Raw genomic sequence first — 72,089 nt, 5'->3', positions numbered from 1 at the left:
AGAGGAAGAGGTCTTCGAAGGGTACCAAGGCTAGGACCCTTGATGGCTCTTCTTCAAGTGGAGCCAAGAAAGGTTTCGTCACTCCTTCTTCTGACCCCATAAGAGGTTGAATGCTTCTATTGCCATGAAAAGTCGCATTGGAAGCTGAACTGCCCAAAGTACCAGCAAGATGTGAAGGATCGGAAAGTTAAACCCAACCATGCATGTATTTACATTATCTTATCTAATAACTCACCATATTCTAACTCTTGGGTCCTTGATACCGGTTGCGGTATTCATATCTGTTATGATTTGCACGGACTAAGAAGAAGTGAGAATGTGGAGCATGGAAGAATAAACTTAATCATGGGGAATAGGAAAGCTTTACCTGTCACCAAGATTGGAGTTTATACTCTATCGCTGAGTAGTGGGTTTAGATTAAATTTGAATAAATGTTGTTACTCGCTAGAAATGGCAAGAAATATTATTTCCTTTCATGCATTTTATAAACAAGGTTTTACCTTTTATTTTGATAATGAAGTTGGTTCGATTAATGTTTTCTTTAATAATGTTATTTATTTTAAAGCATTACCTTGTGATGGTGTGTATGAAACTGTATCTGTTGTAGATAACTTAGGTAATAATGTATTGTGTATTGATTATGTTAATGATAATAACTTGGATAAAGCATCATTATGGCATTGTCGTCTTGGACATATAAGCAAGAAATGCATAGGCCAACTCCAAAAGGATGGAGTCTTGGAATCATTTGATCTAAAGTCAGATGATAGTTGCGAATCATGCTTACTTCAAAAAATGACAAAGTAACCCTTCACAGGTTCTAGTGAGTGGGGTGAAGGTTTGTTGGATCTTGTACACACGGATGTGTGTAGACCCTTCAAACATGCCACAAAGGATGCTAATCGTTTTTATTTGACTTTCACTGATGATTACAATAGATATGGATATGTCTACTTAATCAAGCATAATTCAGAGAATTTTGAAAGGCTTAAAGAGTTTAAACAGGAAGTCGAGAATCAATTGGGCAGGAACATTAAGATGCTTCGATCCGATCAAGGTGGAGAGTATCTTAGTTCATAGTTCCTCGACTATCTTAGGGAATGTGGGATTGTCTCACAATTGACACCTCCCAGGACACCGCAGTTCCATGATGAGTTGAGCTTCGCTACCAATCTCATTTTGTGGGTATGCCTTAGAGACTGCCGCCCATATCCTTAATCTAGTCCCTACAAAGAAAGTTGACAAAACTCCTCATGAGATGTGGACTGGTAAAGTAACCAAAATAGACCACATAAAGATTTGGGGTTGCGAGGCTTTCGTGAGACGCGAGACTCGTGATAAGCTCGAACCTCGAAGTGAGAGGTGTATTTTCATCGGCTACCCATAGAAATCCTTTGGTTACCTCTTCTACAGACCTAGTGAAAATGTGGTCTTTGTAGCTAGGAGGGATGTCTTTCAAGAGAGAGAGTTCATAAGCCAAGGAGACAGTGGGAGGCAAGTTGACCTTGAGGAAATTCAAGAGTCAAGTGGTGAAGGAACTTCAAACCATAACACTCAACTTGAGGAGGAAACTCCTGTTGAGCGAATTGACATGTTTGTACCTCTGAGGCGTTCCACGAGAGTTAGGAATGCACCTGAGCATTACTATGGATTCCATATTACTGCAGAAGGTGATACACTTTTCAATGATAAGACACTGATAGGTCTGGATGAACCTAACAGTTACGCGGAAGCCATGGCAGGCCCCGAGTCTGCCAACTAGAAAGAGGCAATAGACAGCAAGATACAGTCCATATATGACAATTAAGTTTGGAACTTGGTTAACAATGTACCATGTCGTAAGACAGTTGGGTGCAAGTGGACCTTCAAGAAGAAGTCCGACATGGATGGTAATGTACACACTTATAAGGCACGACTGGTTGCAAAGGGCTTCTCTCAAACTCCTGGAGTTGATTATGATGAGACCTTTTCTCCAGTGGCCAAGATTATGTCTATTAGGGTTCTGTTAGCCATAGCTGCATTATATGACTATGAAATATGGCAAATGGATGTCAAAACCGCCTTCCTTAATGGAAAGCTGGCTGAGGATGTTTATATGAGTCAGCCAGAGGGTTTTGTCAATACATAGTACACTAATAGAGTGTGTAAGCTTGAGAAATCCATTTATGGATTAAAGCAAGCACCTCGCAGATGGAATCTTTGCTTTGATGAGAAAGTCAAAGAGTTTGGCTTTTCTAGGAGTGAATATGACTATTGTGTATATGTCAAGGCTAGTGGGAGTATAGTTAGTTTTTTTGGTATTGTATGTGGATGACATACTACTCATAGGAAATGACATCCCAACTCTGCAGGAAGTTAAGACCTGGCTTGGGAAGTGTTTCTCTATAAAGGACCTAGGAGAAGCTGCCTATATTCTAGGGATAAAGATCTTGAGAGACCAGAGTAAAAGACTAATTGGACTAAGTCAGAGTACCTACTCGGATAAGGTGCTGAAGAGGTTCAACATGCAGGACTCCAAGAAAGGAGAGTTACCCATCTAGAGTAACGCCAGATTGAGTAAGACACAAAGCCCGAGTACTGAGGCTGAGATAGCAGAAATGAGTTGAGTACCTTATGCTTCAGCTGTAGGATCGATCATGTATGCTATGACGTGTACTCGACCTGATGTAGCCTTTGCTTTAAGCATGGTTAGCAGGTATCAGGGGAACCCTGGCAATGCACACTGGACTGTGGTAAAGAATATCCTCAAGTACCTATGGAGGACTAAGGATTGGGTTCTTACCCTCGGTGGGAGTGATGACTTGAGAGTAGTAGGGTATAGTGATGCTAGCTTTCAGATTGATAGGGATAATTTCCGCTCTCAGTCAGGCTGCGTCTTTACCTTAAACGGAGGAGTAATTTCTAGGAAGAGTTCCAAGCAAGAAACAGTGGCTGATTCAACTTGCGAATCAGAGTATATAGCAGCAAGCGAGTCAGCAAAGGAGGCGATATTGTGACAACCTGACATTTCGAGGAAATATAATGTAACACCAGTCAAATTTAGGTCAAAACTTGACTTTCCTAAAATCTTATTTGGGTTAAACAAAGTGGTAGGAATCGTATCATGGTTTTCGTACATATAAAGAACACTAAAATCCAAGTTATAACGAAGAGGTTATGACCAATCAAAGATTCACGGAAAAAACCAGCAACACTGATAGACATAAAATGCGAAGTTTCACTACAATAATTTTTAGCCTTAGGTATCTAAACGAAAGTTGTAGACATCATTAAACCGTAAACGTACATAAAAAGAACGTCCAAATCTGACTTCGTATGAGGAAGTTATGATTTTCCCAAGATCCAGATATAGCAGTAGACAACTAAAAACTCGAAATAGAGATCGAGAGACTTTTGGCCAAAACAACCTAAATGAGAATCAAAGATCTCATCATTGGCATTACAACAGTAAAAAGTCTGACGAAAACGGACGTCGGATGAAGAAGTTATGGATTTTTAACGGACTGTTCCTGTCCCGGCCTGTTAAAAATAAAATCAAAACCAGCCGACGAAGTCTGAACAAAAGTTGTAGAGTACATTCTCACCTACACGTGCATATAAAGAACATCAAAAACGGAGCTCGTATGAGAAAGTTATGGATTTTACAAGATCGAGGCACACACACCAAGACGATTTATGCCCAGCGTACCCTCGTACGCCCAACGTACTCGGGTGCTAGGCCTCGGTACGTCCACGTCGCTCCGGGTCCCATCCAATGCTCCGTCCGAGGATGTGGTAAGCACTGACGTCGCGTACGCCCAACGTAACCAAAGTACGCCCAGCGTAACGAGTACGCCCAACGTACTCCAAAATTACGCCCAACGTAATCCCTCTTTCAGCACCCTATAAATATCATGCAAGGCTGCCCGGGTTTATTTGCATCCTTACTCATTTCTTTCACCTTGGCACCCCTCTAAACTACCCGAAAGTCCCGGTACACCCCTAGTACACGACGCAAGGCCCGACACCCCGAAGTTCCCGAGAAATAAATCAGCTTTTCTAGTCGAAGTTCTGCTCGACTTATTGTCTCAACTTCTTCAAGCCGCCACTTCAATCAGGTGTGTTCATACCCCTATAAACTACACTTTCAAATGCTTTATAAATACTTTTTATACACTTTTAGGGGGGGGGGGGGAATACATGTAAACACACGGTTATCCTCGTGTGAAAGACATAAATCTTTTGTTATACTTTTTGTTATATAATCAATCATATGTGATTTATAACTGTGTTTCAAGCAAATGATTTCATATACTTTATAACTACGTTTAGAGCAAATGTCTCTTTTACTTTACACTGTCTTATCAAACAAACTACTTTTTTTTACATCATTTTATACATTGACATGAAGTCATCAATATTTATTATTAAACTCTTTAAATGTTTTACAAAACTTCCTTTTAAACTTATGTATTATGGATACATATGTAGATATAAAAGTACTAATTAATCAGTTCAATACCTTTGGGTAGCAAAGGTATACTTTCATTCAAATTACATAAATTACTAGTAAGCTATTATAGGTATAGTTTAGGAGAAATACTATCATATACAAATATTCTAACAGAGAATATACTATAACAGAGAATACTATAACAAAATGCAAAACATGTCGCGATAACGTCTTGCCCTTTTGGGAATAAAACCTGTTTTATATAAATATCAAACACTTTATTTATATTTTGAGTATAAATGTTCGATAATGTTATTAAAAATGTTATACTATACATACCAAGCCGATACTACAACAGGGTTTACTATTCAAACGAAACACACTTTTGGAAAAACTATAATATGTATAGTTTACAAGGTAATCATGAGATTTTACATACTATAAGTACTACATGAAGGAAATACTTGAATATACAAGAACATATGGACTTTTCATACGCAAATCTATTTGATACTAAGTTTTGTGAGACGTTCAACTTCACGTACTTTCGAGTATGCAGTTAAAGTCCTGTATTATATACCATAATCTCTTGTAAGGGAGAGTGTGATACTTGTGTATAGATCTATACGAGACTGACAATCCCGCACCTAAACTGTTAGCTATAGTTAGACCGGCAGGTCTGGGGTGACAAATGTCATAACATTCCAACGCCTGAAGAACGTTGTGATAGGCAGCCTGAGTCATTAGCATGGTTATAAAACTCACATGGAGTATTAAAAACACACGTTGATTTACGGGGTCATCAAATGCTTTAGTAATTTTATACATACATAAATATACTATTTAGGCATGAAAAATATCATTGTGTTACAGTTTTGGAACTTTTAAACTGCCACCCACTTACGGACAACATCGGATTTCTAGAAGTAAACATTCAAATCAGTCGGGTCTTGGTAGAAAGCCACTTTTATACTAGTAGAAAATATGGGATTTTCTAGGAACTTTCAAATATATCCAAACCATTCTATTCAGTCTTATACAAATAAATTACATTGAACAATTTCAAACGTTTTCTTCAGACTTATACAAAAAATGACATTAAATACTTATGAACTCACCAACTTAAATGTTGACCTACATTTTAAAAATAACTTGTATTCTCAGGTCGTTAGTAGACAGATACCAATGCTAAGTTTTGAGAAGACGAAGCTTATGTCAAGACTCGTCTTTTATTTTGATTATCCTGTTTTTGTCATATTACTATGAAAGAACGCATATGTATTAAACTATACTATTAATGCAATGGATGATGTTGTTGCTTGTTTACTACTTTACATTGTTATGATACTGTCATGAAGTCATCCACCCCCGAACGTTTCCGTCGTTCCGGTTTGTGGGTGTGACAGATTGGTATCAGAGCATTGTTTATAGTGAATTGAGTGTATCAACCCATAAAACATATACGAACTATAAACACATTGGGATTAAAATACTCTGACCAAGGGTTTATACTTGAAGTACTAAAATACTTAATCAAAGTATATAATACCTACATACTTACTATAGAACAGTGTCATCTAGGAAATAACAAAAGTATTTAAATTGTTGGACACAACAGTCAAACTTGGGTAGAATCAATATAGCCTGATCAACTATATTCATTTGTGATATGATAAACATGTGCTTGGGAGTGATTGTGGTGTTGCAACAAACCTAAAACTCACCAAATTCTAGGTCCTAATAATTCATTAGAACAAGACATAATGTAAAATACTATATGGGTATTTTAGATACTAGTCATTCAAAGAACAAACTTGTTATGATTAGTAGTAAGCTTCTCTTATAGAAACTCTTATTTTTTTTATTGCCTTGTCTTAGAAGTGTAAATAAATTTCTTACCCTCATTTCTCGTCTAGATAAATGGCTGGATTCAACCTCCCAGACAACCCTTACTTTCCTGGCCAAGAGAATGAAGGAAGGCTAGATACAGAACCAGAAGCAGAACCGACAATTCCCCTTAATGCTGAACTTGCCGAAGATTTCCCGGAGGATCCTAAACTTGAACCTGAAGTCGAGAACTTACCTCTAGAAGCCCAAATCCCAATTCAGAAACCTCGTGAAAATTTTCATGGTCTGACGCCCCTATGGGTGGAAAGCTTAGAGACATGGAATCAAGAACAAGATCAACCTATACCATACAACGGAGACAGAAGCTTATACAATGTGAGCGAAGGGGGCTCAACAGATAGAGTTCTGCCAATCATGGTCCGTAGGATTGCTCGCAATTAAATACAAGGCAGGACAACCATCAACCGAATCGTGGATTTGTTTCCAATATTAGGATGAATACACTTCACATCCGTCTTCTGGAAGATGCTCGTGACCAAGCATTGTGGGACAACGAAACTTTACTACAAGGATTATTTGAGACTCGATCCGAAGCCATAGAGCTTCGAGTACGCCAGAGGGTGTGCGAAAGACACCCGCTAGATATGGAGCGTCAACTGGATGAAATAAGGATTCATCCGAGGGATACCCGTCACCAGTAGGAGATGCTTTACCTACCTTCCTGTCAGTTTAAGGAATAGTCTTCGTATCTATGCTCTAAGTAGCACTTTTTTCAATATAACTATCCCAGTACTGTGAGTTCTAATTCACTTAGACTTTATGCTGTCAAAGTCTTTCCTACTCCTAATATGATGTAAGACCTACTCCAAGGTCAAATTTTCCCAAACCTATTACATCATAAATATCAATGATATTGACAGTCGAATAGTTCCCAAAAAGTCTCTGTCCAAATACTTTCATCCTCCAAACATTAGAACTCTATCTAAATCCCACCATAGTCAAAATTATTAGACTATGGTAACTTAGCTCATGGATCACTTCCAATTCTTTTCGAAAGTTGAATCGTGTTATCCACTAACCAATGATAGCCTAGTTCGAAATAGCAATCGTCTTGTGACCATTCTATGAACTTACTTCTACTCTTTACTAGTACTGCATCATAGGGATATAGGTCAAACCATTGAGGTCAGTTTAACCAAAATGAAAAATTTACATTTGCAAGAATGAGTAAAATACATCTAGGATCGATCATAATCACTCACGAACTCCTTCTCTTTTCATATAGCAGAATCATGTCGTCATCCAGAAATAGTCAGCTGAACAACAAAACCCTGATCCTTCATATAGACTCCGCTACCTTCCAAGCTATGGTAACAGCTGCCGTGAAAGCTTTCCTGGCACACCTCAAATCTGGCAGCGCAAACAAGGCTGGAAAAGGGGTTGACGGTTCAGAGTGTTGTATCAATCCGGGAAATCAACAAATGATAAAAATCACAAGCGTACAAAGTTGTAAAGCTGGGAATAAGAAACGAAAGCGTCAAGCCCAAAAGGAGCACAAGTGATCCCAAAGACTTGCCATGCAACAACAACAAATGGCGACCTCTGCCACTTCAGCACCGGTCAAACAATATGAAGGAAAACTCCCAAAGTGTAACAAGTGTAGCTTCCATCATAATGGAGCTTGCCGTGGAATGAAATGCTTCAATGGCTACAGAATAAGACACCTTGCTCGTGGTTGCGGAGCACCGGCACGACCAACCTCCCAGGTCCGTGGCACCAGAGTCAACCAAGCTTGCTATGGTTGCGGTGAAATCGGACAATTTAAATGGGATTGCCCCAGAAGAGGGAACAACGAAAGCACTCGAGTCTGCATCACTGGGACCCTAAACACCACTTCAACCACCGATGTTGGTGTAAGCCATATATGTCATATATGCGGTGAGATAGGACACCTCAAGAAGAATTGCCTAATAAAAAAGAACTCGGGTGCAGACGGGAAAATTCTAAGGATCACCGCCGCTGGAGAGGACTACTCCAGATTCACGTTGAAATTCTAGTACGTTCCGTAGCGTTAATGTTAGAATTATAAACTTTTAAAAACTAGTGCGACTAGAGTCATATCTTTTGCGAGATCCCATCAGCATTAGGGACACTCATGCTGCTTGTACTTACTTTTTGGCGGTATACTTTGTTTGCAGCTATAGTATCATAGATGAAATACCACTCATACAGTACATCAAGTTCAATTCCAAAGACCCATACGGTTAATCGATCACTGAGGAATGTATACGCAAGGGTGGTACGTAATCAAGGTTCTACAGGCTTAGAATTGATGATTCCGCTTTAACTTCTTTTTCTTGTTTGGATGTGAGCTTAAGGAAGAATCATTTATTCGACCGCCTTTTCAATCGTAATTATATACGACTCGTATACGCGAAACGGTGATTGATGAACCAAGTATGAGTTCTAATATGAACATCAGGATGGAGACTGCTTAAGACTACGAGTGATCGTGCTGCCATGCGAATAAACATAGAAGCCAAACACATGCCCTTCCCGCCGATCGGGACAAGAGAGACAGATGGAACAAAAGTACCTATCCTTTTTCCTTAATTCATGAGTAGTCATACTTTCTTTTAGATCTTCACAACATCTAATCAACCACAAGATTTTGACGTCATAATCAGTATGAATTAGTTGAGTCTACATCAAGCGCCATGAGAAAGTAGTTCGTCTTAACCTCCCTATCGAAGAATCTCTAGTTATTTACGACGACAAATCAAGTAAGAACCTTCGCATCAGTTCATGTATTCAAACTCAGATGTACCTACGAAAGGAATATCATGCATTGCTTGCACACATCGTAGAGACGATCTGAGAAGTATAGGACATTCAGAACATCCCAGAAGTACGCGACTTTCTCGACACCTTTCCAGAAGGACTATTGAGATTACCACCACAGCGACAAGTTGAGTTCAGAATCGACTTAGTTCCAGGGGCTACCCCAGTAGCCAAATCACCTTATCGCCTAGCTCCAACTGAGATATAGGAACTCCCTAGTGAGCTTAACGAGCTCCTTAGAAGGGGATTCTTTAGGCTAAGCTTCTCACCTTGGGGAGCACCAGACTTGTCTGTAAACAAGAAAGAGCGTTTCAAACGCTAAAGTAAGCCTGGTGCACCGCACTGATATTATCCCTCCCAAAAGGGATAGAAGATGTCGTGGTATAATGCGATGCATCCAACCAAGGGCTTGGTTGTGTTCTTATACAAGAGGAAAGGTCACTACCTATACCTCAAGACAGCTTAAAACGCAGGAAGTTATCTATACGACACATGATCTTGACTCATAAGCAGTAGAAATTGCTCTGAAGATCTGGAGACACTACTTGTAGGGTACAAAGTGTAATATTTTCACAGACCACAAAAACACTCGACACACATTCGACCAGGAAGAGTTATCATACCAGTGAAGTCAAACGAAAGAAGCAAAGCCGTATCCCGATAGTGAAAGGTTCGCTGGAATGCCAAGCGAGGACATGACTTCACCTGGGAACGCGAGCATCAAATGAAACTTCTATCTGTAGCAAAGTTATCAATTCTGCTTAAACTCTAATTTCAGGACGAAATTCCCTCTAACGGGGGGATGATGTGACAACCCAACATTTCGAGGCAATATAATGTAACACCAGTCAAATTTAGGTCAAAATTTGACTTTCCTAAAATCTTATTTGGGTTAAATAAAGTGGTAGGAATTGTATGAAGGTTTTCATACATATAAAGAACACTAAATCCAAGTTATAACGAAGAGGTTATGACCAATCTAAAATTCGCGACAAAAACCAGCAACACTGATAGATGTAAAACGCGAAGTTTCACTACAATAATTTTTAGACTTAGGTATCTAAACGAAAGCTGTAGACATCATTAAACCATAAACGTACATAAAAAGAACGTCCAAATCTGACTTCGTATGAGGAAGTTATGATTTTTCCAAGATCCGGATATAGCAGTAGACAACTAAAAACTCGAAATTGAGATCGAGAGACTTTTGGCCAAAAGAACCTAAATGAGAATCGAAGATCTCAGCATTGGCATTACAACAGTAAAAAGTCTGACGAAAACGGACGTCAGATGAAGAAGTTATGGATTTTTAACGGACTGTTCCTATCCTGGCATGTTAAAAATAAAATTAAAACCAGCCGACGAAGTCTAAATTAAAGTTGTAGAGTACATTCTCACCTACACGTCCATATAAAGAACGTCAAAAACGGAGCACGTATGAGAAAGTTATGGATTTTACAAGATTGAGGCACACACACCAAGACGATTTATGCCCAGCGTACCCTCGTACACCCAACGTACTCGGGTGCTAGGCCTCAGTTCGTCCACGTCGCTCTGGGTCCCATCCAATGATCTGTCCGACGATGCGGTAAGCGCTGACGTCACGTACGCCCAGCGTAACGAGTACACCCAACGTACTCCAAAATTACGCCCTGCGTAACCCCTCTTTTAGCACCCTATAAATATCATGCAAAGCTGCCCGGGTTTATTTGCTTCCTTACTCATTTCTTTCACCTTGGAACCCCTCTAAACCACCTGAAGGTCCCGGTACACCCCTAGTACACGATGCAAGGCCCGACACCCCGAAGTTCCCGAGAAATAAATCAGCTTTTCTAGTCAAAGTTCTGCTCGACTTATTGTCTCAACTTATTCAAGCCACCACTTCAATCAGGTGAGTTCATACCCTTATAAACTACACTTTCAAATGCTTTATAAATACTTTTTATACACTTTTAAGGGGGGGGGGGGAATACAAGTAAACACATGGTTATCTTCGTGTGAAAGACATAAATCTTTTGTTGTACTTTTTGTTATATAATCAATCATATGTGATTTATAACTGTGTTTCAAGCAAATGATTTCATATACTTTATAACTGCGTTTAGAGCAAAGGTCTCTTTTACTTTACACTGTCTTATCAAACAAACTACTTTTTTTTTAATCATTTTATACATTGACATCAAGTCATCAATATTTATTATTAAACTCTTTAAATGTTTTACAAAACTTCCTTTTAAACTTATGTATTATGGATACATACGTGGATATAAAAGTACCAATCAATCAGTTCAATATCTTTGGGTAGCAAAGGTATACTTTCATTCAAATTACATAAATTACTATTAAGCTATTATATGTATAGTTTAGGAGAAATACTATCATATACAAATATTATAATAGAGAATATACTATGACAGAGAATACTATAACAAAATGCAAAACATGTCGTGTAACGTCTTGCCCTTTTGGGAATAAAACATGTTTTATATAAATATCAAACACTTTATTTATATTTTGATGATAAAAGTTCGATAATGTTATTACAAATGTTATACTATACATACCAAGCCGACACTACACCAGGGTTTACTATTCAAATGAAACACACTTTTGGAAAAACTATAATATGTATAGTTTACAAGGTAATCATGAGATTTTACATACTAGAAGTACTACATCAAGGAAATACTTTAATATACAAAAACAAATGGACTTTTCATACGTAAATCTATTTGATACTAAGTTTTATGAGACGTTCAGCTTCACATACTTTCGAGTATGCAGTTAAAGTCCTGTATTATATATCATAATCTCTTGTACGGAGAGCGTGATACTTGTGTATAGATCTATTCGGGATTGACAATCCCGCACCTAAGGTGTTAGCTACAGTTAGATCGGCAGGTCAGTGGTGACAAATGTCATAACATTCCAACGCCTGAAGAACGTTATGACAAGCAGCCTGAGTCATTAGAATGGTTATAAAACTCACATGGAGTATTAAAAAGACACGTTGATTTACAGGGTCATCAAATGCTTTAGTAATTTTATACATACATAAATATACTATTTAGGCATGAAAAACATCATTGTGTTACTGTTTTGGAACTTTTAAACTGCCACCCACTTACGGAAAAACATCGGATTTCTAGAAGTAAACTTTCAAATCATTCGGGTCTTGGTAGAAAGCTACTTTTATACTAGTAGAAAATATGGGATTTTCTAGGAACTTTCAAATATATCCAAACCATTCTATTCAGTCATATACAAACAAATTACATTGAACAATTTCAAACGTTTTCTTCATACTTATACAAACAATGACATTAAATACTTATGAACTCACCAGCTTAAATGCTGACCTACGTTTTCAAAATAACTTGTATTCTCAGGTCGTCAGTAGACAGATACCATTGCCAGGTTTTGAGAAGACGAAGCTTATGTCAAGACTCGCCTTTTATTTTCATTATCCTATTTATGTCATATTACTATGAAAGAACACATATGTATTAAACTATACTATTTATGCAATGGATGATGTTGTTGCTTGTTTACTACTTTACATTGTTATGATATTGTACATAAAGTAATCCACCCCCGAACGTTTCCGCCGTTCCGGTTTGGGGGTGTGACAGATATGGCTGAAGAACTTCATTGGAGACCTTGGAGTTGTGCCAGCTATAATGGAGCCTATGGAAATTTTATGTGATAGTGAAAGTGTTGTTGCATTAGATAAAGAACCAAGGGATCACGGGAGATCCTGACACATCGGCAGAAAATACAATTTCGTCGGAGATCGAATAGAAGAAGGACTCCTCGTGGCAAAGAGGGTATCATCGGATGAGAATCTAGCAGATCCCCTCACGAAGGGACTGACTCGGGTTAAGCATCTCCCGCATGCTCAGTGCATAGGGATGAAGAATGATATTAGTTTTAGTAGTTAGATAATTTTGAAATTTGTAAAGTGTAATTGACATTTGATGATGAATAAAAGTTGTGTTTATTTATGAGTAAAGTGTTGCTATCTCTTGTCAATCGTTTACTATATTTCTTTTGCATGTTTAGACTTCCAGAATAATTATGGTTGGTATATATTATTCGAATCTCCACAGTCGGTCATATGTTGGAAGTAGGTATGAATCAAGACTGTCATGAGGTGGTTACAGAGGTCTAATTTGTTGCATATGGCTACAACACTCATGAGTGCTCATAAGTTATGAGCATTAGACTCAACCCACGCTCACTGGTATCACTTCATGGAATTTATTTTGAGTGATCGTGAGACGGTAACATCATATAAGTCTTCAAACCTAGAGATATGATTTGTTACCTATGAGTTGGTTATGCATTCATTGTACGAAAACGCATTGGTAACTCAATGTTATAAAACGTGCTTTTGTGTGTAATTCAACAAGTAGTAGAGCAAACATACGAGTCGAAGTTTATTTGTTCTTTCTTGGATTAGAAGCTGATATTTGGGCCCCTCAATGATTTTGTTTTGACCTATGTATCGGGCCCGGTCAGAACTAAGTTGATGTGTTCAATTAAGTTTTATGTCAAACAAATCGGAAATCGGGAAACAAACTGCTGGACAATAAGTAAGACATTCTTCCATGTATTTGTCCGGCTGATATCTAGAATAGACGGTTATATGATCACTTATCTTAAATGGTGTATCATCATCTTCTCAGTTCCGAGAGACCTTGAAAGAGCTAAGATTGCTGATCGGTTCCTGAAGTCATACTTGCAGTTATAGTTATTAGACTTATTCAAGTGGGAGAATGTTGGATAAGGTGTCTAAGTCCATAACTATTTCTGGTATGTACTTGACCCGACCCGGCATGGTCCATTTGGGTTGCATGGCATCATGCATTTGGATAGACTAAATGAGAGAAATAACACTTGTGGTTTATTAATATATTATAAGTTCTAATTATTAATAGTATTATTTAATTAGTATTGATCAAGAATTGATTTGGATTTAATTAAGTGATCAAAAGATGACTAATTAAATATATGGTTTGATTATGTAAATCATCCATAACTTGTATAGTGGGCTAAAAGGCTTCATGGATTATCAAATTGGGTTAAATCCATAGGATGCTCCATGGATGCTCCATGGGAGTTACAAACCCATGGGTCATGGAAATGAAGAGTCATGACACATTAGGGTTTACAAGGTGTAACCCTAGATGTGTCACACTATATAAAGAACATGTTATCTACCAAAATCGGCTACACTAAGGAAATAAGAGGGCTAAGCCGATTTTTACAAGTGTGTGCATTCTCTCAAAAGTCATTCCAAAGGCATTAGGTGTTGTGTGAAGCATTTGAGGCATCACACTTGGAATGCTAGGCTCACAAGGTTTCAAGGAATCAAAATTAACTACAAGGTATGTAGTTCTAGCCATCCTTTTAGGATAAATGATCCCCATGTATACTAGATAGGATTATGAACCTTGGAAACCATATTTTGCATGTATTTTAGACAAACATAGATCCAAGGTTTATTAGGGTTGCATGTACACTTAGGAAGTGTTATAATGCTCAAAACCCATCATGTTTAATGTTTAAACATAATAAATTTATTATTTGTGGGTTGAAAACTCTATATGCTCACCAGGCTCCCAAGCCTGACCCACTCAGTTTTTCTTTATATAACAGGTAGTGACACTAGGCATAAGTCGGATGACTTATCAAGATATTTTGGATTATAGATCAGTAGTTGTAAATATTTGTTGAAAGGTCAATTTTGTATTTGTTATGCTTTTGGTCTGTATCGGAACATGACATCCCAAGATTTTTGTTATATAATGCAAAGTATATTTCTTTAAGAAATGCTTTGATAAATTCTTATCACATTTTGTTTTGGGAACAAATTCTGCAAGTCTTTTAATCAAAGGATTACTTTGATTTTATTTTAAAAGCATAAATTAAATCGGTATTTTCTGGTCGTGAAAATGGTGATGTCACAGTTGGTATCAGAGCATTAGTTTAAGCGAACTAGGAATATGTAGTATTTCTAGACTTAAACTTAGAATGTTAAGAAATGATTGTGAGGAGTTTGTCTAATAAATTTAGGTAATGCACCTGAATAGACACGAGCACTAGTATATTTTAGGAAAGATGCTTAAAATGCTTTTATGTGCTAAATGCTATATGTTTGCCATATATGATATTATTTATTCAGATCTATGGTCTGTTGCCGAGCAAATTTGGAAACCTTATGTGTTCAGGATTCTAAGTGTATGACTACGATATTAGAACTAGCATGTAAACGTTTCAGAGTGATAAGGAGATTTATACGTCTATCGTAAATAAACTTTCTTATCTTAAATTCTCGCCCGATACACTGAACGTCTACTTGGATGTACAAAACGCTATGATGAAGACTCGTAGAGAATTGAGTAAATGGAGGAAATGAAAAGGCTTATGATAGTGAATGACACCTATTAGAAGATATCGCAAGAATGGTATCTTGCCTTTAGAATATGTCTGATAAAATAATAGTGCATTCAGAGGAGTACGGTACGTCTGAAGTACACCTTCGATTGGCAGGTTGATGGAACGATTGGAGTAATTCTTGAAGTCGTCCCTTCGTCTGGCATTTCTATCACCAATCGAGTTGAAGCGTAATTGATGATTGAAGATACGCATGGAAGAAGTCCTAGTACAATCTAGGGAAATTTTTAAGATTATTTGGACACATTTGTATGTGTTAAAATGTTTTGTGATTTTAGGAAATGAGAACTTGGGAACTGGGAGACAATACTTGGGACGAGTATGAGTAAGTGTGAAAGGTAGTAGAGGCCTACACTACCGGAAGCACATGACTCGCACTTGGATCAGGGAAAGTCACAAGGTTACCAAAATGATAGTAATTGATTCCCTTTTATTCAAGTATGTCGTTACCATTGTTTCGGTAATGACTAAGAAGATGATTGATATTCTGACCCTAGTAGTCATATCAAATTGAGTCCGACTACGATGAGTTTGTTACGTGGTTCGGCGAACCATGTTCGATGTAACATCTGATTTAAGCCGAAAGATTGAAATAAGAGCGATCAATAGTATCACACTCATTGTTAAAGTAGTTAGTAGCTAGAGATGCTACACGCTATAAAATTGATTATATCACATTAGAATATGAAGGAAGGTATATTCCATTATGGAATTTGACTCTAAGAGACTTGAGTCTAAGCGTTGCATCATACGATGAGAGGTCATTAGAACATGACCCGTCGGACTGTTACAATAAATGAATGAAAGTACTTATTCAAAGAAGAAGAAGGAGTCCTCAATAAGGATTTAATTTGTAACTCGAAGGTTACGATTGAAAGTCCAACATAGTACGAGGAACAGGTGCAAGATTGAGCATCACCTGTAGTCAAGAAGCCCAAGGGTTATATACTCGTTCGAAGAAACATATATATTATGGTTATTACTTAGGATGGAAAGATAACGTATGGAATCATTATACAAGCCCTATTTTCGTTGATGATTCCGGGACGTAACGATCCTAATGGGGAGATAATTGTAATGCCCGAAGATCAGGGCTAGTCAATTTAGAGACGATAAGCGTCAAAAATGACTTTTTGATAGAAGATTATTTAGAATGAATAATCATAACTAAGTTGTTGTAGTCGTGATAAGGATTTCGGATATATAAAGAATGCCGAAATCTGAGTTATAACGAAGAAGTTATGACTTGTTGAAGTTTCGCTACAGAACCGGCACGACACTGTGACATCCCCAAAATCTCGGCCAGAAAAAGATCGATTTTCATTTATGCTTTTCAATAATTTCAGAGTAAATCCTTTTTGATTTGAAAGAGATGCGGAATTTGTTCCCAAAACAAAACATGATAAAATAATATTTATCAAAGCATTTCATCAAGAGATGCATTTTCATTATATAATCAAAACTCGGGATGTCATGTTCCGATACAGACCATAAAGCATAAACGATAACATTACAATTCATTCAACAAATATATACATATACAGACTTGTAAACAAAACAACAAGATGATCCATCCATCTTACGCCCTTGCGCCACTACCTGTAATACAAATAAAACTGAGTGGGTCAGGCTTGGGAGCCTGGTGAGCATATAGGGTTTTCAACCCACAATAAATAAGTTATATTTAATTTCACCAACCAATCACTATACCGATTACCCATTCCCGTTATCCTCACTTTATGTCCCTAAAATAACATCTATCTCAAGGGACCTAATCTAGGATTTTCATCGGGACGGACATCACTGCTAAGGGGTTTCCTCAACAATAGATATCCTAAAGGCAACCATGGGGGGGATAGAGTACACCGGTGAACACATCGTTCACAACACCTACAGGTTATGAACCTGCTAGCATTCCACAGGACTGTCTAGAAAGAGTCTGTGGTCGTTATCCATACTCCGCTGAATAACTAGATCAACAACAACATCGAGGCCTCTCATCTGTTTATTACACACCAACTATCTACCCATGTTCTACCCAACATATTAGTAGATAAAAAAATATATTTTCATACATAGTTTAAAACCTGTATATCATTTCCATTCAATACATATTCCACATAACAGATGAGGCACACCCACATAACATGTATTTCATAGAAAGTAAATCAGATCTATGAGATAGAAGAGAATGAATATACATTCATACTTATAACAACAAAATTATACACATAAACAATAATATACTGAATACACTCAAACCATACTTGTATTATTATCGTGTTTATGAAAGGTAGTATACACTCACTTGATCAGAAGACGATCGGACAACACTACGACTTGCAGAAGTAGTAATCCACAACAGATCTAGAAGATCTCCACAAAAATCGAACTTCTCGCGAGCAGAGCTTCGGCTCGGGAACCGCACTTCTCGGGATCTTCGGGATCTCGGGACATGCCTCGGGGCTAGAGTATGATACCGGGGCTTCGGGTTATTTCTGGCACGCAAAACGATGCAAAACTTAGAGAGAGGGAAGAGTTTGAACAAGAGAAAATGGCTGATTTCGAGTTCTATTTATAGGCTGAGGGTCTGGGATTACGCGGGGCGTAATCTCAAATTACGTAGGGCGTACTCAGTACGCGGAGCGTACTCGGTTACGCGGGGCGTACTTTGACATCACTGCATGCGTCGATCTGTGGCACTCGAGTATTGGTCAGACAACTTGCATCCGCCTGAGTACGCGGGTCGTACTCAATTACGCGGGGCGTAATTGACTCGTCGAACTTCTAAATTGCGTAACTTTCGCATACGAGCTCCGTTTTCGACGTTCTTTATATCCACGCGAAGGTCAGACCATGCTCTACAACTTTCATTTAGACTCCGTTGGCTAATTTTGACTTTTATTTTTATTATTTATTTTTAGAAGGCCGGGACAGAAAAACTTCGTTATAAATTCATAACTTCTTTGTCTGACGTCCGTTCTCGCCTAACTTTTCATCGTTTCGCTACTAACAACGAGATCTTTGATTCTCATTTAGATTGTTTCGGCTAAAAACCGCTCGATCTCAAATCGAGTATTCGGGCTGCATACCGCTAAGTCGAAACTTAGAAAAATCATAACTTCCTCATACGAAGTCAGATTTGGGCGTTCCTTTTATGCACGCTCTCGGTTTAACGAAATCTACGACTTTCGTTTAGATCACTAAGGATAAATATTGCTCTATCTTAAATTCATATTTTACGTCACTCGACGTCGTGCCGGTTCTGTCGCGAAACTTCAATAGGTCATAACTTCTTCGTTATAACTCGGATTTTGGCATTCGTTATATCTCCGGAATCCTTGTTTCAACCACTACAACTTTATGCAAAGATATCGGGTATATCTAATACTTTAATTTTGACGCTTATTTTATTCTTAATTTAATTATATCACATAATTAAGCAAATAAACACATAACTCACAAATTCACAAATAATACATTTTTATTATTTCAAATTGAGGTTACAAAGGTTAACCTAGACTATTACATTGCTAAAAATGGTAAGCTCAAAAACACGGGCGTTACAATTCTCTCCACCTTAGAATGATTCCGTCCCCGGAATCACACACCAGCAAACAAATGCGAATAGCGACTCATCATGTCACTCTCTGTCTCCCAGGTGAGATTCGGCCCATTCGTTTGTTTCCATCGGACAAGCACTAACTCAACCATCTTACGTCGCAATTTCTTAGTCTTTCGGTCAACGATTGCCTCCGGTTCCTCAATCAACCTTGTGTTCTCATCGATCCTCAACTCCAAAAGTGGAATTATGTCGGGAACTTCTCCCGTGAACTTCCTCAAGTAACACACATGAAAAGTGTTATGAATTCCATTCAGTTCTTCTGGTAGTTCGAGCTTGTAAGCTTGGTTCCCAATCCTCTGAAGAACTTTAAACGGTCCAATAAACCTTGGACTTAACTTTCCCCTTTTACCAAATCTTATAAGTCCCTTCCACGGTGAGACTTTAAGCAAAACAGAATCCCCAACTTCAAAAGTCATCGGTCTTCGCTTTTTGTCAGCATAACTCTTTTGACGATCTTGAGCGGCTAACATTCTTTCCCTAATTATTTTCAACTTTTCAGCCATTTGATGGACTATCTCCGGTCCCATAAACTGCTTTTCCCAACCTCAAGCCAACAAGACGGCGTACGACACTTCTGTCCATACAATGCTTGATAAGGTGCCATCTTTATGCTCGAGTGAAAACTATTATTATTGGAAAATTCTACCAAAGGTAAATGTTCATCCCAATTACCTAGGAATTCCAAGGTACACGCTCTCAGCATATCTTCAAGTTTTTGTATCGTTCTTTCGCTCTGACCATCAGTGTGCGGATGGTAAGCTGTACTTAAACACAACTTGGTACCCAATTACTCTTGTAGAATTTTCCAAAATCGTGAGGTGAAACGACTATCACGATCCGACACAATCGTTAGCGGAACACCGTGAAGCCTCACAATTTCCTTCACGTAAGAATTCACAAGCTTTTCCATAGACCATTTCTCGTTGGCTGCTATGAAATGCGCACTTTTAGTGAATCGATCAACGACCACCCAAATCATGTCGTGACCACTTTTTGTTCTGGGTAGTTTAGTGACAAAATCCATAGCAATGTCTTCCCACTTACCCATAGGCATAGGTAATGGTTCTAAACTCCCGTATGGTTTCTGATGTTGTGGCTTGACTCTTGCACAGGTTACACACTCGGCCACATACTTCGCAATGTCGAGCTTCATCGTCGGCCACCAATAATAGGGTTTCAGGTCCCTATACATTTTTGTGCTACCGGGATGAATCGAGTACATGGTTTTGTGAGCTTCTTCCATCAGAAGATCTCTGACTCCTCCTATCTTAGGTATCCAAATCCGATCTTGGAACACCTTTAGTCCGTGACTGTTTATACCGAACACCAACGTTTTGCCCAAACGTTCCTCCTTTCGGTCATTCTTCTCAGAAGCTTCGCTTTGAGCTTTCTTGATACTTTCCAAAATAGTCGAGACAACTTCAATTCTCAACGCTCTTGGCCTTCTCCTTTCAAGATTGACTTTCCGACTGAGAGCATCAGCAACAATATTGGCCTTACCGGGGTGGTAAAGTATCTCACAGTCGTAGTCCTTAAGTAATTCCAGCCAACGTCGTTGCCTCATATTTAATTCTTTCTGACCAAAAAGATATTGGAGACTCTTATGATCAGTGAAAAGTTTGCACTTCGTGCCATAGAGGTAATGCCTCCATATTTTCAGTGCGAAAACTATCGCTGCCAACTCTAAATCATGAGTCGGGTAGTTCTTTTCATGCTCTTTCAATTGTTGAGACGCATATGCGATCACCTTATCTCTTTGGGTTAAAACACAACCCAATCCAACTCCAGACGCATCGCTATAAACAGCGAAGTCTTCAACCCCATCGGGTAGAGAAAGTATCGGTGACTCACATAGTTTCTTCTTTAGCTTCTCGAATGCTTCTTTATGCTTATCATTCCAAGCATAAGTAGCTCCTTTGTGGGTCAAAGCTGTTAATGGACTAGCGATCGAAGAAAAGCCTTGGATAAATCTTCGGTAATATCCGGCTAATCCTAAAAAGCTTCGGATCTCCGTGGGACTTTTCGGTTGTTCCCACTTCATCACAGCTTCGATCTTCACTGGATCAACCATTATCCCTTCTTGGTTGACGACGTGACCCAAAAATTGGACTTCACGAATCCAGAAATCACATTTGGAGAACTTCACCTACAACTTCTCCTTCTTCAAGACTTCCAACACTTCTCGCAAGTGTCTGCCATGCTCTTCTTGGCTTTTCGAATAAATCAAAATGTCATCTATGAACACTATCACAAATTTATCTAGGAACGGATTACAAACTCTGTTCATTAAATCCATGAATGCTGTTGGAGCATTGGTCAGTCCAAACGACATAACCAAGAACTCATAGTGTCCATATCGCGTTCTGAATGCAGTCTTCTCTATATCCTGCTCTCTTACCTTTAGCTGATGATATCCTGACCTCAGGTCGATCTTTGAAAAATAACTTGAACCTTGTAGTTGATCGAATAGGTCATCAATCCTTGGCAACAGATATCTATTCTTTATTGTTGCCTTATTCAGCTCTCGGTAATCAATGCACATCCTCATGCTTCCATCTTTCTTCTTTACGAATAACACCAGAGCTCCCCAGGGTGATGAACTAGGTCTTATGAAACCTTTGTCCAATAACTCCTGAAGGTGCATCATCAGCTCCTTCATCTCCGTCGGTGCTAATCGATAAGGTGCTTTTGCAATTGGCGTTGTTCCCGGCAACAAGTTGATACGAAATTCTACTTGCCGATCGGGTGGTAATCCAGGAAGATCTTCGGGAAATACTTCCGGATAATCACACACAACAGGAATATTTTGCATCACCTTCTTTTCCTTCTTAGCATCGATCACGAATGCTAAGTATGATGTACACCCCTTGGTCAAACATTTTCTGGCTTTCATTAGAGAAATGATTCCAGAATTTACTCTGCGTTTATCTCCATACACCATAAACAATTCCTTCCCAGGCGAGTTCACTTTCACTATTTTCTTCTTGCATAAAATTTCGGCATCATTGGCGCTAAGCCAATCCATTCCCAAAACGATGTCGAAACCGTTAAGTTCGATATGCAATAATTCCTCGTGGAACTTATTTCCATTCAGATCAATTAAGATGTTTTTCATACGATGGCTAACAGGTACAAACTTGCCACTAGCAACTTCGACTAATAAGGCATTATCTAGTCTATCAACAGGCAAAGCTAGTTTTCTACCAAATTCATGCGATATAAAGGAGTAGTTGGCTCCAGAATCAAATAAAATTTGGGCAGGCAATTTGTTAACGAGAAAGGTACTTGAAGCGACATTAGCTTCATCTTTAGCAGCTTCCAGTGTCATCTGGAATGCTCTCGCCTTTGGCTTTGGCAGAATCTTGGGTCTTGCTGCTTCCTTCTTTTTCAGACAATCCCTTGAGATGTGCCCCTCCTCACCACAACCATAACAAACATTCTTGGTGAAGGTGCAGTCGTTGGCATAATGCCCTGGCTTTCCACATTTGAAGCATGTGGTTTCCCCGCCACACTTCCCATGATGCTTCTTCTTGCACTTGTCGCACCATTTCGCCTCTACCTTTCCTCCACTTCCTCTCGAACCAGATTTCGAGAATTTACTTTTCTTGCTGGACCTTGAAAATCCATCGATTTTCCTCTTTTCACCAACCTCTGACCTTTCCAGACCTTTTTCCCTGATCTGGGTCTCAACATTTCTAGCAGCCCAGATGGCGGCTTTCAATGTGGTTGCTTGCTTAACCATTGGACCATAGTCCGCTGGTAGTCCCAGGGCAAACTTGTTGACCTTAGAGAGTTCTGTAGGCACCAAATATGGGCTAAACTTCATCTTTTCTGTGAAACTTGCAGCGTATTCAGTAACGCTCAATTTCCCTTTCTTCAGATTCTGAAACTCATTACTGACTTCCAGAAGGTCCTGCTCGGAGCAGTATTGTAGTTTTAGTTGTTCCACAAAGTCTTCCCAAGACATTTTGCTTGCTTCTCCCTTAGGCATAGAGTCAGCTAACAACTTCCACCAACTCAACACGCCAGATTTTAGCAGAGGGATCGCAAGAGCGGTCTTCTGCCTGTTGCTGCATTCGCAACTTTCAAACATAGTCTCCATTTCGGAGACCCAGTCCATAACTTGTATCGGCGTCGGGCTTCCGGATAGACATGGTGGTTTGGATGCCATGAAATCCTTATACTTGCACCCACGACCATCATTTCCTCCATACTGGTTATTGCGTCTAACCACTGGTTGTTCGTCTTGAACAATAATCCCACTAAAGTTTTCTCCTTCAGATTGCCCTCCATTCTCCTCGGGCTCTTCCGCTTGAATTGACGGTTCTTAACGATTCTGCCTAAGCAGGCGTCTTGTTTCTTCCATCTGACGATCCAACATCATTTGAATCATCATTTGTACACCAGCCATTGTTATCGGCTCAGGTGCATCAGCTACGACAGGTACGTGTTGAATTACAGGCGGTTGATTCCTGTTTTCATCAGCATTTCCAACTCCGCTTCTTGTTCTCACCATTTTTGATCTACACACCGAATAATTTCACCTTATTACTCCAAATGATTACATGCTAGTTCTAATATCGTATACATATGCTTAGAATCCTAAACACATAAACCTTTAGATCCGGTTGGCAACAAACCATAGATCCGAACAAACAATATCATATATGGCAACATATAACATTTAGCACATAAAAGCATTTTAGGCAACTTTCCTAAAATAAACTAGTGCTCGTGTCTAAAATTCAACAGACACACAACTCACAATTCCACTTAGCATTCTAAGTTTAAGTCTAGAAATACCAACAAATTCCTAGTTCGCTTAAACTAATGCTCTGATACCAACTATGACATGCCCAAAATCACGGCCAGAAAAAGACTGATTTTCATTTATGCTTTTGAATAATTTCAGAGTAAATCCTTTTTGATTTGAAAGAGATGCGGAATTTGTTCCCAAAACAAAACATGATAAAATAATATTTATCAAAGCATTTCATCAAGAGATTCATTTTCATTATATAATCAAAACTCGGGATGTCATGTTTCGATACAGACCATAAAGCATAAACGATAACATTACAAGTCATTCAACAAATATATACATATACAGACTTCTAAACAAAACAACAAGATGATCCATCCATCTTACGCCCTTGCGCCACTACCTGTAATACAAATAAAACTGAGTGGGTCAGGCTTGGGAGCCTGGTTAGCATATAGGGTTTTCAACCCACAATAAATAAGTTATATTTAATTTCACCAACCAATCACTATCCCGATTACCCATTCCCGTTATCCTCACTTTACGTCCCTAAAATAACATCTATCTCAAGGGACCTAATCTAGGATTTTCATCGAGACGGACATCACTGCTAAGGGGTTTCCTCAACAATAGATATCCTAAAGGCAACCATGAGGGGGATAGAGTACACCGGTGAACACATCGTTCACAACACCTACAGGTTATGAACCTGCTAGCGTTCCACAGGACTGTCTAGAAAGAGTCTGTGGTCGTTATCCATACTACGCTGAATAACTAGATCAACAACAACAACAATATTGATGCCTCTCATCTATTTATTACACACCAACTATCTACCCATGTTCTACCCAACATATTAGTAGATAAAAATATATATTTTCATACATAGTTTAAAACCTGTATATCATTTCCATTCAATACATATTCCACATAACAGATGAGACACACCCACATAACACGTATTTCATAGAAAGTAAATCAGATCTATGAGATAGAAGAGAATGAATATACATTCATACTTATAACAACAAAATTATACACATAAACAACAATATACTTAATACACTCAAACCATACTTGTATTATTATTGTGTTTATGAAAGGTAGTATACACTCACTTGATCAGAAGACGATCGGACAGCACTACGACTTGCAGAAGTAGTAATCCACAGCAAATCTGGAAGATCTCCACAAAAATCGAACTTCTCGCGAGCAGAGCTTCGGCTCGGGAACCGCACTTCTCGGGATCTTCGGGATCTCGGGACTTGCCTCGGGGCTAGAGTATGATACCGGGGCTTCGGGGTATTTCTGGCATGCAAAACGATGCAAAACTTAGAGAGAGGGAAGAGCTTGAACAAGAGAAAATGGCTGATTTCGAGTTCTATTTATAGGCTGAGGGTCTGGGATTACGCGGGGCGTAATCTCAAATTACGCAGGGCGTACTCAGTACGCGGGGCGTACTCAGTTACACGGGGTGTACTTTGACGTCACTACATGCGTCGATCTGTGGCACTCGAGTATTGGTCAGACAACTTGCATCCGCCTGAGTACGCGGGGCGTACTCAATTACGCGGGGCGTAATTGACTCGTCGAACTTCTAAATTGCGTAACTTTCGCATACGAGCTCCGTTTTCGACGTTCTTTATATCCACGCAAAGGTCAGACCATGCTCTACAACTTTCATTTAGACTCCGTTGGCTAATTTTGACTTTTATTTTTATTATTTATTTTTAGAAGGCCGGGACAGAAAAACTTCGTTATAAATTCATAACTTCTTCGTCTGACGTCCGTTCTCGCCTAACTTTTCATCGTTTCGCTACTAACAACGAGATCTTCGATTCTCATTTAGATTGTTTCGGCTAAAAACCGCTCGATCTCAAATCGAGTATTCGGGCTGCATACCGCTAAGTCGAAACTTAGAAAAATCATAACTTCCTCATACGAAGTCAGATTTGGGCGTTCCTTTTATGCACGCTCTCGGTTTAACGAAATCTGCGACTTTCGTTTAGATTGATAAGGCTAAATATCGCTCTATCTTAAATTCATATTTTACGTCACTCGACGTCGTGCCGGTTCTATCGCGAAACTTCGACAGGTCATAACTTCTTCGTTATAACTCGGATTTTGGCATTCCTTATATCTCCGGAATTCTTGTTTCAACCACTACAACTTTATGCAAAGATATCGAGTATATCTAATACTTTAAGTTTGACGCTTATTTTATTCTTAATTTAATTATATCACATAATTAAGCAAATAAACACATAACTCACAAATTCACAAATAATACATTTTTATTATTTCAAATTGAGGTTACAAAGGTTAACCTAAACTATTACATTGCTAAAAATGGCAAGCCCAAAAACACGGGCGTTACAGACACAATGCGACGTAAATAGTGAATTTACGATAGAGCGATATTTGGATTTAGTGATCTAAACGAACGTTGTAGAATACGTTAAACCGAGAGCGTGCATAAAAGGAACATCCAAATCTGACTTTGTATGGGGAAGTTACGATTTGTCTAAGTTTTAGCTTAGTAGTATGCACCCCAAAACTCGATATTTAGCTCAAGTGATTTTTATCCGAAACAATCTAAATGAGAATCGAAGTTCTCGTTAATAGTTGTGCAACGGTAAAAAGACAGACGAAATCGGATGTCAGATGAAGAAGCTATGAATTTATAACGGACTTTTCCAGTCTCGGCCTACTAAAAATAAAATATTAAAAATGAAGTCAAAATTAGCCGACGGAGTCTAAACGAGAGTTGTAGATCATAATCTCACCTACACGTCCATATAAAGAACGTCGAAAACGGAGCTCGTATGCAAAATACATGAATTTCTGAAGTTTGGGGCACGAACTTCCACCACTGTCAGAGTTCACGACGTGAATAGGGTGTTCATGACGTCAACATGTGATGGACGTCTTCTAGAGCCTGATAGAGCCAAGTTGCGATGACGCACCTGATGAGGACTGAACTCACGATGTGAACATTTGAGGTTCACGGCGTGAATCCAGAAATTCGACCCTATAAATAGAAACCGAAGGGCAACCGGACATGGTTGCTAATTCACTTACTCTGTCACTCTCTACATCCTCTCTAGCCCTTTTGAAGCACCCCCGAAGACCCGATATCATCTCGACACCCGAAGCAAGTCCCGATGCTCCTAAGATCCTGAGAAGAAATGAGTTTTCGAGTCGAAGCTCTGCCCGCGAGAAGCCCATTGTGTGAAGATATCCCAGATTCATCAAAGAATTACTACTTGAAGAGTCGTACTGCTGTCCGACAATCGTCTTATCAAGTGAATGTATAGTCACTTTCATCTTACACATATAAATGATGTATTTTATGTAAAATATGTGTTATGTGTATATATGTTGTTTGTTTATTTGAGATGGATGTTGAATGAATGTTTTATACATGTTTAAAATGATTTAAAATGTATATATTTTTATCTACAAATATGTTGGGTAAAACTTGGGTAGGTGAAAGAATGAGGGATGAAAGATGGTATAGATGTATGTTGGTAGCTATGGATTTAGTACAGTATAGATGTACGTTGGTAGTTATGGATTTAGTCCCTTGGCAGCTCTGGACTTAGTGCTTGTTGTATAATTCTCGGGCAGCGATGGACTTCTTATCTATTCCTTTGAGTACATTGGCAGCTATGGACTTAGTTCTTGTTATATAAATCTTGGGCAGTGTCACACCCCCAAACCAAGGATGGCGGAAACGTCCCGGGGGTGGAGGACTTCATGTATAGTATCACAACAATGAGTATAATAGTGCTCAACATAAATACAACCATCATAAATATAATCAAAAACGTTACACCATCGTATGTGTTTACATATTTCAAATCAATTACACTATGATGACAAAATGAAGTCTTTGATGATTTAACGTCCCATCCTCAAAAGCTGTTGATTTCCTGTATCACTGATTTCCTGAGAATACATGTAGTTTTGAAAGAGTGTCAATAATTAAGTTGGTGATTTCATAAGCTTTTCGATGTAGAGTTTGAAAACCTTTGTTTGTAATGGTAACGTATGCTTCAAGAAAATCTTTTATTTTCCTTATAAAAAGTTATGTAGCCTTAAATCCTTAGACCGAGAGTATGTGTGAGTTTTGAACTTATAATGTTTATAATAGTGATGTGTTTCCAAAGAAAATCCAATATTTGCCTTATAAAAAGTTATGTAGCCTTAAATCCCAAGACCAAGAGTATGTGTGTGTTTTGCACTTATATCATTTTTGTAGTTTTAATAGATAAAACCCCCTTTTAAAGTACAACTTTCCCTATAAACTTGAAAGATTGTTAACTCCCTATGTGAGTCGTTATAACCATACTACAACGAGAATTAACCTGCAGCAACGTTTTCCAAACGTTAAGATCCTATGACTCTTTTCACCCACAAACTTGTAGGTCCGACTGTAGCTAGCAGCGAGGTGTGGGGTGTCAATCCTAATATACATCTAAACACAATTACAAGAATTTTAACCCGTACTCGAAGAATACGATGGAAGGATAGTCTCATAACTTACGTTAACTAGTTTACATATAGTTTGAGTATTAAACCTCTTCCATGGTGCAAGTGAAATCACCTTTTATGTAATAAATTCGTGATATGAAAACCATAAACTATTACTATTATAGTTTAACATGTAGTATATGAAAAACCCATTTGATTTGAGAGTAAAACCTTCTTCATGTAGTATGCATTTATGTTGTAAAATCCATAACTAAACCTATTGTAGTTTATTATATGTGTTCGGAATGAATGAAAAACCTTATCATGAATGACTAATTTCTGTTTATGATGATAAACTAACAAGAATTACATTCAACATTTAGAAACTTAATGTTATGCACTTTGCTCAACATGTTACAAAGTGTTATTAAAGTTGTAAGCTGTTACAGAAAAATCATACGAAGTCGAAAACTGACTCCGTAAACTCTGAAAGTTTATAAAATGTATCTAGTCTATTCATAATTTTTATTATGATTTTTGAAAGTCCCTAACTTTTGTGAAAATGTTCATATTCACAGAGTGCTCCGAATTTGTTTCTGAAATGATAGACAGTTTTGTATATTAAACAGTTTTGAAATATGCAAGTAGTCATTTTAAAGGTATGAACCTGATATATTTGCATATTAAACAGTTTTGAAATATATTAAGTCTAATTTGGTCAAAACAGTTCGTGAATAGGACTCAACTTTTCTGATGAAAGCTGTTGTTTGAATTTGGTTAAGTTTTTGGTGTATTAACTTGTATTCCCTCCCCCCTAAAACCTTAAAGAAAACATGAAAATCTAGGGGTATGAACTCACCATGAATGATTTCCTTAGATGAATGCTGAAGAGGAAGGCTTCCACGTCAAGAACACTTGAGAGATGATTGAAGGTAAGAAGATTCTAGGCACAAATATAACGATATTTGTGTAAGAGATTCACGATTTAAGTGAAGAAGTAAAGAGTATTAAAATGAAGGATGAAGATAATTACCAAAACTGGAGGAAATGCTCAAGAACAACCTTGAAATCTGGAGTTTAGAGAGAGAAAGTGAGAGAGAAATGAGTTTGCTCTTTGGTGAAGAGTGAGTAATGTGGGAGGAGTGATAAGGATTTTTCTCAGATCTTTCATCAAGATAAATTATTGGGAAAAGGTGTGAGGGAACAAGGAAGAGACTAGGGATGATGGATTTGCTGACATAAAGCATGAATAGTGATTGGGGGTTGTCCTAAGTGGGTATGGGAGGTTGTTTGTGTCATAACTTTTTAAGGCAAAGTCAACACTCCACCTAAAAATCTTGTCCAGTAGATATTATTCTTAGACCAAGATTTCTCTCAAAAGGCATTTAAATTATGAATATTTAGGGTCTTATATGTCAAAATATGAGTTTGGGTGAAAATACCACATTAAAATCATGAAAAACGGGCTTAAAACGCGAAAAGGATCAAAAACCGAGAGAAGGGTGTGAAACTGCGAGGGTTCCGGAGTCAGGAGTGTCATGATGTCAGGAGAATTCGCCCGGAGTCAGGAGCATTCGTCCGGAGTCAGGAGTGTCATGATTTCAGGAGCGTTCGTCCGGATTCAGGAGGTAGTTCCAAAGCAAGAGGGAAATCTAGACTAAGGAAGATCTGAAGAGAGATTGTCCGGAGCATGCTAAAATCTGAAGTGAGAACCTTGTTGTTTCCTTAGAAGGTATCCGGACCAAGAGGGTTCCGGACGAGAGGCTCAGGGTTCTTTAACAAGAGGTTCCGGGTTCCTCATCAAGAGGTTTAGGGTTCCTTATCAAAAGGTTCAGGGTTCCTCATCAAGAGGTTTAGGTTTCCTTATCAAAAGGTTCAGGTTTCCTTATCAAGAGGTCTAGGGTTCCTGACAAGAGGTTCAGGGTTCCTCATAAGGCATTTCGAACCAAGAAGGTACTTCGAGAGATTTGGCAGAGATTTCACATGCTTGGAGAGATTTCACAAGCTTGGAGAGATTTCACATCCTTGGAGTGATTTGGGAGAGATTTCACATGCTTGGAGAGATTTGGGAGAGATTTCACATGCTTGGAGAGATTTGGGAGAGATTTCACATGATTGAAGAGATTTAGGAGAGATTTCACATACTTGGAGAGATTTGGGAGAGATTTCACATGCTTGGAGAGATTTGGGAGAGATTTCACATACCTGGAGAGATTTGGGAGAGACTTTACATGCTTGGAGAGATTATGGAGAAATTTTGTTGGGGGCCTTTATTAATGCTCTTCTTTGTAGTTCAAAGACCGTAGACTTAGTTACATCCCATTTTGAGTGGTATATACCCCCGAAGGGCACGTATTATTTTTTTATTGAGCTGTTCCATAAGTTATAATGATTAGGGTTTAGATTTCTAATCACGTGAAGACTCAAGGTGATATTTTGCTTAAAGACAGTGTGTTGTATAATAGTAAAAACGATGTAAACCTTAATATACAAGGGTGAAATGAGTTGACCAGTTTGATTTGTTTACTTAATTTGACTTTGACTTGACTAGAAATTGACGGTTGTCACATGCAGCGATGGACTTCGTGGCTATTCCTTAGGATAGCCCTTAGGAATGAATTAGTAAAGGATAGATGATTCTTAAGATCTTTAAGAATAAAGAAGATAATGGGGATGAGAAATTTGGTTGATTGCTTAATGTTTAAACATAATAAACTTATTATTTGTAGGTTGAAAACCATATATGCTCACCAGGCTCCCAAGCCTGACCCACTCAGTTTTTCTTTGTATTAAAGGTAGTGGCACCAGGGCATAAGTTGGATGACTTATCAAGATATTTTGGAAATTTGGATGACTTATCAAGTTTTTTTTTTTTTTTTTTTTGTGCTGTTGATGCTTTTGGTCTGTATCGGAACATGACATCCCGAGATTTTTGTTATATAATGCAAAATACATTTCTTTAAGAAATGCTTTGATAAATTCTTATCACATTTTGTTTTGGGAACAAATTCCGCAAATCTTTTAATCAAAGGATTACTTTGATTTTATTTTAAAAGCATAAATTTAATCGGTCTTTTCTGGCCGTGAAAATGAGGATGTGACAAATTGTTAAGCTGCAATCCTTAGACAAGAATCACACCCAGATCCAAATCCCAATACTTGCCTCCAAAGTTAGCAACAAAATGCAAGATACTACATCCATTAACCTACTGATTATATCCTAAGCCAAAAAAACAACCATTATTTCCAAAATAAGAAATATACTTCATCTTTTACCCATTATAATAACCAACTTACATGATAATCACAAAATATGGTATTGTTATTGGTAGAAATATAACTACATGGCCCCATATCATAATCAAAATTCTTAGAGGGTTAAAATTACCCTGCCATATGCTACAATAATGTCACATTAACTAAAAAATAAGTATCATAATCAAATATTTAAATAAATTTGTATATTTTCTTAACTTATTTGAAGAACATTCACTACTGCCACTACTTCTTCTCCAACTTTTACATTCTTTACCTTTGGAAATCTCACCTTCTTTTTCCTACAAATACATACTAGTAGATTGAAATTTTTGTAAATATAAAATTACTAAGGGGTAAAAGAAGTAATTATTACATAACAGACTGAAATTAAATGAAAGTAAACTGCTATTTTTTTGCATTTGTCCCAACCAAGTCAATTACTTGCATCAGGTAATCCTTTCCATTAGTCTTTCAATACTTGGTGTTCCTTCATGCCATCGAACTAATATTAATAGTCTCGATTTGCATGAAGTTAATATCAAATTTCCCATAAGGGCAAAATGGTCATGATAATTTATAACAAGGGAAAATTTCATTAATATCCTTACAAACTTTCAATATTACTTATATATCCTTATAAACTTTACAATTACATATATATCCTTCTCAAATTATAAAACTCACATTTATATCCAAATTCATATTTTAGTTAGATTAAAAAAACTTTAATATTAAAAAATTTATCTAAAAATTAAAATCCTTAATAAGTTTTGATGTTGCAAGGTTACATAGAGGAAATTTTGTAAAAGAATCACCATCTCGACCCTAAATTTACCAGTTGTGACATCTTCTTATTTATCCATGGGAATTGGTAAGGGCTCCAAATTCCCATAAGGTTTCTGTTGTTGCTCTTTAACTCTTGTGCAAGTCACACAGTCAGCTACATACATTGCAACATTGAGCTTCGTCATTGGCCACAAATAATAAGGTTTTAGATTCCTATATATCTTGGTACTGCCACGATGAATAGAGTACATGGTCTTGTGGGTTTCTCTCATGAGAAGATCTCTCATTCCTCCTTCCTTAGGTACCCAAGTCATGTTTTGGAATACCTTCAACCCTTGACTTTTCATGCTGAATTCTAATGTTTTGCCTAAACGTTCCTCCTATCAGTTATCTCCTTCCAAATCTTCCTCCTCAGCTTTCCTAATGATTTCTTCAATCGTTCAGACAATCTCTATTCTCAATGCTCTTGGCCTCTTCTTTCCAAATTTACCTTCCTAATCAAAGATTCTTCTATGACATTCGCTTTACCAAGGTTATAAAGTATCTCATAGTTATAGTCCTTAAGTAACTATAACCAGTGTCGCTGTTTCATATTTAATTCCTTTTGATTGAAGAGATATTGGAGACTCTTATGATTAGTGTACAGCTTACACATCATGCCATAAAGATAAAGCCTCCATATCTTCTATGAAAATACTACCGCTGCCAAATCTAGATCCTGAGTGGGATAGTTCTTCTCGTGCTTCTTCAGTTGTCGAGATGCATATGTAATTACTTTATCTCTTTGGTTCAGAACACAACCTAACCCAACTCTAGATGAATCACTATAAACTGCAAACTCTTTAATCCCGTCAGATAAAGAAACAATCGGTGCTTCACACAAATTCTTCTTTAGCTTCTCAAAAGCTTCTTTGTGTTTCTTGCTCGACGTATATGTAGCTCCTTTATGGGTCAAAGCTATTAAGGGAGAAGCTATCGAAGAAAAGCCTTGGATAAACATTTTTTAATATCTAACTAATCCTGTAATTCTATGAATATCAGTGGGACTTTTTGGTCGTTCCCACTTCATTACAGCTTCGATCTTTGCTGGGTCAACCATTATTGCTTCTTCGTAAACCACGTGAACCAAGAATTGGACATCCCAAATCTAAAAACCATAGTTGGAGAACTTTGTGTACAACTTTTCTTTCTTCTAACACTTCTCTTAAGTGTTTCCCATGCTCCTAATGGCTCTTCGAATATACGAAAATATAATCAACGAACACTATTACAAATTTGTCGAGGAAAGGTTTACAAACCGTATTCATCAAATCCATAAATGTTGTTGGAGCATTCGTAAGTCCAAATGACATAACCAAAAACTCATAGTGTCCAAATCTTGTTCTGAAAGCGGTCTTCTCTATATCCTACTCTCCAACCTTCAACTGATGATATCCTTACCTAAGATTGAACTTCAAGAAATATATCGCACTATGCAGCTGATTGAATAGATCATCTATCATAGGCAAAGCGTACATATTCTTTATTGTTTCCTTACTCAACTCTCTGTAGTTAATGCACATCCTCTTGCTTACGTCTTTTTTTACGAATATCATTAGAACCCCCTAGGGTGAAGAACTAGGTCTAATGAAACCTTTGTCCAACACTGACTGAAGCTGCATCATAAGTTCCTTCATCTCCGTTGGTTGTAGTCAATAAGATGCTTTAGCTATCGGTGTGGTTTCTAGTAACAAGTATGTCCTAAATTTGACTTGTCTATTAGGGGGCATTCTACGAAGATCTTCGGGAAAGACTTCCGGAAAGTTGCACACAATCGGTATCCTCTGCATCTCCTTCTTCTATTTCTTCACATCGATTATGAATGCTATATACTATGTAAATCCTGGCTTTCATCAGGGAGATAATTCTAGAATTTACTCTATGTTTATCCATGTACGCCATAAATGGTTCTCTTCCAGTCGGCTTGATCACTACAATCTTCTTTCTACACTTGATGTCGTCATCGTTCGCACTTAGTCAATCCATACCTAATAGTATGTCGAAGCCGTTTAACTCAATGGGCAAAAATTCCATTTAAGAGAAAAATGTTGGATTAGGTGTCTAATCTCATAAATGTAATTGGTATAAACTTGAGTTGAAGGTAGCGTAGTCCATTTGGGCTGCCCTCAAACGTAGCAATTGGATAGGATATTTTGGAGAGAGCGGTTGATTTATTATTTGATTAATAAATTGAAATACTTAATTTATTAATATATTATGAGAATAATAGATCAATTCGAAATAGTAAAATTTAATTAATAATTAATTGGAATTAATTTTGGGGTTAATAGAATTAAATAAAAGTGCATGGGTAAAAGTGTGCTTGTTCAATAGTTGACCAAAACACATTCTAGAATCTCCATAGGCTATGGACATTTTTGGGAGTGTTCTACGGGTTCTAGAATTATCATTGGAGGATAATAAGGAAGTTGGGTAATTACCAAAACCAAGAGAATATTATATTGGTTTAGGGTTATCTAGGGTTTCCTAGCTACACTATATAAAGATCCATAGGGCTTCATATTTCTACCACTCGTTCCTTAGAAGAGCTAGGCCAAAATTTTGATCCCCTCAGTCCTCTCTCTTCAATATCATTCTTGCTTATGTTGGGTGTGAACCACTAGAAGCACGACGCTTGTGGTGCTTGCTTCTAAAAGATTAACAAAGGGATTATGATGGGTGTTAGCCATAAGAACATCCTATGCGCTCATGCAAACCCTAATGCTTGGATCTAGGTTTCTCTATTGTACATCCAATTCATACAAGACTTTAAACCCTAGATCTAGCATACAATTAATCATATTAACATAAGAATGGGGTTTAGATCTTACCTTGATTGTTATGTAGCAATAACAATCTCAAATCCTCCTTGTAATGGCTTTAGAAAGCTTAGAGTCACAAGTGTCACTCCTCTAATGGATCACAAACACCAAGAGCAAGAGGATGAAGAATGATAACAGAGGAGGCACCCCAAAAACGTGTAGAAACCCTAAGGAATAACTTTCCCACGTTTATTGGTGCTCTAGGGATCCTTAAATAGTGACGCTATTAGGGTTATCTAACAAGGAAACCCTAATTTGAATGCTTAGGCCCTAAGCAACCCATGGACTCCCTCCTTTGAGGCCAAGGACGATTTCTAATGGGTTTCCCCATAGAATTCGTCCACCCCTCTAATATGGAGTCCATTAGCCCAATATTCAACTATCACACAATTGACAGTTCTAGTCCCTTAAGTTTAATTAATGTCTTTTAGCCACAAAATTAATTCTTATTAATTCTTGACTAATATTAATTAAACAATATGATTTCTCCTTTAATATATTATTCTTATAATATATTAATAAATCATAATCAATCCTTTCTCCTCATAATTCATCCTATCAAGTTGCTTTGGTGAAGGCAACCCAAAATGACTATGCACCATCAGGTCAAGTACATACCAAAATAGTTATGGACTTAGACACTAATCCAACAGTCTCCCACTTGGATAAGTCTAATAACTATTCTGCGTATGACTTCAGATCCTGATATGCAATCGTAGTTTTCAAAAACTGTTGTCAACTCTGATGTTATCAGATACGCGTGTCCTTTTAGATAAGGGATCATATATTCCTCCATTCTAGATATCGTATAGATATGAGACATGGATTTCAATCATTCTCTCTATACTGTTTCCCGATTTCCTATTTATGACGACCGACAATAGACTACATCTGAACACATCAAATTAGTCCTGGCTTGGCCAAGCGGTTATGTGTCATCACTAAATCATCGAGGGGCCCACAGATATCGCTTTCATCCCACTTTGGATAAAAGGAACAGACAACCTTTGAATCAATGCTTGCTTACAGTCACTCACCGAATCACACACAACAATATGTTTTATGACACCAAGTTACTGGTGCGTTTACGTATTATCAATGTGTAACCGACTCGCAAGATACAACTCACACATCTCAGTTTCAAGAATATAAGATGTTATCGTCTCACCAATCACTCGTGAGAAAATCCGTAAAGTGATCCAAGTGAGCGTGGGTTTAATCCAATGCTCAAATCATATTCATAAGCACTCATGAACGTTGCAACAAACATTTCCTTATGTCTAATACACTTTAGACAAGCCACACACCAATTCACGACAATCTTCATTCATACCTACTTCCAACATATGAATGACTGTGGTCTGTTCGAATAATTTGATTATTCTGAAATAATTAATTTATTCAGGAAGTCAAAACATGAAAAGTGAAACACAAGAATAATACTAATCCCATATGGCCCCAAACTCTAGGTATAAATAAAACATTTTATTTAGTCACAACATTGATTACTCATTATTTGTTGTTTCAAGTAATCAACTTCTTACTTGAATTATTACTACACTTGTCCCATGCTCTCAGCATGCACACAATGTTTACCTACGGTGCTTACTTTGTGAAGTACATCAAATGAACACATTTCCAATCATACTCATTTCACATCTCCCAATCTTTATCATAAGTATAAGAATATCAAATTCTTGTTACTTATGCTAGATTCTAACATTTTATGCAATGATTCTTTCGTAAATTCAAAGCTCAAAATCATCAAGATTTGGCTAATCTGTATCAGAAACAATTCTGTAGATATGATGTCTCTCACTCAAAGTACATTCCTTTGAACATCCTTCATGCATAAAAGTTTCTAATCTAGACATAGATTCTCAACATCCAACTCCCAATATGGAAACATTTCCATACTTGCCATATGACAACTCATTCTTAATAGAATCTTATGTATTCATAATAATGTCGATATGTTCCATCCAATACCATACTTCCAACTACTCACAAGCGACCAATCCTTCGCGAACTTTGGATCGTCCTTTGATAGTTGTTTAATTATCTTAGTCAAAAACCGATTCTTGTCCTTTTTCCCTCTTAATGTGCTAGACATTTGGAAATTTTTTGAATGGTCAAATATAATAGCATCTGCAATCGATCCTTTACCCGAAGCATATGGGACACGATGTATAATGTCTTACATAAAGATCTGATACTTTATCAATCTTCTGCCATAATATTTTCTGTGCCACGTGTCGCACAATTCGAACTATCCAGAGGGATGCCATAATCATAATCGGAATTTGAGAACACACTATGTATCCTGACTAAACATTCCACAACCTAAGCCTTTAGATTTGAAATGAAGCATAATATTCTCTCCCTTAATTATAGCAAAACAACTATTCAACCCTTACGACTTTGCAAAGTATAACTCTTGTTTTCTATAATTAATATTGCTAACTTGCAATACTTTCCTTAATAACCATACAAGCACAACATTTATGCTCCCACTATCATGATGATTATTATCATATAAGCATAACACTTATGCTCCCACTAGCTTTGACATGTATTCAGAAAACTGCTTAACTTCCAGAAAAACAATACTTATTGAATTTCTTAAGTTCATATTTCTAATACCTAATGCTTTGATAATCTTTTATCTAAGCTTCTTAATCTCATACAGCTTTGCCTTAGATAGCTAATATGTGTGTCTTAAACAATTCAGACTAATTGCCAAATCTCACCATTCTAATTATGGAATGGGATACCGTAACCATAATCAAATTCGAGAATACAATTTTCACAATCACTATCTTCTTAAAATCTCTCTTGGTGAAAGCATTTCCTCACAGTCATCTTCATGAAGGAGGGAATCTTATGACACTTAGATTTCAATGGTGTATGTGTTCCTATCCATGTGAATTTGTGAAAACCAACGTTTGCGACAAATCCAAACTCATATGGACCGAACTTTCTCAATCTTGATCTCTTGTCTTATGGTAACACAGCTGCCCACCATGTCTTCCAAGTAGTTAAGCAGCTCACCCTTTCCTATCAATGTACTTTTCATTGATCAAGGTCCTTACCTTTTATGCATTGAAATGATAACTTATATGACTCACATGCATAATAACTCAATTGGAACGACAGAGAAACAAGATAGTGTCAACACGATAGGTTGTAAACTTCAAGTCGTGTGCTAGTGATGAACGATAAGGTTTATTCTTGATTAGTTCTTGAACTTTTCAAGACCATTAAGACTCCCACTGACTCCTTGACATATAAGATTCTCTTGTCAATAAACATTTCTTGACAAATAAATATTCAAGAGTTAGTGTAGCTTTTACCAAGACAAAAACACTTCACAAAATTGGTCCTAGTTGGTCTTTGTCTTACCCAAGACATCACAACTTTCCAATTTCAAATGTGCAAGAATAAGAAAACCTTTTCAAATTCCACATTTGATGAATGTTATAAACCTTTTTAAGACTTGTCACTCAATGTCACAATCTTAACTCTAAGACTTGTTTTGGAACGAAGTATGATTGACTTCTTGATTTAACCATTTCTTCAATTCTTGATTCCTTTTCTCAAACATACAATTGTATTAAGACTCACTTAGAGGATCAATTGAGATATTGTTCTTATTAATTAAGACCTATCTTAAAAAATAATAAAAGGTACTCTCCCTTCTTCTTAGAATGGAGAAACTTTTATCTTTCTGCCTACTTGATTCTTCTTATTCGTTCTGCTATCATCTCAGAATTACACTTAATCTTATAAGTATAATCATATTTACTAAACCTTTAGTAAATCATGACAAATTTCTTTGTCACTCTTGTGGTGGATTTGAGCAACACACAACTTTGTGTACTCGATCTCTTAGTCCTTCACTTGACACTTTGTCAACGAATTAGTCTACTTTCCAAATATGAAAATTTCTCACACATCATGCAACCAAGTTGTATGATTCCAAGTTTCTATCCAATTGAAACTTGGGAGATGAGAAACTTTTCTTATTTGGTAAATTCTTGACCTTTCCACAAATAACATAATTAAGAATCAAATCCATTATTGCGAATAATAGAAACTTACAAACATCAATTTTCATACACGCCATTGCAAGGATAAATAAATAATATAAAATAAAATTTTATTTTATTGCGGAAAAATTTGTCCTTACAATGCAATTTAATCGAAAAACTATGTTAATACATATTTCTTAGCAATCTATTCTAACTCCAAGTAGTAGCTCAAAATCTAATCTTCAAACAATGCGATCGAAAGCCATGTCTTCACTATTAGATTCCTCTCACTTCTTCCCTTAAGCTTCCTCTCTTTTCTATGATCCTACAAAACACCAAATGAAATCTTATCACATCATGTATTAAGAATCTATAATAGGAACTTAAAAGAGTTAGTTAATAGATTTTAACTAAAGTAGAGCCATACGTTTTGACTCTCGCATCTCTTAGATCTCTTAGATAAATCGGGCAGCTTCGTCTCCAATGCCCCGATCTCTTGGCAATAAAAGCAAATTGACTCTTTTGGAACAGCGCATGGAACTACTTCAGACTTTGCCTTTCTCTTATGATCAACCTTTTCGATCATGACATGCCTTTCGTCGCTATTGCCTATATCCATAGAGGTCTGGAAGGCAGATCCACCAATCAACTTTGCTTTTCCATTGTGCCAAATCATTGCTGATTCAGCAGCAATAAGCATGTAGGTGAGATCTATAAGGGTCACGTTGTGGTTCATCATATAGTACTCTCTTAAGAACTCACTATATGAGTTAGGAAGTGACTGAAGAACCCAGTCAACAGCTAGCTCCTCATAGACAACAGATCCCAACTTTCTTAACCTATCAATGTGTGACTTCATCTCTAGGATGTGTGCACACACTGACCTTCCTTCTTCGTTTTTACTTGCCAAAAGGGCTTGAGTGAATTTGAACTTTTCAATCTTTTGAACTTGTGGGTTAGGGAGAATAATAGGAGGATGTGGAGGAAGTGAAGCATGATCTCGTGTTCCTCGATCGAATCGTGGAATATCATCTTCATGTGAAAAGCTTGTTCCACGGGATTTGGGAAGACCATAGTTGTCATACTTTGACATCTACAAAACGGGAGAAAAAAATAAATTCAAGTTAGTTGATTGATTTGAGTCCATAATAAATCACCCAAATGAGATATTAAGGCTAGGACCCAACACAATACTCTACAACCTAGAAAAGGGATGCCGTAATCTAGTTGCAGAATATTTGAAGTTAAGTGAATGACGATTCACTAATTTCCACCATGAAAAACGAAAAAGAAATTTAAGTTTTAAATCTATTGAAAATTCCTAGACATTTTGATATTCATTGAACTTTTCAATGGCATGTTTAAATCTCGATATGCCCCTCTAGTTTTTGACTGGGATACCGAGGATCACAAAGCGGGTGTGAATAACCATGCAAACTTACATGGTGCCCACACATGTTACAGTCATCTATTCGATGTTCCGGTTAACCACACACGCTCCACCGAACTATGACAAACATTGAGTCACCCTTTGCTACCTTTGCTTAGAACCATTTAGTGTGCCGGTTAACCACACACGCTCCACTAACGTCTTCGCAAGGGTACAAAGTGTAATTTCATGGAGTTGCATCAATTCACTATTGCCTAAAGTAACTAAGATTGGGAATTTGTAAAAGCATTTAGTTACTTTTGTACTTCATTATACTTATAATGGAAGGTTTATGTCCTGTCCTACCCGTTCGGCTAACGACCCTCCATCAATCAAGAGTGCGGTGGGTAAGAGTGGATACCCATTCAATCGCCATTTTATAGGCAATTTCCTTAAACACCCCTTATAGACCAGCTTCGTGAATGAGGCCTACTAACGGTAATATTGACTTTTACTCATGTGTGTATATATATATATATATATATATATATATATATATATATATATATATATATATATATATATATTATTAGTCTTTTAATGTTATATATAGTATATGGTGTATTTTACACTTTTTAAAATACTAGGTGGTCAAATTTAACAATTATACTTTTAATTTAATTAAATTGTAAACCAGAACTTAATGGATTTATTAAATCTCCTTTAATTATACACCTTAATTAATTAATAACACCATAAGGGTGCAATTTGAACTTTTCAAAACATTAGTAGGGTTTTAGAATCTAACATTTCTAAATTAAACTTTTAATCAACTTTTAAATTCCATAACTTGAGGGCAAGTTTTGAAACATTTCAAAACATCAAGGATCAAAGAGCAAATAATTAAAATTAAACAATTAATTAAATGATTATCTAAATTTGACATAATTTCAATTTCTGGCAAGATAAGTTACCCAATTAATACAAATAATCAAACTTTAATCATATAAGGAAGTTATTATCTAATCAATTGGTAATTATCTTTTGTTTGATCAAAAATATACTCAAATATAAGACAAAATTCGAATATTAAAGACCCAAAACAATTAAGGCATGTATCCTCAAGTAAAACAACAAGAAATCCCGAAACTGCCTCCTTTTGACGCTCGAACTCGCCGAGTTCCTCTATGGACTCACCGAGTTGGAGCAACCCGCCGAGTCCACATTGGAACTCGCCGATTTCATCAGTCAGGGAGCCAAAAAAAACGATTTTGAAGCTTGAACAAATAACCAAGGCATCAATACAATAGAAACCAATCAAGGCTCTGATACCACTGATGGGTTTTAGCCATAAGAACATCCTATGTGCACATGCAAACCCTATTGCTTGGATCTAGGTTTCTCTATTGTACATGCAATTCATCCAAGACTTTAAACCCTATATCTAGCATACAATTAATCATATTAACATAAGAATGGGGTTTAGATCTTACCTTGATTGTTATGTAGCAATAAAAATCTCAAATCCTTCTTGTAATGGCTTTAGAAAGCTTAGAGTCACAAGTGTCACTCCTCTAATGGCTCACAAACACCAAGAGCAAGAGGATGAAGAATGATAAGAGAGGAGGCACCCCAAAAACGTGTAGAAACCCTAAGGAATCACTTTACCACGTTTTTTGGTTCTCTAGGGATCCTTAAATAGTGAGGCTATTAGGGTTATCTAACAAGGAAACCCTAATTTGAATGCTTAGGCCCTAAGCAACCCATGGAGTCCCTCCTTTGAGGCCAAGGACGATTTCTAATGGATTTCCCATAGAATTCGTCCATCCCTCTAATATGGAGTCCATTAGCCCAATATTCAACTATCACACAATTGACAGTTCTAGTCCCTTAAGTTTAATTAATGTCTTTTAGCCACAAAATTAACTCTTATTAATTCTTGACTAATATTAATTAAACAATATGATTTCTCCTTTAATATATCATTCTCATAATATATTAATCAATCATAATTAATCCTTTCTCCTCATAATTCATCCTATCAAGTTGCTTTGGTGAAGGGAACCCAAAAGGACTATGCACCATCGGGTCAAGTACATACCAAAATAGTTATGGACTTAGACACTAATCCAACAGTCTCCCACTTGGATAAGTCTAATAACTATTCTGCGTATGACTTCAGATCCTGATATGCAATCGTAGGTTTCAAAAACCGCTATCAACTATGATCTTATCAGATACGCGTGTCCTTTTAGATAAGGGATCATATATTCCTCCATTCTAGATATCGTATAGATATGAGACATGGATTTCAATCATTCTCTCTATATTGTTTCCCGATTTCCGATTTATGACGACCGACAACAGACTACATTTGAACACATCAAATTAGTCCCGACTTGGCCAAGCGGTTATGTGTCATCACTAAATCATCGAGGGGCCCACATATATCGTTTTCATCCCACTTTAGATAAAAGGAACGAATAACCTTTGAATCAATGCTTGCTTGCACTCACTCACCGAATCACACACAACAATATGTTTTATGACACCAAGTTACTGGTGCGTTTACGTATTATCAATGTGTAACCGACTCGCAAGATACAACTCACACATCTCAGTTTCAAGAATATAAGATGTTATTGTCTCACCAATCACTCGTGAGAAAATCCATAAAGTGATCCAAGTGAGCGTGGGTTTAATCCCATGCTCAAATCATATTCATAAGCACTCATGAATGTTGCAACAAACATTTGCTTATGTCTAATACACTTTAGACAATCCACACACCAATTCACGACAGTCTTCATTCATACCTACTTCCAACATATGAACGACTGTGGTCTGTTCGAATAATTTGATTATTCTGAAATAATTAATTTATTCAGGAAGTCAAAACATGCAAAGTGAAACACAAGAATAATACTAATCCCATATGGCCCCAAACTCTGGGTATAAATAAAACATTTTATTTAGTCACCACATTGATTACTCATTATTTGTTGTTTCGGGTAATCAACTTCTTACTTGAATTATTACTACACTTGTCCCATGCTCTCAACATGCACACAATGTTTACCTACGGACCTTACTTTGTGAAATACATCAAATGAACACATTTCCAATCATACTCATTTCACATCTCCCAATCTTTATCATAAGTATAAGAATATCAAATTCTTGTTACTTATGCTAGATTCTAACATTTTATGCAATGATTCTTTCGTAAATTCAAAGCTCAAACTCATCAAGATTTGGCTAATCTCTATCAGAAACAATTCTATAGATATGATGTCTCTCACTCAAAGTACATTCCTTTGAATATCCTTCATGTATAAAAGTTTCTAATCTAGACATAGATTCTCAATATCCAACTCCCAATATGGAAACATTTCCATACTTGCCATATGACAACTCATTCTTAATAGAATCTTATGTATTCATAATAATGTCGATATGTTCCATCCAATACCATACTTCCAACTACTCACAAGCGACCAATCCTTCGCGAACTTTGGATCGTCCTTTGATAGTTGTTTAATTATCTTAGTCAAAAACCGATTCTTGTCCTTTTTCCCTCTTAATGTGCTAGACATTTTGAAAATTTTTGAATGGTCAAATATTATAGCATCTGCAATCGATCCATTACCGGAAGCATATGGGACACGATGTATAATGTCTTACATAAAGATCTGATACTTTATCAATCTTCTGCCATAATATTTTATGTGCCATGTGTCTCACAATTGGAACTATCAAGAGGGATGCCATAATCATAATCGGAATTTTAGAACACACTATGTATCCTGAATAAACATTCCACAACCTAAGCTTTTAGATTTGAAATGAAGCATAATATTCTCTCCCTTAATTATAGCAAAACAACTATTCAACCCTTACGACTTTGCAAAGTATAACTCTTGTTTTCTATAATTAATATTGCTAACTTGCAATACTTTCCTTAATAATCATACAAGCACAACATTTATGCTCCCACTATCATGATGATTATTATCATATAAGCATAACACTTATGCTCCCACTACCTTTGACATGTATTCAGAAAACTGCTTAACTTCCAGAAAAAACAATACTTATTGAATTTCTTGAGTTCATATTTCTAATACCTAATGCTTTGATAATCTTTTATCTAAGCTTCTTAATCTCATACAGCTTTGCCTTAGATAGCTCATTTGTGTGTCTTAAACAATTCAAACTAATTGCCAAATCTCACAATTCTAATTATGGAAAGGGATAACGTAACCATAATCAAATTCAATAATATAATTTTCACAATCAATATCTTCTTAAAATCTCTCTTGGTGAAAGCATTTCCTCACAGTCATCTTCATGAAGGAGGGAATCTTATGACACTTAGATTTCAATGGTGTATGTGTTCCCATCCATGTGAATTTGCGAAAACCAACGTTTGCCACAAATCCAAACTCATATGGACCGAACTTTCTCAATCTTGATCTCTTGCCTTATGGTAACACGACTGCCCACCATGTCTTCCAAGTAGTTAAGCAGCTCACCCTTTCCTATCAATGTACTTTTCATTGATCAAGGTCCTTGCCTTTTATGCATTCAAATGAGAACTTATAGGACTCACATGCATAATTAACTCAATTGGAACGGCACAGAAACAAGATAGTGTCAACACGATAGGTTGTAAACCTCAAGTCGTGTGCTAGTGATGAACGATAAGGTTTATTCTTGATTAGTTCTTGAACTTTTCAAGACCATTAAGACTCCCACTGACTCCTTGACATATAAGATTCTCTTGTCAATAAACATTTCTTGACAAATAAATATTCAAGAGTTAGTGTAGCTTTTATCAAGACAAAAACACTTCACAAAATTGGTCCTAGTTGGTCTTTGTCTTACCCAAGACATCACCACTTTCTAATTTCAAATGTGCAAAAATAAGAAAACCTTTTCAAATTCCACATTTGATGAATGTTATAAACCTTTTTAAGACTTGTCACTCAATTTCACAATCTTAACTCTAAGACTTTTTTTGGAACGAAGTATGATTGACTTCTGGATTTAACCATTTCTTCAATTCTTGATTCCTCTTCTCAAACATACAATTGTATTAAGACTCACTTAGAGGATCAATTGAGATATGGTTCTTAATCATTAAGACCTATCGTAAAACATAATAAAAGGTACTCTCCCTTCTTCTTAGAATAGAGAAACTTTTATCTTTCTGCCTACTTGATTCTTCTTATTCGTTCTGCTATCATCTCAGAATTACACTTAATCTTATAAGTATAATCATATTTACTAAACCTTTAGTAAATCATGACGAATTTCTTTGTCACTCTTGTGGTGGATTTGAGCAACACACAACTTTGTGTACTCGATCTCTTAGTCCTTCACTTGACACTTTGTCAACGAATTAGTCTACTTTCCAAATATGAAAATTTCTCACACAAACCCTGATACAAACCCTAATGCTTTGATCTAGGTTTCTCTATTGTACATGCAATTCATCCAAGACTTTAAACCCTATATCTAGCATACAATTAATCATATTAACATAAGAATGGGGTTTAGATCTTACCTTGATTGTTATGTAGCAATAACAATCTCAAATCCTTCTTGTAATGGCTTTAGAAAGCTTAGAGTCACAAGTGTCACTCCTCTAATGGCTCACAAACACCAAGAGCAAGAGGATGAAGAATGATAAGAGAGGAGGCACCCCAAAAACGTGTAGAAACCCTAAGGAATCACTTTACCACATTTTTTGGTTCTCTAGGGATCCTTAAATAGTGAGGCTATTAGGGTTATCTAACAAGGAAACCCTAATTTGAATGCTTAGGCCCTAAGCAACCCATGGAGTCCCTCCTTTGAGGCCAAGGACGATTTCTAATGGATTTCCCATAGAATTCGTCCACCCCTCTAATATGGAGTCCATTAGCCCAATATTCAACTATCACACAATTGACAGTTCTAGTCCCTTAAGTTTAATTAATGTCTTTTAGCCACAAAATTAACTCTTATTAATTCTTGACTAATATTAATTAAACAATATGATTTCTCCTTTAATATATCATTCTCATAATATATTAATCAATCATAATTAATCCTTTCTCCTCATAATTCATCCTATCAAGTTGCTTTGGTGAAGGGAACCCAAAAGGACTATGCACCATCGGGTCAAGTACATACCAAAATAGTTATGGACTTAGACACTAATCCAACAGTCTCCCACTTGGATAAGTCTAATAACTATTCTGCGTATGACTTCAGATCCTGATATGCAATCGTCGGTTTCAAAAACCGCTATCAACTATGATCTTATCAGATACGCGTGTCCTTTTAGATAAGGGATCATATATTCCTCCATTCTAGATATCGTATAGATATGAGACATGGATTTCAATCATTCTCTCTATACTGTTTCCCGATTTCCGATTTATGACGACCGACAACAGACTACATTTGAACACATCAAATTAGTCCCGACTTGGCCAAGCGGTTATGTGTCATCACTAAATCATCGAGGGGCCCACATATATCGTTTTCATCCCACTTTAGATAAAAGGAACGAATAACCTTTGAATCAATGCTTGCTTGCACTCACTCACCGAATCACACACAACAATATGTTTTATGACACCAAGTTACTGGTGCGTTTACGTATTATCAATGTGTAACCGACTCGCAAGATACAACTCACACATCTCAGTTTCAAGAATATAAGATGTTATTGTCTCACCAATCACTCGTGAGAAAATCCATAAAGTGATCCAAGTGAGCGTGGGTTTAATCCCATGCTCAAATCATATTCATAAGCACTCATGAATGTTGCAACAAACATTTGCTTATGTCTAATACACTTTAGACAATCCACACACCAATTCACGACAGTCTTCATTCATACCTACTTCCAACATATGAACGACTGTGGTCTGTTCGAATAATTTGATTATTCTGAAATAATTAATTTATTCAGGAAGTCAAAACATGCAAAGTGAAACACAAGAATAATACTAATCCCATATGGCCCCAAACTCTGGGTATAAATAAAACATTTTATTTAGTCACCACATTGATTACTCATTATTTGTTGTTTCGGGTAATCAACTTCTTACTTGAATTATTACTACACTTGTCCCATGCTCTCAACATGCACACAATGTTTACCTACGGTCCTTACTTTGTGAAATACATCAAATGAACACATTTCCAATCATACTCATTTCACATCTCCCAATCTTTATCATAAGTATAAGAATATCAAATTCTTGTTACTTATGCTAGATTCTAACATTTTATGCAATGATTCTTTCGTAAATTCAAAGCTCAAACTCATCAAGATTTGGCTAATCTCTATCAGAAACATTTCTATAGATATGATGTCTCTCACTCAAAGTACATTCCTTTGAATATCCTTCATGTATAAAAGTTTCTAATCTAGACATAGTTTCTCAATATCCAACTCCCAATATGGAAACATTTCCATACTTGCCATATGACAACTCATTCTTAATAGAATCTTATGTATTCATAATAATGTCGATATGTTCCATCCAATACCATACTTCCAACTACTCACAAGCGACCAATCCTTCGCGAACTTTGGATCGTCCTTTGATAGTTGTTTAATTATCTTAGTCAAAAACCGATTCTTGTCCTTTTTCCCTCTTAATGTGCTAGACATTTTGAAAATTTTTGAATGGTCAAATATTATAGCATCTGCAATCGATCCATTACCCGAAGCATATGGGACACGATGTATAATGTCTTACATAAAGATCTGATACTTTATCAATCTTCTGCCATAATATTTTATGTGCCATGTGTCTCACAATTGGAACTATCAAGAGGGATGCCATAATCATAATCGGAATTTTAGAACACACTATGTATCCTGAATAAACATTCCACAACCTAAGCTTTTAGATTTGAAATGAAGCATAATATTCTCTCCCTTAATTATAGCAAAACAACTATTCAACCCTTACGACTTTGCAAAGTATAACTCTTGTTTTCTATAATTAATATTGTTAACTTGCAATACTTTCCTTAATAATCATACAAGCACAACATTTATGCTCCCACTATCATGATGATTATTATCATATAAGCATAACACTTATGCTCCCACTACCTTTGACATGTATTCAGAAAACTGCTTAACTTCCAGAAAAACAATACTTATTGAATTTCTTGAGTTCATATTTCTAATACCTAATGCTTTGATAATCTTTTATCTAAGCTTCTTAATCTCATACAGCTTTGCCTTAGATAGCTCATATGTGTGTCTTAAACAATTCAAACTAATTGCCAAATCTCACAATTCTAATTATGGAAAGGGATAACGTAACCATAATCAAATTCAATAATATAATTTTCACAATCAATATCTTCTTAAAATCTCTCTTGGTGAAAGCATTTCCTCACAGTCATCTTCATGAAGGAGGGAATCTTATGACACTTAGATTTCAATGGTGTATGTGTTCCCATCCATGTGAATTTGCGAAAACCAACGTTTGCCACAAATCCAAACTCATATGGACCGAACTTTCTCAATCTTGATCTCTTGCCTTATGGTAACACGACTGCCCACCATGTCTTCCAAGTAGTTAAGCAGCTCACCCTTTCCTATCAATGTACTTTTCATTGATCAAGGTCCTTGCCTTTTATGCATTCAAATGAGAACTTATAGGACTCACATGCATAATTAACTCAATTGGAACGGCACAGAAACAAGATAGTGTCAACACGATAGGTTGTAAACCTCAAGTCGTGTGCTAGTGATGAACGATAAGGTTTATTCTTGATTAGTTCTTGAACTTTTCAAGACCATTAAGACTCCCACTGACTCCTTGACATATAAGATTCTCTTGTCAATAAACATTTCTTGACAAATAAATATTCAAGAGTTAGTGTAGCTTTTATCAAGACAAAAACACTTCACAAAATTGGTCCTAGTTGGTCTTTGTCTTACCCAAGACATCACCACTTTCTAATTTCAAATGTGCAAGAATAAGAAAACCTTTTCAAATTCCACATTTGATGAATGTTATAAACCTTTTTAAGACTTGTCACTCAATTTCACAATCTTAACTCTAAGACTTTTTTTGGAACGAAGTATGATTGACTTCTGGATTTAACCATTTCTTCAATTCTTGATTCCTCTTCTCAAACATACAATTGTATTAAGACTCACTTAGAGGATCAATTGAGATATGGTTCTTAATCATTAAGACCTATCGTAAAACATAATAAAAGGTACTCTCCCTTCTTCTTAGAATAGAGAAACTTTTATCTTTCTGCCTACTTGATTCTTCTTATTCGTTCTGCTATCATCTCAGAATTACACTTAATCTTATAAGTATAATCATATTTACTAAACCTTTAGTAAATCATGACGAATTTCTTTGTCACTCTTGTGGTGGATTTGAGCAACACACAACTTTGTGTACTCGATCTCTTAGTCCTTCACTTGACACTTTGTCAACGAATTAGTCTACTTTCCAAATATGAAAATTTCTCACACAAACCCTGATACAAACCCTAATGCTTTGATCTAGGTTTCTCTATTGTACATGCAATTCATCCAAGACTTTAAACCCTATATCTAGCATACAATTAATCATATTAACATAAGAATGGGGTTTAGATCTTACCTTGATTGTTATGTAGCAATAACAATCTCAAATCCTTCTTGTAATGGCTTTAGAAAGCTTAGAGTCACAAGTGTCACTCCTCTAATAGCTCACAAACACCAAGAGCAAGAGGATGAAGAATGATAAGAGAGGAGGCACCCCAAAAACGTGTAGAAACCCTAAGGAATCACTTTACCACATTTTTTGGTTCTCTAGGGATCCTTAAATAGTGAGGCTATTAGGGTTATCTAACAAGGAAACCCTAATTTGAATGCTTAGGCCCTAAGCAACCCATGGAGTCCCTCCTTTGAGGCCAAGGACGATTTCTAATGGATTTCCCATAGAATTCGTCCACCCCTCTAATATGGAGTCCATTAGCCCAATATTCAACTATCACACAATTGACAGTTCTAGTCCCTTAAGTTTAATTAATGTCTTTTAGCCACAAAATTAACTCTTATTAATTCTTGACTAATATTAATTAAACAATATGATTTCTCCTTTAATATATCATTCTCATAATATATTAATCAATCATAATTAATCCTTTCTCCTCATAATTCATCCTATCAAGTTGCATTGGTGAAGGGAACCCAAAAGGACTATGCACCATCGGGTCAAGTACATACCAAAATAGTTATGGACTTAGACACTAATCCAACAGTCTCCCACTTGGATAAGTCTAATAACTATTCTGCGTATGACTTCAGATCCTGATATGCAATCGTAGGTTTCAAAAACCGCTATCAACTATGATCTTATCAGATACGCGTGTCCTTTTAGATAAGGGATCATATATTCCTCCATTCTAGATATCGTATAGATATGAGACATGGATTTCAATCATTCTCTCTATACTGTTTCCCGATTTCCGATTTATGACGACCGACAACAGACTACATTTGAACACATCAAATTAGTCCCGACTTGGCCAAGCGGTTATGTGTCATCACTAAATCATCGAGGGGCCCACATATATCGTTTTCATCCCACTTTAGATAAAAGGAACGAATAACCTTTGAATCAATGCTTGCTTGCACTCACTCACCGAATCACACACAACAATATGTTTTATGACACCAAGTTACTGGTGCGTTTACGTATTATCAATGTGTAACCGACTCGCAAGATACAACTCACACATCTCAGTTTCAAGAATATAAGATGTTATCGTCTCACCAATCACTCGTGAGAAAATCCATAAAGTGATCCAAGTGAGCGTGGGTTTAATCCCATGCTCAAATCATATTCATAAGCACTCATGAATGTTGCAACAAACATTTGCTTATGTCTAATACACTTTAGACAATCCACACACCAATTCACGACAGTCTTCATTCATACCTACTTCCAACATATGAACGACTATGGTCTGTTCGAATAATTTGATTATTCTGAAATAATTAATTTATTCAGGAAGTCAAAACATGCAAAGTGAAACACAAGAATAATACTAATCCCATATGGCCCCAAACTCTGGGTATAAATAAAACATTTTATTTAGTCACCACATTGATTACTCATTATTTGTTGTTTCGGGTAATCAACTTCTTACTTGAATTATTACTACACTTGTCCCATGCTCTCAACATGCACACAATGTTTACCTACGGTCCTTACTTTGTGAAATACATCAAATGAACACATTTCCAATCATACTCATTTCACATCTCCCAATCTTTATCATAAGTATAAGAATATCAAATTCTTGTTACTTATGCTAGATTCTAACATTTTATGCAATGATTCTTTCGTAAATTCAAAGCTCAAAATCATCAAGATTTGGCTAATCTCTATCAGAAACAATTCTATAGATATGATGTCTCTCACTCAAAGTACATTCCTTTGAATATCCTTCATGTATAAAAGTTTCTAATCTAGACATAGTTTCTCAATATCCAACTCCCAATATGGAAACATTTCCATACTTGCCATATGACAACTCATTCTTAATAGAATCTTATGTATTCATAATAATGTCGATATGTTCCATCCAATACCATACTTCCAACTACTCACAAGCGACCAATCCTTCGCGAACTTTGGATCGTCCTTTGATAGTTGTTTAATTATCTTAGTCAAAAACCGATTCTTGTCCTTTTTCCCTCTTAATGTGCCAGACATTTGGAAAATTTTTGAATAGTCAAATATTATAGCATCTGCAATCGATCCATTACCCGAAGCATATGGGACACGATGTATAATGTCTTACATAAAGATCTGATACTTTATCAATCTTCTGCCATAATATTTTATGTGCCACGTGTCTCACAATTCGAACTATCAAGAGGGATGCCATAATCATAATCGGATTTTTAGAACACACTATGTATCCTGACTAAACATTCCACAACCTAAGCTTTTAGATTTGAAATGAAGCATAATATTCTCTCCCTTAATTATAGCAAAACAACTATTCAACCCTTACGACTTTGCAAAGTATAACTCTTGTTTTCTATAATTAATATTGTTAACTTGCAATACTTTCCTTAATAATCATACAAGCACAACATTTATGCTCCCACTATCATGATGATTATTATCATATAAGCATAACACTTATGCTCCCACTACCTTTGACATGTATTCAGAAAACTGCTTAACTTCCAGAAAAACAATACTTATTGAATTTCTTGAGTTCATATTTCTAATACCTAATGCTTTGATAATCTTTTATCTAAGCTTCTTAATCTCATACAGCTTTGCCTTAGATAGCTCATATGTGTGTCTTAAACAATTCAAACTAATTGCCAAATCTCACAATTCTAATTATGGAAAGGGATAACGTAACCATAATCAAATTCAATAATATAATTTTCACAATCAATATCTTCTTAAAATCTCTCTTGGTGAAAGCATTTCCTCACAGTCATCTTCATGAAGGAGGGAATCTTATGACACTTAGATTTCAATGGTGTATGTGTTCCCATCCATGTGAATTTGCGAAAACCAACGTTTGCCACAAATCCAAACTCATATGGACCGAACTTTCTCAATCTTGATCTCTTGCCTTATGGTAACACGACTGCCCACCATGTCTTCCAAGTAGTTAAGCAGCTCACCCTTTCCTATCAATGTACTTTTCATTGATCAAGGTCCTTGCCTTTTATGCATTCAAATGAGAACTTATAGGACTCACATGCATAATTAACTCAATTGGAACGACACAGAAACAAGATAGTGTCAACACGATAGGTTGTAAACCTCAAGTCGTGTGCTAGTGATGAACGATAAGGTTTATTCTTGATTAGTTCTTGAACTTTTCAAGACCATTAAGACTCCCACTGACTCCTTGTTATATAAGATTCTCTTGTCAATAAACATTTCTTGACAAATAAATATTCAAGAGTTAGTGTAGCTTTTATCAAGACAAAAACACTTCACAAAATTGGTCCTAGTTGGTCTTTGTCTTACCCAAGACATCACCACTTTCTAATTTCAAATGTGCCAGAATAAGAAAACCTTTTCAAATTCCACATTTGATGAATGTTATAAACCTTTTTAAGACTTGTCACTCAATTTCACAATCTTAACTCTAAGACTTTTTTTGGAACGAAGTATGATTGACTTCTGGATTTAACCATTTCTTCAATTCTTGATTCCTCTTCGCAAACATACAATTGTATTAAGACTCACTTAGAGGATCAATTGAGATATGGTTCTTAATCATTAAGACCTATCGTAAAACATAATAAAAGGTACTCTCCCTTCTTTTTAGAATAGAGAAACTTTTATCTTTCTGCCTACTTGATTCTTCTTATTCGTTCTGCTATCATCTCAGAATTACACTTAATCTTATAAGTATAATCATATTTACTAAACCTTTAGTAAATCATGACGAATTTCTTTGTCACTCTTGTGGTGGATTTGAGCAACACACAACTTTGTGTACTCGATCTCTTAGTCCTTCACTTGACACTTTGTCAACGAATTAGTCTACTTTCCAAATATGAAAATTTCTCACACAAACCCTGATACAAACCCTAATGCTTTGATCTAGGTTTCTCTATTGTACATGCAATTCATCCAAGACTTTAAACCCTATATCTAGCATACAATTAATCATATTAACATAAGAATGGGGTTTAGATCTTACCTTGATTGTTATGTAGCAATAACAATCTCAAATCCTTCTTGTAATGGCTTTAGAAAGCTTAGAGTCACAAGTGTCACTCCTCTAATGGCTCACAAACACCAAGAGCAAGAGGATGAAGAATGATAAGAGAGGAGGCACCCCAAAAACGTGTAGAAACCCTAAGGAATCACTTTACCACATTTTTTGGTTCTCTAGGGATCCTTAAATAGTGAGGCTATTAGGGTTATCTAACAAGGAAACCCTAATTTGAATGCTTAGGCCCTAAGCAACCCATGGAGTCCCTCCTTTGAGGCCAAGGACGATTTCTAATGGATTTCCCATAGAATTCGTCCACCCCTCTAATATGGAGTCCATGAGCCCAATATTCAACTATCACACAATTGACAGTTCTAGTCCCTTAAGTTTAATTAATGTCTTTTAGCCACAAAATTAACTCTTATTAATTCTTGACTAATATTAATTAAACAATATGATTTCTCCTTTAATATATCATTCTCATAATATATTAATCAATCATAATTAATCCTTTCTCCTCATAATTCATCCTATCAAGTTGCTTTGGTGAAGGGAACCCAAAAGGACTATGCACCATCGGGTCAAGTACATACCAAAATAGTTATGGACTTAGACACTAATCCAACAGTCTCCCACTTGGATAAGTCTAATAACTATTCTGCGTATGACTTCAGATCCTGATATGCAATCGTAGGTTTCAAAAACCGCTATCAACTATGATCTTATCAGATACGCGTGTCCTTTTAGATAAGGGATCATATATTCCTCCATTCTAGATATCGTATAGATATGAGACATGGATTTCAATCATTCTCTCTATATTGTTTCCCGATTTCCGATTTATGACGACCGACAACAGACTACATTTGAACACATCAAATTAGTCCCGACTTGGCCAAGCGGTTATGTGTCATCACTAAATCATCGAGGGGCCCACATATATCGTTTTCATCCCACTTTAGATAAAAGGAACGAATAACCTTTGAATCAATGCTTGCTTGCACTCACTCACCGAATCACACACAACAATATGTTTTATGACACCAAGTTACTGGTGCGTTTACGTATTATCAATGTGTAACCGACTCGCAAGATACAACTCACACATCTCAGTTTCAAGAATATAAGATGTTATCGTCTCACCAATCACTCGTGAGAAAATCCATAAAGTGATCCAAGTGAGCGTGGGTTTAATCCAATGCTCAAATCATATTCATAAGCACTCATGAATGTTGCAACAAACATTTTCTTATGTCTAATACACTTTAGACAATCCACACACCAATTCACGACAATCTTCATTCATACCTACTTCCAACATATGAACGACTGTGGTCTGTTCGAATAATTTGATTATTCTGAAATAATTAATTTATTCAGGAAGTCAAAACATGCAAAGTGAAACACAAGAATAATACTAATCCCATATGGCCCCAAACTCTGGGTATAAATAAAACATTTTATTTAGTCACCACATTGATTACTCATTATTCGTTGTTTCGCGTAATCAACTTCTTACTTGAATTATTACTACACTTGTCCCATGCTCTCAACATGCACACAATGTTTACCTACGGTCCTTACTTTGTGAAATGCATCAAATGAACACATTTCCAATCATACTCATTTCACATCTCCCAATCTTTATCATAAGTATAAGAATATCAAATTCTTGTTACTTATGCTAGATTCTAACATTTTATGCAATGATTCTTTCGTAAATTCAAAGCTCAAAATCATCAAGATTTGGCTAATCTCTATCAGAAACAATTCTATAGATATGATGTCTCTCACTCAAAGTACATTCCTTTGAACATCCTTCATGCATAAAAGTTTCTAATCTAGACATAGATTCTCAATATCCAACTCCCAATATGGAAACATTTCCATACTTGCCATATGACAACTCATTCTTAATAGAATCTTATGTATTCATAATAATGTCGATATGTTCCATCCAATACCATACTTCCAACTACTCACAAGCGACCAATCCTTCGCGAACTTTGGATCGTCCTTTGATAGTTGTTTAATTATCTTAGTCAAAAACCGATTCTTGTCCTTATTCCCTCTTAATGTGCCAGACATTTGGAAAATTTTTGAATGGTCAAATATTATAGCATATGCAATCGATCCATTACCTAAAGCATATGGAACACGATGTATAATGTCTTACATAAAGATCTGATACTTTATCAATCTTCTGCCATAATATTGTATGCGCCACGTGTCTCATAATTCGAACTATCAAGAGGGATGCCATAATCATAATCGGAATTTGAGAACACACTATGTATCCTGACTAAACATTCCACAACCTAAGGCTTTAGATTTGAAATGAAGCATAATATTCTCTCCCTTAATTATAGAAAAACGACTATTCAACCCTTACGACTTTGCAAAGTATAACTCTTGTTTTCTATAATTAATATTGATAACTTGCAATACTTTCCTTCATAATCATACAAACACAACATTTATGCTCCCACTAGCTTTGACATGTATTCAGAAAACTGCTTAACTTCCAGAAAAACAATACTTATTGAATTTCCTAAGTTCATATTTCTAATACCTAATGCTTTGATAATCTTTTATCTAAGCTTCTTAATCTCATACAGCTTTGCCTTAGATAGCTCATATGTGTGTCTTAAACAATTCAAACTAATTACCAAATCTCACAATTCTAATTATGGAAAGGGATACCGTAACCATAATCAAATTCAAGAATACAATTTTCACAATCAATATCTTCTTAAAATCTCTCTTGGTGAAAGCATTTCCTCACAGTCATCTTCATGAAGGAGGGAATCTTATGACACTTAGATTTCAATGGTGTATGTGTTCCTATCCATGTGAATTTGTGAAAACCAATGTTTGCGACAAATCCAAACTCATATGGACCGAACTTTCTCAATCTTGATCTCTTGCCTTATGGTAACACGACTGCCCACCATGTCTTCCAAGTAGTTAAGCAGCTCACCCTTTCCTATCAATGTACTTTTCATTGATCAAGGTCCTTGCCTTTTATGCATTCAAATGAGAACTTATAGGACTCACATGCATAATTAACTCAATTGGAACGACACAGAAACAAGATAGTGTCAACACGATAGGTTGTAAACCTCAAGTCGTGTGCTAGTGATGAACGATAAGGTTTATTCTTGATTAGTTCTTGAACTTTTCAAGACCATTAAGACTCCCACTGACTCCTTGACATATAAGATTCTCTTGTCAATAAACATTTCTTGACAAATAAATATTCAAGAGTTAGTGTAGCTTTTATCAAGACAAAAACACTTCACAAAATTGGTCCTAGTTGGTCTTTGTCTTACCCAAGACATCACAACTTTCTAATTTCAAATGTGCAAGAATAAGAAAACCTTTTCAAATTCCACATTTGATGAATGTTATAAACCTTTTTAAGACTTGTCACTCAATGTCACAATCTTAACTCTAAGAATTTTTTTGGAACGAAGTATGATTGACTTCTGGATTTAACCATTTCTTCAATTCTTGATTCCTCTTCTCAAACATACAATTGTATTAAGACTCACTTAGAGGATCAATTGAGATATGGTTCTTAATCATTAAGACCTATCGTAAAACATAATAAATGGTACTCTCCCTTCTTCTTAGAATAGAGAAACTTTTATCTTTCTGCCTACTTGATTCTTCTTATTCGTTCTGCTATCATCTCAGAATTACACTTAATCTTATAAGTATAATCATATTTACTAAACCTTTAGTAAATCATGACGAATTTCTTTGTCACTCTTTTGGTGGATTTGAGCAACACACAACTTTGTGTACTCGATCTCTTAGTCCTTCACTTGACACTTTGTCAACGAATTAGTCTACTTTCCAAATATGAAAATTTCTCACACAAACCCTGATGCAAACCCTAATGCTTTGATCTAGGTTTCTCTATTGTACATGCAATTCATCCAAGACTTTAAACCCTAGATCTAGCATACAATTAATCATATTAACATAAGAATGGGGTTTAGATCTTACCTTTATTGTTATGTAGCAATAACAATCTCAAATCCTTCTTGTAATGGCCTTAGAAAGCTTAGAGTCACAATTGTCACTCCTCTAATGGCTCACAAACACCAAGAGCAAGAGGATGAAGAATGATAAGAGAGGAGGCACCCCAAAAACGTGTAGAAACCCTAAGGAATCACTTTCCCACGTTTTTTGGTGCTCTAGGGATCCTTAAATAGTGAGGCTATTAGGGTTATCTAACAAGGAAACCCTAATTTGAATGCTTAGGCCCTAAGCAACCCATGGAGTCCCTCCTTTGAGGCCAAGGACGATTTCTAATGGATTTCCCATAGAATTCGTCCACCCCTCTAATATGGAGTCCATTAGCCCAATATTCAACTATCACACAATTGACAGTTCTAGTCCCTTAAGTTTAATTAATGTCTTTTAGCCACAAAATTAACTCTTATTAATTCTTGACTAATATTAATTAAACAATATGATTTCTCCTTTAATATATCATTCTCATAATATATTAATCAATCATAATTAATCCTTTCTCCTCATAATTCATCCTATCAAGTTGCTTTGGTGAAGGGAACCCAAAAGGACTATGCACCATCGGGTCAAGTACATACCAAAATAGTTATGGACTTAGACACTAATCCAACAGTCTCCCACTTGGATAAGTCTAATAACTATTCTGCGTATGACTTCAGATCCTGATATGCAATCGTAGGTTTCAAAAACCGCCATCAACTATGATCTTATCAGATACGCGTGTCCTTTTAGATAAGGGATCATATATTCCTCCATTCTAGATATCGTATAGATATGAGACATGGATTTCAATCATTCTCTCTATACTGTTTCCCGATTTCCGATTTATGACGACCGACAACAGACTACATTTGAACACATCAAATTAGTCCCGACTTGGCCAAGCGGTTATGTGTCATCACTAAATCATCGAGGGGCCCACATATATCGTTTTCATCCCACTTTAGATAAAAGGAACGAATAACCTTTGAATCAATGCTTGCTTGCACTCACTCACCGAATCACACACAACAATATGTTTTATGACACCAAGTTACTGGTGCGTTTACGTATTATCAATGTGTAACCGACTCGCAAGATACAACTCACACATCTCAGTTTCAAGAATATAAGATGTTATCGTCTCACCAATCACTCGTGAGAAAATCCATAAAGTGATCCAAGTGAGCGTGGGTTTAATCCAATGCTCAAATCATATTCATAAGCACCCATGAATGTTGCAACAAACATTTTCTTATGTCTAATACACTTTAGACAATCCACACACCAATTCACGACAGTCTTCATTCATACCTACTTCCAACATATGAACGACTGTGGTCTGTTCGAATAATTTGATTATTCTGAAATAATTAATTTATTCAGGAAGTCAAAACATGCAAAGTGAAACACAAGAATAATACTAATCCCATATGGCCCCAAACTCTGGGTATAAATAAAACATTTTATTTAGTCACCACATTGATTACTCATTATTTGTTGTTTCGCGTAATCAACTTCTTACTTGAATTATTACTACACTTGTCCCATGCTCTCAACATGCACACAATGTTTACCTATGGTCCTTACTTTGTGAAATGCATCAAATGAACACATTTCCAATCATACTCATTTCACATCTCCCAATCTTTATCATAAGTATAAGAATATCAAATTCTTGTTACTTATGCTAGATTCTAACATTTTATGCAATGATTCTTTCGTAAATTCAAAGCTCAAAATCATCAAGATTTGGCTAATCTCTATCAGAAACAATTCTATAGATATGATGTCTCTTACTCAAAGTACATTCCTTTGAACATCCTTCATGCATAAAAGTTTCTAATCTAGACATAGATTCTCAATATCCAACTCCCAATATGGAAACATTTCCATACTTGCCATATGACAACTCATTCTTAATAGAACCTTATGTATTCATAATAATGTCGATATGTTCCATCCAATACCATACTTCCAACTACTCACAAGCGACCAATCCTTCGCGAACTTTGGATCGTCCTTTGATAGTTGTTTAATTATCTTAGTCAAAAACCGATTCTTGTCCTTATTCCCTCTTAATGTGCCAGACATTTGGAAAATTTTTGAATGGTCAAATATTATAGCATATGCAATCGATCCATTACCTGAAGCATATGGAACACGATGTATAATGTCTTACATAAAGATCTGATACTTTATCAATCTTCTGCCATAATATTTTATGCGCCACGTGTCTCACAATTCGAACTATCAAGAGGGATGCCATAATCATAATCGGAATTTGAGAACACACTATGTATCCTGACTAAACATTCCACAACCTAAGGCTTTAGATTTGAAATGAAGCATAATATTCTCTCCCTTAATTATAGAAAAACGACTATTCAACCCTTACGACTTTGCAAAGTATAACTCTTGTTTTCTATAATTAATATTGATAACTTGCAATACTTTCCTTCATAATCATACAAACACAACATTTATGCTCCCACTAGCTTTGACATGTATTCAGAAAACTGCTTAACTTCCAGAAAAACAATACTTATTGAATTTCTTAAGTTCATATTTCTAATACCTAATGCTTTGATAATCTTTTATCTAAGCTTCTTAATCTCATACAGCTTTGCCTTAGATAGCTCATATGTGTGTCTTAAACAATTCAAACTAATTGCCAAATCTCACAATTCTAATTATGGAAAGGGATACCGTAACCATAATCAAATTCAAGAATACAATTTTCACAATCAATATCTTCTTAAAATCTCTCTTGGTGAAAGCATTTCCTCACAGTCATCTTCATGAAGGAGGGAATCTTATGACACTTAGATTTCAATGGTGTATGTGTTCCTATCCATGTGAATTTATGAAAACCAATGTTTGCGACAAATCCAAACTCATATGGACCGAACTTTCTCAATCTTGATCTCTTGCCTTATGGTAACACGACTGCCCACCATGTCTTCCAAGTAGTTAAGCAGCTCACCCTTTCCTATCAATGTACTTTTCATTGATCAAGGTCCTTGCCTTTTATGCATTCAAATGAGAACTTATAGGACTCACATGCATAATTAACTCAATTGGAACGACACAGAAACAAGATAGTGTCAACACGATAGGTTGTAAACCTCAAGTCGTGTGCTAGTGATGAACGATAAGGTTTATTCTTGATTAGTTCTTGAACTTTTCAAGACCATTAAGACTCCCACTGACTCCTTGACATATAAGATTCTCTTGTCAATAAACATTTCTTGACAAATAAATATTCAAGAGTTAGTGTAGCTTTTATCAAGACAAAAACACTTCACAAAATTGGTCCTAGTTGGTCTTTGTCTTACCCAAGACATCACAACTTTCTAATTTCAAATGTGCAAGAATAAGAAAACCTTTTCAAATTCCACATTTGATGAATGTTATAAACCTTTTTAAGACTTGTCACTCAATGTCACAATCTTAACTCTAAGAATTTTTTTGGAACGAAGTATGATTGACTTCTGGATTTAACCATTTCTTCAATTCTTGATTCCTCTTCTCAAACATACAATTGTATTAAGACTCACTTAGAGGATCAATTGAGATATGGTTCTTAATCATTAAGACCTATCGTAAAACATAATAAATGGTACTCTCCCTTCTTCTTAGAATAGAGAAACTTTTATCTTTCTGCCTACTTGATTCTTCTTATTCGTTCTGCTATCATCTCAGAATTACACTTAATCTTATAAGTATAATCATATTTACTAAACCTTTAGTAAATCATGACGAATTTCTTTGTCACTCTTTTGGTGGATTTGAGCAACACACAACTTTGTGTACTCGATCTCTTAGTCCTTCACTTGACACTTTGTCAACGAATTAGTCTACTTTCCAAATATGAAAATTTCTCACACAAACCCTGATGCAAACCCTAATGCTTTGATCTAGGTTTCTCTATTGTACATGCAATTCATCCAAGACTTTAAACCCTAGATCTAGCATACAATTAATCATATTAACATAAGAATGGGGTTTAGATCTTACCTTGATTGTTATGTAGCAATAACAATCTCAAATCCTTCTTGTAATGGCCTTAGAAAGCTTAGAGTCACAATTGTCACTCCTCTAATGGCTCACAAACACCAAGAGCAAGAGGATGAAGAATGATAAGAGAGGAGGCACCCCAAAAACGTGTAGAAACCCTAAGGAATCACTTTCCCACGTTTTTTGGTGCTCTAGGGATCCTTAAATAGTGAGGCTATTAGGGTTATCTAACAAGGAAACCCTAATTTGAATGCTTAGGACTCCCTCCTTTGAGACCAAGGACGATTTATAATGGGTTTCTGTTGGGGTGCAAAGTTCTTCATTCATGACTTTGTAAATGTTTGACTTTTGTAAAAGCGACTTGCATGTGGTGCTTTAGCCTTTAGTCCTATTTGTTAGTGAGAGTGAGAGAGAGACATGTAAACACCTCTATAATTAGTGGGTTTGTCCACTTGTAGAGGTGTGCTTGAGAGATGTAGAAGTGAGTGTGTAAGTGTGTGTTAATTATGTAGATGTAGATCTATGTCCTTTTTGTAACACAATATACATTCAATATATCTCTTAAACACCCAAATCACCATGTTTAATTGTGCAAGCTTTAATTCCGCATGCCAAACCATGTTCATTGTCACTATAATTGGTATCAGAGCGGGTCTTCAAGATCAAGGTGATATTTGAAGAACGATTCTCGGTTTGGCAACTCTTATCGCAATTTGGAACAATTTTGGTGAGTCTCTCTCTATGATCTCTCTTAATCTCGTTTAAATCGTGCGTAACGTTTTTGAATTTTCATCGTTTTGATTCATTGGATCAAATTTTTTTTGAAAAATCCCATTGATGATCCAATTTTTTGTTCGTTGATCATGTCTAAATCCAATCTTATTTGTTGTTTGATATGAGTTTCAAATAGCAATTGTTCAAATCAATTTTATGATATAGATCAAAACTCATTTTTTCGAAATCTACATTCATCGAGTTCAAACAGAGGCCCAAATTTCCGATGCTACACTGTTCAGTTAATCTTTTCTAAGCCCAAATCTCATAAAAAGCCCAAATCTCATTAACTTTTACTGTTCTTGATATTATTTGCGTCCAGAATCAATTCTTGATATTCCAGATCATATTCCATCTAGCATTGACCTTCAAAGTCAAAATTAGTTCTTAATATTCCAGATCCGATTAATAAATAGGTTGTTTGTCTCTTTCTTTATTCTGTTGTACCATTGGAAAGTCTGATCTCGTTTCTAATTCAACGTATTCTTGAAACTTTTCTTCATCTTTTTATTAAACGATCTGATAAACTTGCTAATCAGTTCTTGTGAATCGGTTATGATTTCTTTAATTTCATACTGATGAGGATCAAGTTATGGCTAACAAATTGACAATCAAATCTTTGATTTTGATAAATGAATCGAGAACAACTGGAATCAAAATGTGATTGTGATATTGAAATCGAATGGGTAAAATTCTTTGGATTCGATTTCTATTGTTTGTTCTTATCTGATTTGAAAAGTCAAGAACGCTAATAGTCAAAATTGAAGAATGAAAGTTGAAGTCAAGAATCAGATTTCGAAAGAATATGTCGACTGGAATGTACTTACTGTAAGTCAAAGTCGTATTGGAAGTGACGAATATAACTCGGAATCGTTGATGTCGAGTCGCTGTTCATGAAAAACGAAGGGTGTATATGGATGTTGGATTTGTTTTCAATGGAAATTTGTTTGATAATCAAATTTGTGTTGGGTTACACGAAAACAAAGCCTGTGATAAATTGATAATCTGGGAACGAAGAAAACTTGAATTGGGATCGATAGTTGATAGATGGTTCTAAGGTTCGAATGGTTTGGATGGATGATTAGTGTCGACTGGGTTTGATTTAAGAACAAAATTTTTTTTGGAATCTGAATTCAGGAAAAATCGACAGACGATGTGTTAAGATTCGAAGATTTGGGAATCGATGGTTTCAATGGATGAACAGTAGGTACAGATTATATACGAAGTATCGAGTTTCAAAGTCGTTAATTTTGGATTTCGTTTGTGTATTAAACGTGAAGGCAAGTTAATTGAAGAATTTTATTATGGAATCGATTTCAAAGGTTTTGATAGTTTTGGGGTTGATCGATTCGAAGGGTACATGCTTTGGGTTTGGGAAGATCAGTAAGAAACGAAGACTGTAAGAACGAGAATTTGATTTTGGTGATCTTGAGGTCAAGAAACGAAGGGTCTATGAATGGATTGCAAAAAGCGAAGGGTAATAGATGAATGAAAAAAAAAACGAAGAACTTGGATTTATACGAAGAGATTTTAAAAGATTCATACGAAGAGTTGTGTTTTGATTTGATTCGAAGGGGTGATTGCTTTGGGGAATCATATGAAGGGTATATGTTGAATATTCGAAGGGGGTATTTTGGAAATTCATACGAAGACTTTTACTGTTCATAATTGACCCTTCGTATGCTTCGTATGTTCCAAAGTCTTCGTATTTGGCATGAAAAAGGAAATGACAAAGTTTCAAATCTGGCCCCTGAACCTTCGAATTTTTGACACTTTGAAAATTAAAGCAAGTTTCGTATGTTTAACACTTTTTACCCAACTTGGAAATTTTTTTGGTGCTTCGAATTTTGTGGGCATGCTTTGTATGTTTGAGCAAAAAGGGCAGAATTCACGAAGATGGTCCCTGAGACTTCGAATTTTTTGGCGTTTTATACCCAAATTCGAAAAAGGACTATTTTTTGCTGAAAATTGAAGATTGTGCGTTTCAGGCCCCTGCAGTTTGTGCAAATTGACACTTTCTACCCAGCTTTGGAAAAGGGGGAGAGTTTTGCATATTATGCTGTTTTGGGCGCAACGGGTCACTGCGGAATTTTGAAATTGACAATTTCTACCCATTTTTGAGAAATTTTGTCAAAGGCGATCCGTGAACGACAATAAAAATTGAATATTTTTTGGATTTTCCGGATTGAAGCACAACGTTTATGCCACATGTTAAGGGGGAGTTTTGACATGAAAAATTCCGAATAGAGCATGTTCTTTTTCCTTTGGAGTTTTATAATCAAATTTCGATTATAAAAAGGGGGAGAAGTTTTATATGGAAATTCGAACTTGAATTTTTCATATTACGCGGATTTGAAGACCGAAGTGATCTTGAAGTTTTGAAGCCTATGAGATGATGCAATTGGATGTTCGGAAGTGATATATTTGAAATGGGTTTGGTTTTATTGAAGATTTTTGGGGTGTGTTTTTATGCGCAACTTTTGGGTGATTATTTGGAGTTTGGAATACTCTTAATCATTCGTTGCTGCTCGGTTTGTCAGGTCTCACATCCTAGAGCCCAAATTGAAGAGTCATGGAAGAATTGAGGATTGAAGTTCGTTTCGACATGTGTCACCTTTGAGGCTCGAACCGCGTAGTGCTTGATTTTGGAAGATTTGAAGTGGATCATTCATTCCTAACTTTGAGGGGGAGAATGTTGGGGTGAAAAGTTCTTCATTCATGACTTTGTAAATGTTTGAATTTTGTAAAACCCACTTGCATGTGGTGCTTTAGCCTTTAGTCCCATTTGTTACTGAGAGTGAGAGAGAGACATGTAAACACCTTTATAAATAGTGGGTTTGTCCACTTGTAGAGGTGTGCTTGAGAGATGTAGAAGTGAGTGTGTAAGTGTGTGTTAATTATGTAGATGTAGATCTATGTCCTTTTTTGTAACACAATATACATTCAGTATATCTCTTAAACACCCAAATCACCATGTTCAATTGTGCAAGCTTTAATTCCGCATGCCAAACCATGTTCATTGTCACTATAGTTTCCCCATAGAATTCGTCCACCCCTCTAATATGGAGTCCATTAGGCCAATATTCAACTATCACACAATTGACAGTTCTAGTCCCTTAAGTTTAATTAATGTCTTTTAGCCACAAAATTAACTCTTATTAATTCTTGACTAATATTAATTAAACAATATGATTTCTCTTTTAATATATTATTCTCATAATATATTAATAAATCATAATTAATCCTTTCTCCTAATAATTCATCCTATCAAGTTGCTTTGGTGAAGGCAACCCAAAAGGACTATGCACCATCGGGTCAAGTACATACCAAAATAGTTATGGACTTAGACACTAATCCAACAGATTCTTGGTTGTTTACTTCAAGAATCAATAAGGTATGTGTTCTTACTAATGAATTCAAGTTTCAATAGGAAAATATTTGTAGTTTGATAGCTCATAGTATGTTGCCTTTATGTGAAAGACTTAGATACTTCTTAGGTTGCATGTCCCCAAATCATTTAATTGTTAAATGTTTTTCCACTTAGAGCATTGTTTTTTTGTAACCTCCATAACTAATCAGTGGTATCAAAGCCTATGGTTATCTTTCATGTGATTGCACATTGGTGAATTTATCTAAACTAAAATTTTCGGATTAATCGCATCTCACGACGTGAGCACTGATACTCACGACATGAGATCTAATCAGTTCAGATTTTCCAAGATTATCTGCCTGGTCCTTTTTGTTTGGTAATTATCTGCCTTGAATATCATCCAATCGGATTTCGTTGAATATTTGATGATAAATTACAAGCCTTAAAGTTTGGAGATAAATCTTTGACTTGATTAATTGTTTTATTAATTAAAATGATTAATTTTTAAGTGTGTAAATAATTAATTTAGATATTAATCCTAATAAATAATTTAAAATATTATTTGTTTTATATTAAATTTACATTTAGTTTATATAAATTTTCCAAATTATTATAAACCTAGAATTTGTTTTTTGAAATAAAGTTAAAAAAATACACCTTATACTATATGTAAGATTACAATTTTAATAATTACTATATGTATAGGACTAAGTCAGTTGAACTGCTAGTAAGCCTTATTTACAAAGTAGATCTATAAGGGGGGTATAAGGAAATTGCTTATAAATTGGTAGTTGAATGGGTATCCATTCTCACCATTCTCTTCCTTGATTAGTGGAGGGTCAGTATCCAAACAGGTTTGATAAGAAAGTTAATTCTCATTAAATGTATAATGATTTTGAAATGTAACTAAAACCTTTTTAAAATCCCAATCTTAGTTACTTTAGGAAAAATGTGAATTTGTATGCCAACTCATGAAAATGCACATTATAATTTATAGTAGTTAGTGGAGCGTGTGCGGTTAACCAACACACTAATAGTGACTATAAAGAGTGATAATGGGCATCTCGAAAATTATCATTGATTAATGGAGCGTGAGTGGTTAACTGGCACATTAAAATGAGTTGATAAATGACATCGAGAGTGTCAAGCTAATTTTCAAGGTTATTCACATCTACTTTGTGATCCTCAGTATCTCAGTCACAAATGGAAGAGCATAATCTGAGATTAAACATGTCACTGAATAGTTTCAATGAGTCTCAAAAGATTTAGGAATTTCACTTACCTTAATTTCCTTCAAATTTCATTTTTCAATGGTGTAATTGGTAAATCGTGTTGGAACCTGAAAGTGAACCTCTAGCAATCTCTAACCCTTTGAAAGTTCCAAAGTCAGCCTCAGTTCCGAAATAGAAGTTGGTGCGGATTCAGTGTGTAGTTTCAAGAGAAGCCTGCGTCCGGAGAAGGAAGACATTACGAACATTGTAAAGCCATTATGGAATGGAAGTAGTGTCTGGAATGATATTTTGTAGAATCAGTCTTTTGCCATCTGAATTAATTGTATCTATCATTTAGCTTGATTTAATATGTCATAGCACTTAGTCTCTTTTGTCAACCTTGATAATCCAAGTGTCATAAATAACTATCGTTATCCGGTCCTATGTATGTACTTGGTTAGTACGATGTAATATGCTCTCCTATTTAAGCGAACATTCTATTTTAAATCAAGTGACTAATTATTCAGAAAAAAATAGCAATATTCTAGTTCACTTCGCCTTCCATTCTCTTTCAAGTCATTTTCTCCAAAAACATTCTTCTTGCTCTTCATTTATTGTCTTTACCTTGATCATTTACTTCGATCTACATTAATATGTTGAACACTTTGTTGAAGGCATTAACTCAAACTTGATTGGTCTTGCCAGACTTGACTGAAACATTACTTAGTAAGCAGACATTGATCTTAAGCATTAACTCAATGTTTGAGTTTTCAAACCTTGACCCTATGCATTAGATCTCTTGAACTCTCAATTCGTATCAGAACTTGAGTGGTTGTCCTTTGAATCCATAAGATCAGATTATAGTTGGTTTAAGATTACCTTGGTATATCAACCATTTCTGTGTTAAGGATTAAATTTCTTTTATATACCACTTTTTTTTAAGATATCTTACTTCAATAGCCACTTCTAAGTCTCAACAAATGTATTCAATGCAAATAACAAATAGCGTGGGTTGCCCTACTCGTGCCCCATTGCTAGTTGTTGAAGAATATGACCATTGGAAAGTCATAATGGAAATGTTTTTACAGGCTAAAGAGAAAGATGAAGCCATCTAGTGATCTGTCAAAGAAGGACCTCATGTTCCAGTTAGAACAACAGTTAGAGATGCTGCTACTCAACTCATGGGTCAAGATGAACAACATACAGCTCCTCTTACTACTGACGATATCGAAAAACTACATGTTGATCAAGTTGCCTTTTCCGAAATGGTGTGTGGCGTTCCACCATCTCTCTTTGAACACATTAAGCCTTGTAAATATGCCAAAGAGATTTGGTACACTCTTCAAGATCTGATCGAAGGTTTGGAAAATATGAAAGACAAGCATTTAACATCTGTAGTAAATGAGTTTAACACCTTTACAACAAATCCTGGTGAATCACTTGCCTCAGCCTCCAACTGATACCGAATCGTAGTTAACAACATGACTGCTCATGGGATTGTCCGAACTCCCTTAGAGTACAATCTGAAGTTCATAAACAACCTTGGTAAAGGATGGGGAAACATTAAATCTTGTCTTCAAATCAATGGATCTGTGAAGAAGTTGAATCTTTACCAATTATTTGATGAACTTCAAGGTCACGATTCAAATGTTGCCCAGACCTTAAGAGAACTCTCCCGAGGTCCTCTTGCTCTCGTTAGTTCTTTTGAACCATCTATTCCAAACCCATCCATTTCGGATCCTCTCAAATCCACCTATTCAACCCTCCTTACCTATCCGATCTACTCATAACTATCCGATTGATGGTAATCTCGACTCTGAAGTTATGGACTCTGAACTTCGTTTCCAACAGTTGTACACACTACTCTCCATGAAATACAAACGTCCATTTAATCCTTCTTACAAATCATATCACAATCATTCTCATGCTTCTCATCAAAACAATCCCCAACCATACTCTGCTCCGAAACATCAATCCACTCTGGAAAACCCACCAACCTACAAACCAAACATCATAAAACCCAATTCCACCCCGGAACCTCAACCGACTCCGAAATCTGAAAAAACCTAAAATCGTGTGTCATAAGTGTGGTCATGCAAACCATTTTGCAAAAGATTGTCTGGCTAATATTCCACAAAAACATAAAATCAAAGATGCTTCTTATTATGCATGAAGACCCTAGGAGATGGTTGAAAGTGAAAAAGCATTTGTTATAACCGTGTCTAGAGATGTGGAAGGATACTGGTCATCCGGAGATGATGATGATTTGGTTACTGGAAGAAACATGTGTCTAATGGTGAAAAAAATCATTAAGTGTGATGAAGGCTATTGGTCTTCTGGGTCAGAAAATTAAGATGATGTCGCTCAACCAAACTACTGATACATGGCCACCAACGATCCACCAGGACGAAGCAACGCTCAACATGTAAAATCCATGATTACTAATAATAATTTTGATATGTCTCTTTGTGAATTTTATCTGACCCAAATCCAAATAGATATGAACACCATCTATAGAGCCTATGAGATAGCCATAAAAGCCAGTGAGAAGAGGGACTGTGAATTAAGTCATCTTAGGTTAAGTTTTGAGGATAAAAATAAAAAATAGAGCCTTTAGAACGAGAGCTTGTAATGTCACAAGATGAATGTATCATTCTTAAAGACAAATTTGAAATCACTTATTCTGAAAGAAATGTTTTAATTTCTGATAACAAATGTCTCAATTCCAAAATAGATGCTTTGCATAATTCTGTAGACTTTCTTGAAGCAAATCAACGGATGACTCATAACTTTTGTCATCCTTGGTCAAAAGCTCCTGGTCTCTGAAGCGAGTTTCCAAAACCAATAGTTAGTCCCTTGAAGGAGTTACAAAACCTGACTTTTATGGTCGATGTTCCGAACGATCAACATTTGGATACTCCTATGACAAATTTGCTTCCTTAATTCCTGAATTAAAACTAATTATTGTCAAGTGTCCTAGTTCCACACCACTTCCGCCTCTGACAAACCTGGACTTGAATCGGACCACAAAATACCATCGTATCATTTCAAATCGAATAGATTATGTTTCGAAATACAATCCTCCTAACGACTATGTTGTGTAAGAAATACTTCCTGTGACAACTGAAACTCTTACTTCTGAGTTTGCATGGGCATCCTTAGATGATAACATTGAAACCTCAAGCAATGTCTCCTCTGATTCTTGTGAATCAAATTCCTTAGTAACCTCTAAAACAACCTTGGTGCCCATCAAACCCAAGTTTGAAAATCCTTCAAGTGGTCAATCATCCAAGTCAACATCTGACCAAAGAAAGAAACCCTCCTTAAACCGAAAAGATGTCATTAGTCATAAGCAAGAAGCCAAAAATGCCCTTAAGAAGGAAGTTAGGACAAGACAAAACTCTCGACTTCTTGAAAATTCTAAAAGGAATGTGTCTAAATGTAATAGCAAATCTTCTTCTCAGAATCAAGCCACATTTTGTCCTGTTAAGATTCTCAAAAGAAAATCAAATCTTCCTAGTCAGTCAGAACCTAAGAAAGTTGTCAAACACACTCCTAAATTACCAGTATCAAGTACTCAACCTGTCCGAAATGACTCTTCACAAACCGTTTCATCAGTTTTTATAGCCAAATTAGATGGTACAATTTTCAAACCTCAATCCCTTTCAAAACCAAAGGTACCTTCAAACAAAGAAAGACTGTCAAAGATATCTATTTCACAAAAATCTTTAAAACAAAAACATGTTTGGAAAGTAAAATATCCCTTGAGTTCGGAGGCATCCACTGCTCCGGAGGCCACATGTACATATAAGGTCATTTCGAACCACCTTGCTATTGAATATGATTATTGGATAGAAGAGAAAACCATAACCTTTTTCCTGTTCCCAAAGAATTCATGGGATAACTCCAAGAAACACATTGTTGGCCTGAAGTCACAACCCAAGTCTATAGTCTTGTCTCAAAACCTAACTCGGAGCCTAAAAACTACGTGACCTACTAATTTTGCAGGAACTTTGTGCTTTGAAGCAAGATACAATATGGTATATTGATAGTGCTTGCTCAATGCATATGAAGGGGCAGAAGGACTATCTGCGAGATCTCAAACTTTCTCCAAATTTTGGTTACGTGACATATGCTAAAACCTCCAACTCTTAGATTAGTGCTTATGGCATCTTCACCAATGGAAATTTCTCTATTTCGAATGTGGCT

This window comes from Lactuca sativa, chromosome 2 (assembly GCF_002870075.4).
Source record: "Lactuca sativa cultivar Salinas chromosome 2, Lsat_Salinas_v11, whole genome shotgun sequence".
Lineage (NCBI taxonomy): Eukaryota > Viridiplantae > Streptophyta > Magnoliopsida > Asterales > Asteraceae > Lactuca > Lactuca sativa.
The sequence above is the reverse complement of the archived record's forward strand: the minus strand, read 5'-3'. Positions refer to the sequence as shown.